This window comes from Dipodomys merriami, unplaced genomic scaffold, assembly GCF_024711535.1.
Source record: "Dipodomys merriami isolate MVZ:Mamm:240054 unplaced genomic scaffold, mDipMer1.0.p SCAF_3, whole genome shotgun sequence".
NCBI lineage: Eukaryota > Metazoa > Chordata > Mammalia > Rodentia > Heteromyidae > Dipodomys > Dipodomys merriami.
The window spans coordinates 41453164-41524846 of NW_027204492.1; the positions used below are offsets into that span (position 1 = coordinate 41453164).

General features: G+C 41.0%; 3 protein-coding genes and 1 pseudogene across 4 annotated transcripts in view; 3 read left to right on the forward strand and 1 right to left on the reverse strand.

Moving 5' to 3' along the window:
• Nucleotides 1–309: 309 nt before the first annotated feature.
• On the forward strand, nt 310–1428 carry LOC138839777 (lysosomal-associated transmembrane protein 4B-like; annotated as a pseudogene).
• Nucleotides 1429–8776: 7348 nt separating this feature from the next.
• Nucleotides 8777–14851, forward strand: Esx1 (ESX homeobox 1). The gene is made up of 3 exons (XM_070039000.1): nt 8777–8847; nt 12003–12048; nt 13969–14851. The coding sequence occupies exons 1-3, from the start codon at nt 8801–8803 to the stop codon at nt 14710–14712; spliced, it is 837 nt and encodes a 278-aa protein (XP_069895101.1). The 5' UTR covers nt 8777–8800; the 3' UTR covers nt 14713–14851.
• A 17919-nt stretch (nt 14852–32770) lies between these two features.
• Nucleotides 32771–60209, reverse strand: Fam199x (family with sequence similarity 199, X-linked). The gene is made up of 6 exons (XM_070039991.1): nt 59771–60209; nt 52058–52277; nt 44219–44368; nt 43728–43889; nt 41252–41518; nt 32771–39856 (listed from the first exon to the last, which is right to left on the reverse strand). Exons 1-6 carry the CDS (start codon nt 59965–59967, stop codon nt 39686–39688), a joined length of 1167 nt encoding a protein of 388 aa, XP_069896092.1. The 5' UTR covers nt 59968–60209; the 3' UTR covers nt 32771–39685.
• A 6438-nt stretch (nt 60210–66647) lies between these two features.
• LOC138840155 (protein FAM199X-like) overlaps nt 66648–71683 on the forward strand; it is an 8403-nt gene continuing 3367 nt past the window's right edge. The window contains exons 1-3 of one of the 2 annotated variants that reach the window (XM_070039992.1): nt 66648–66798; nt 69245–69511; nt 70909–71683. The exon at nt 70909–71683 is cut by the window's right edge and continues 3367 nt beyond it. In XM_070039992.1, the coding sequence (XP_069896093.1) occupies nt 69380–69511; nt 70909–71079 (303 nt within the window). In that variant the 5' untranslated portion in view covers nt 66648–66798; nt 69245–69379 and the 3' untranslated portion in view covers nt 71080–71683. Of the gene's footprint in view, nt 66799–66905; nt 67037–69244; nt 69512–70908 lie in introns of those variants that run through there. The other variant, XM_070039993.1, reaches the window with a different exon arrangement.

A 71683-nucleotide genomic window follows, 5' to 3' on the forward strand; every position in this document is an offset into this window, starting at 1 on the left:
TGCTGTTCATACCTTCCTCAAATCTGACAAAAGAAACTTTTCATCCAAATCAATACAAAAAGACAAAGAAGGACATCACATATTAATACAGGGAATAATCCAAGAAGAAGATATCAACAATATCAATTTATACTCTCCAAACTTTGGGGCACCCAAATACATTGAGCAAATATTCTCAGACTTACAGAAAAAATAGACCCAAATACAATAATACCAGGAGAGTTTACTAGTCCACTCTCAACAAAGGACAGGTCTACCAACCTGAGGATTAGCAAAGAAGCCTCTGAATTAAATAATACCATATCCCAAATGGACTTAATCGACATATACAGAGTTTTCCACCTAGCAACCCAGTGTACATTCTTCTCAGCAGCCCATGGAACTTCCTCCAAAATAGATCATATCATAGCTCACACAGAGTTTAAGAGGAGACCGTGTGGTGGATGCATAGCCAGCAATGGTAAGTATGAAAAGTCCAACGTGGGGTTCCTCTGCCTTTCTGCAGTTTGGTTCAAGGAGGTGCCATCTAGGAGGCGGGTTGACCCACAGAAAGAGGATGGGGGGGCGATCCAATGACTCCTGACTCTGTCCCCTCCCAGGTGTTCAGCACCTGGAAGGTTTAGCAAGAAGCCAATTCAGCTCCAATGGAGAGCTGAACTGGGACTCCATGACGACAGGAGATGCGCCAGGAGACAGGATGAGCCATAAGACAGAACACAGGACACAATCAAGGAGAGACAGGTGGCACAGAGTCCAGCCTCCATCCTCTTGTATTTGCTTATCTACATTTGATCATCAATGCGGTGCTATTGCTGATTTTATTGAGTGCTCTGGCTGATCCATATCAGTACCACTTTTCAAGTTCTGAATTAGGAAGGGACTTTGAGTTCCTGGATGATGCCAACATGTATATTGCTATTGCAATTTCTCTTCTCATGATCCTGATATGTGCAATGGCTCCTTATGGAGCATACAAGCAACATGCTGCCTGAATCATCCCATTCTTCTGTTAGCAGATCTTCAATTTTGCCCTGAACACCTTGGTTGCTTGTTTATCCAAACTCCACTTGGGAATACATTTGACAGCTGCCTCCTGATTTTCCCTACAAAGATGACATAATGTCAGTAAATCCTACCTGTTTGGTCCTTATTATTCTTCTATTTATCAGCATTATCCTGACATTTAAGGGTTACTTGATTAGCTGTGTCTGGAATTGCTACTGCTACATCAATGGCAGAAATTCCACTGATGTCCTGGTTTATGTTACCAGCAATGACACTAAGGTCCTATTGCCCCCATACGATGATGCTACTGCTGTGAATGGTGCTGCCAAGGAGCCGCTGCTGGCGCTGCTGCCACAACCACCTATGTGTCTGCCTGAGATGGGGTGGAGGTGGGAGAAGCAGCTCAGCTTTGCAGACATCTGAATAATAGTTCAGTATGTTTAGTTCCTAGATGAGCTGTTTGAGTTGTCCATTGTAAAATACCATATTTTACAATTTAGTTATGTTGAGACCTTGTATAGTCTCATACATGTACTTTTAGCTAGAGTTCTGGGGTATTGTACCTGGGTAGGGTTCTTTCTGTAGGAATGGGGTGTAATTGAGATCCATTAGTGTGTTCCAGAAATATAGATAGACTTCAAGCCTCTATAGTCTACTTTTGTACCTACTCAGTCCCAAAGCTGGGCAATGGGTTAATTTTTCCCCTATCTTCTCTTTCTCATGAAAGTGTAAAACAAAATCAAAATTAGATCATGCTTTTTCTCAAACCATTCTAGTAGCCTTACACATCCTCAAACAAAAGAAAGAAAACAAAATAAGGAATATTAATTGTTCAGTCATTGCTTTAATGAGGTAAAGAGGCACCCTCATATATATGTTAGAAAGAATGATCCTACTATTTCTATGACATTTTAAATTTGCTGATCAAGGATTTTCTCCATGGGCTGAATTACAAGCAGTAAGCAATACTGGACAGTGATAGCAGAAACTTACTGAGTTCTGGGTGGTGGGGATATCTCCTCTTGTTAGAAGGGAACTGATCTGTACGGCACTGTCAGAGACCTAATGCCCCTTTTCTTCCAGTTTCCAGCCTACCTGATACTCTCTTTACTAAGTGTCCTGTCCTAACTTGATCCACAGATGCTATCCATTCACTTTTCAAGGAGAATTTACCCATATGGTAATTTCCTAAACATATGGAGACATGCTTCCTTTTTTTCCTGTAAGGTCCATTCTGCTACTTTGAATTTCCAGGTATGCCTAGTTATCTTTAAAGCATTCAGGCTTTAGAAAAAAATGAAGAAGGTGGTTTTCTTTGTGGAATATTGTTGTCTTCATTGCTTGTGGTCATTTTTTTGTGTTCATATTAAAAAGGTTCTTTTGGGGGGTGGGAGATGGGAAGGGATGGAAAGGGAAAACAAAGAGGAGGCAACAATGCATGTTAAGAAATGAACTCATTACCTTCCCCCTTTGTACAGTATTTTCACAATAAAAAAAGAATATAGACTAAATAAATAAATAAATAAAAGGTCCTCTTGCTTGTTTGTTGTTGAATATGCTGTAAATGAAGGCTTTTGCAATTAAACTGACATTTGTCCATATCCAAGAAAAAAAACAAGAGGATCCATATAATCACTTGTGTGTAATCGCTTAATCTCAATAAAAATTATTTAAAATAAAAAAGAGATGAATCTGAAAGCAAAATACACTATTCAATTCGAAAATTCTTGTGAGGGGCCTCCTGCTCTGATGTTATGCTCTGACACCAAAATCTCTGTGTCCTACTATTGAACTGAGGCAAAATGTTTTCAGTCTGTAGGAAGGTATCAAATGATGGGAAAATAAAACTTCACACACCCAGTATTATTTCACAACTTTTTCACTAAAATAATAGATTGCAGCAAGCACTGAAAGTTTCTTTCCATCAGCATTAACAGAAAACAGACCAAATTACATCACAGAACAACTCCAGAGACATTCTCATTCCTTTCTGAAATCATTTCACTAACTTCTGCAGTTCCCCCAAAGAAGCATCCATTGAAACTTACATTAATAAACTATGGAGCTTTTGTGGTGAGGTGAGCCAATAAAAGAAAAAAAAGGCAGAGAATTTGGAATCTGGGAGTGGGAAAGAGAAATACCTATTATCCAGCCACTAAACACACTGTCCTTTCAAAGCAGTGGGAGGGGTGTGGGGGAGTCTTAGAGGCTGAAATGGTGGCACTGGTGTGCCCACGGTAGCCTCCTAAGATTCCAAAGGACTGGATCATCATAACCAAAAAGCTACTCCCATATTCTTTCTACCCTACCTAAGCATTCCTGCCCCCACCACCCACCTTAATCATCCACCTGAATGCCTTGTCTGGCTGTTTTGCTCCGATCAAAAAACAGTAATGTGACTTGGCCAACAATGTCAGAAGATCAGGATGGAGACAAATCAAATGTCCCTAACCAAAGCAAGTGCCACTTCTTGGGCTTAGTCTACTTCAAATTCTACTGGGTCAGAATGAAAATGATACAGATGAGCAGAAGTTTGTCAGGTCTGGTCCAGACCAGACTGGCCAGACCTACCCCAAGACATGCTAGCAAAAATTAAGAGCTAACCCCTTGGGGATCAGTGGCCATACACAACCAGTGTGTTTTTGCTTGTGGCCATACAAAGTGAAGGGGTCATTTATGGGGTTTCCACCATGACTTTGTTTGAAAGTGGCCACATCCCAGTCAGAAATGGAACATCAGGTGAACGATGAGTCTCTCTCTAAGTGGCACAGCAAGCATCAGACCTACTCTTTCTCAATTTGTCCTCTGCTTAGAAAAAATAAACAATTTGTTTTCCAGTAATAAACCTTAGCTTTGTGGCTTTAAAAAATGAAAAAATTAAAGGGGAGCTTTACTAAACCTCACCTCTGTCAGGTAATCCTCCTGCTGGAGCTTGTCTTGGACAAGCGGCCGCCAGGGCGAGGTAGAAAAGGAAGCAGAGCATCCAGCCCAGTGGTGGCCAAGCGCGCTTGCCTTGCTGGGTCTTCAGCTGCTGCTGTGGGTTGGTGTTCCTGGCCCAGCGCCGCCCCAGGAGCCCCTTGGTCTGGCCAAGGGCGTGGCGCCCGCGGCGACCAATGCAGAGCGAGGGTCTTGGCACGCATGGAAGAAGCAGAGCACCTGTGGCTAGCGGCTCGGGCTCTTCACGTGTACAGGAAGCCTGAAACATTTTGTATTGGCGGGCAGTGAGCCTGGGCGGTGGGTGGGGTAGGAGGCCACACGGAGGCAGGGAGGAGGGGGAGGGAAGAGAGGGAAGAGTGGGAGAGGGGAGAGGGGAGAGGGGAAAGGAGGGCCTCCCCTGTGCCCACCCCACCTCCCGCGAAGGGAGAGCCGGCCAAGACGCAAGCTGCGTGCGCCCACCCCACCCCCACCCCGACTCCCACCCCACCCCGCCTCAGGGACTCCACGGTCCCTGAGCTTTTTGTGCTCAAGGCTAGCACTCTACCACTTGGAGCCACAGCTCCAGTCCCTGCTTTTTGAGTGGTTAATTGGAGATTAGAGTCTCATGGGGACTTTTCTGCCCCAGCTGGCTTCAAACCATGATCCTCAGATCTCAGCTAGGCTTACAAGCTTGAGATGCCAGTTCCTGGCTAAGTATTGCTGTTTTACAGATGAGAAAAAGCAAGGCACAGAGAAAATAAGAAATCTACTAGATTATTGTGCAAGTGGCAAGCAAAGGTAAAATTAAGGTACCAAGCCATCTCCTTTAAGTTCACTGCTCTCAATTATTGTCATGGTGTAGTTCACACAAATCTGGTATATTAAACCTCTTCATTCATAGCTATTTTTGCTTAGGACAAGGCTTCCTTAGATAGTTAAGATTTCCAAAAATAAGACAATTTAACTAAACAATTTAACTATCATCACATCTGATACCCAGATAGGGCAAAACCTGCAAAGGGAACGTGGATTTCTGAGGCTCAGATAACAATGCAGTAAACTGTGAAAATCTGAGTGTTTACAAGACACACATATCCTGTACCAATTTAAGCTACAGCACACCTGGACTAAAACCTCTATGGATTTACTGTGCAATAACAAATCGCAGCACCAAATGGCTCACCGGTATCTAACAAAAACTGAAGGAAACTTCCAGAACCCCCAACTCAGCTTGGAAAGTGCATAAACGTGATTAAAATCAGAGAGGCTGTGGGATTGCCATCCACTCTCTTTTTGAAAGTAAACTTGTCAAAGACCTTCCCTCTGCTGGATCAGGAGGCCAGGTAACTTACTCTTAGGCACAGTAGATAAAGGGTGCAACACACTTTCAGGAACCTTTGGAAAAGTTTAGTTTTTTTGTTTTTAATCAGAGGAAAAATAATAAAAAGCAAGCCTGTATTATATTCATTTTATATAAATGTAGGTGTAAACCATAATTTATTATTTTACAGAGAAAAGGGCCCATAAAATCCAAAATGTGGCTGGACGTTGGTGGCTCATGCCTGTAATCCTAGCTACTCAGGAGGCTGAGATCTGAGGATCATGGTTCAAAATCAGCCTGGGCAGGAAAGTCTATGAGACTCTTATCTCCAATAAACCACCAGAAAACCGGAAGTGGCACTGTGGCTCAAGTGGTAGAGCACTAGCCTTGAGCTGAAAAGCTAAGGGATAGCGCCCAAGCCCAGACTTCAAGCCCCACAACCAACAAAAAAAAATCATAATGTGGTTCTGATATAACTTAGCCTTTCGCAAAACCAACTCTGAGATCAATGCGTGCAGTGCTTGTCCCGTCAATTTCCCCCCCCCCAAAAGGAAAATCAGGTTAATAGCAATATCTCCACACGTATTTTGCTGAATCCCAAACCCCTGCTTTAAGGACACTGAGCTGTGGCACTGATGCAGAGGGAAGAGGCCTAAACTATTGCAAGAGTAGAAGGTAGATGGCACTCAAGTTCAGGATTTGTTAAGATGACCCAATAGCCTTCAAAAAAAGACACAAAAAAACCCCCACAAAAACAAAACTCAAACCTTTCCAGCCCCCACACCAGTGGCTCATGACTATAATTCTACTATGCTATGCAGGAGGCTGAGATTTGAGGATTGCAGTTCAAAACCAGCCCAGCAAACTATGATTTGCAATTAAGCACGGAAAAGGCCAGAAGTAGTGCTGTGGCTCCAAGTGGTAGAGCTCCAACCTGGAGCAAAAAGAGCCCAGGGACAGTGCCCAGGCCAAGTTACAAGCCCCAGGACTGGCAAAAACAAAATAAAATTTTAAAAAACCTTCCCTTTCCTTCTAACTGGAATGTCATTACTCACATCTTTGAATTAAGACAGAAATAAGGGGGGCAAATAGTGCTAGACTTCGTGGTGAAACTGCTCAGGACAGTTGACAAGTTGCCTGATGCCCATGGGGCTCAGTCTTTTGTGTAAAAGAAAACAAGGGGCTAGGAATGTGACTTAGTGGTAGAGTGCTTGCCTAGCATGCATAAAGCCCTGGGTTCAATTCCTAAGTACCACATAAAAAGAAAACGGCAGAAGTGGCTATGTGGCTCAAGTGGTAGAGTGCTACCCTTGAGCAAAAGAAGCTCAGGAACAGTGCCCAGGTCACACACACACACACCCAGGACTGGCAAAAAAAAAAAAGCAGAAGAGCAGGAGGGGGGCAGGAGGAGGAGGAGGACAGGAACGGGGAGGGGAGGGGAGGGGAGGAGGAGGACGAGGAGGAGGAAGAAGAAGAAATGAGAATGGTTAAGGTAAGACAAATCATTTTTAGTGCAAATCATAGGGGTCACTCTCAGAAGCCCTCGTTCTTATATTAAGGATGCCTGCAGGTCCCATTAGCACCTGGAAAATTTTTTCAGACAACCACGCAGCCTTCACCCAGAGTGGACCCTCAAGATTTGATACATTATATATTATTTAGGCTGAAAAGGTCTGGAGAAGAGTTCCAGAAAATGGGAGCCGGGAGGAGAGGCCTGGGTAGTTGGGACCTGGGGAATTTCCCTAGTCCTCTCTGGCACGTTTGGAGGCTCCTGCAGAGCAGATTTCTGCAAAGCAAGTCGCAGAAAAGCAACGTAGTGGTGCAAAAGTTGCAAATGCCAGAAGCCTCTGGAGGGAGTGAGGTGCTGGAGGCATAAACTTCCTAGATATACGAAGTTTTTGACCGGTTAGCTGCGGGCCATTGTGGGTTATCTCTAAGCTTTCAAATCCTTGTAATTCTCTGTGGACACCCCAATCTCTAGACGGCTCTGCAGACCGACTTGGAAACTCTTGCTCCATAAATTCATGGCGAGGTCTAGTGATTTCAAAATGTCACAGCAAGTAGCCTGTTAACAGGTGTTGTGTCTTATCACCAGCTTGGTTTGCACGGTTTGAGCCAGAAACCTACAGAACTAGCTACTTCTACCATGCCTGACCAGCTCCTAGAAAGGGAAAGTTAACCAGACCTCAATGCGAGCTGGAATAAAAACTTCAACCCGATTGGGGCGATCAGGGCTGCGCGCGCTTTCCCTAGCACTATTTCTCCGACTTGGAGGGATGTAAAGGATACCTCCAAGTTGCGCAAAGTGCACCAATTTGAGGTTTAGGAGTGAGAACCTCCTGCAATCGCGGCACCGCTGACGGTAGAAGCTAGTGTGAGATCTCAGCCTCCTGCCCCTAAATCGTCTTTCACAATCCAACACAGCCCGTTCCTCCAACTGGCCCTGTGCCCAAGTGGAGAAGTTAATCTGCAAACTGGAGCAGCTTCTCCACACAGGATGCTCACTGCCTGTCCCTTTTCTTTCTTTCTTTCTTTCTTTCTTTCTTTCTTTCTTTCTTTCTTTCTTTCTTTCTTTCTTTCTTTCTTTCTGTCTGTCTGTCTGTCTGTCTTTCTTTCTTTCTTTCCTTTCTTTCTCTCTCTCTTTCTTTGTGTCTGTCTTTCTTTTGCCGGCTTTGACCTCCAAGTTTGGAGCGAGCGTACACCCTGTGCGACCCCCATGTACGATAATATGTTGCATTCCAGACTATGCTAGCATGCATTGCGGCGTCGTGCGCACGAGAACTTTCACCCAGGGGTCACCGTGGTACAATATATAAGGGGCGCAAGACGCCGACCTCGCCACAAGCGCACGAGCTCCCGTGCGCGCTTCTCCCCGCCTCAGCCCTGAGCTCCAGCTTCTTCGAAAGCCCGCCTGACATGGCTAGCAAGCCCACGACCAACAACTCCGAGGCCGACTGCGGTGCCTTGGGAGTTGTGAAGAAAGAAGAAGACGAATGTGGTTAGAGCCTACCCTAGACCGGGCCGAAGCTACTGCCAAGTCCTCTCAGAGGAACTTGCACGGGAGAAGCGCCTGCACGGGAGGCTGGGCGGCTGTCGCGGCTACCCCACTCCGGCCTCTACGGGCTGGGCTGTGGGCTTCAATGCCATGATTTTTCTCCCCCCTCTCGCGCTCTTTCTCGCTTTTCTCCCTCTCTCCCTTTCTCCTCTCTCGGTCTCCTTTCCGTTCCTCCTTTCCCAGACGCAAAGCCTGAATGCACTTTGGAGCCTGGAGAGGTGGAAGTCAAAGACGAAGCGCAACCGGGACAACTCCTGTCCGAAGCTGGTGGCGGAGCGGGAGGTGCCGGCTTCTCCGCGGAAGGGAACAACTGCTCGTGCGCCCAAGCCAGCTGGGGCTCTGGCGGCTTGGAGAAGCCGGACAGACCGCTACCGCCGCCCGCACTGCTGCCGCCGCCCGCATTGCTGCAGCCACCGGCACCTCAGGCGGTTGAGGAACTGCTGGTTCCGAACCGTCAGCAGCGCCGCTACCGCACCGCCTTCACCCAGTACCAACTGCAGGAGATGGAGGAGTGTTTCCAGCGCGTTCACTACCCCGACGTGTTCGCTCGGTAAGGGGCTTAGGACAGAGGTGGTGTGCATTTTGCTACCGGGCTCGGGCCTGTCTCTTGGGACCCCTTCCCTCCCGTCGGGAGCCAGACGACTCCGGCTCAACTGGAGCCAACCAGCCCTGGCCCTCCTTGGGTCGGTGGGCGGGGCGAGGCACCCAAGGGATTTGGGAGACCGCAGACGTGGGGGAGGGCTACCACTAAACTGTAGCTAGTGCAGCCAGTTCCATCCCGTCTTAAAGTCTGCGGGAGGAAAGGGCACGGGGGTCGGAACGGAAAAGTGCTAGAGTCCCCTTCGCAACCAATAAAATCCAGGCGCGGTGGCGTGCGTCTAGGATCTCAGCTGGGAGTGAAAGGCGGTCTGCGCGGGTAAACCTAGCTACAAGTAAGGAAGCGCTCAAGGTGGGAAGATGTTTGAATTCTGCCCACCGCATACATAAATGGGAGAACCTTTTCAAAAACTAAAGTTAAAGGGAGCTGGACACATAGCTCAAGTGGTAATTTGTTTTGGAAGTGTTTTTTAAATTAGTTTTGCATTGGATGTATTTGAATAATGAAGGATTTTTTTTCTGTGTATGTGTCGGTAATGGAGTTTGAACTCAGAGCTGGGCTCTGCCTCTCTTTCCCTCAAGGTTAGTGCTCTGTCACGAACCACAGCTCCACTTCTGCCTTTTATTTGGGGGGGGGGGGTTAATTGGAGATAAGAGTCTCACAGACGGGGTCTGGGAAGGTGGCTCAGTGGTAGAGCGCTTGCCTTGCATGCCAGAGGCCCTGGGTTCGATTCCTCAGCACCACATAAGCAGAGAAAAAAAAAAGCCGGCAGTGGCGATGTGGCTCAAGTGGTAGAGGGCTAGCCTTGAGCTGAAGAGCTGAGGGACAGCGCCCAGGCCCAGAGTTCAGGCCCCACAACCGGACCCCCCCCAAAAAAAGAATCTCACAGACTTTCCTCCTTGTGCTAGCATTGAACCGCCATCTTCAGATGTCAACCTCTGAATACCAATGACATGCCTGAGCCACCAGCGCCCACTGAATACTGAAGTATTGCTTAGCCATATAATGAAGTTTTTGTTGTTATTTTGGTTGTTTCTTTTCTTTTCTTTTCTTTTTTTTTTTTTTTTTTTTTTTTGTTGGTTGTGAGGCCTGATCTCTGGGCCTGGGCGCTGTCCCTCAGCTCTTCAGCTCAAGGCTAGCCCTCTACCACTTGAGCCACAGCGCCACTCCCGGCTTTTTTCTGCTTATGTGTTGCTGAGGAATCGAACCCAGGGCCTCATGCATGCACCTACCACTGAGCCAACTTCCCAGCTATAATAAAGTTTTGGTTTGTTTTTTTTTTTAAAGAGTCCTTTCTTCACAGTTGGTGCTCCAGGCCTCTGCTGCTCTTGCCTCAGACTAGTCCTGGTCCTGCCTTGAAGTGCTATTTTCTAACCTAGCAGCAGTTCATAGCTTGTCAATGCTAAGCGAGCTTACCCTAAAAAGCTCTGGTGTAGGAAGCACAGTGCCTATTCTGTCCCTGAGAGGAGCTGAAGAGGGTGGGGAGGGCTCCATGGGAGGCGGATAAGTGGGGGAGAAGGCAAGGAGGGCCAGGAAGGAGGCCAGGGGCAGATAGGGGCTGGGCGGAGGAGAGCCAGAGAAGCCTAGGAGAGAGGGGCAGAGGAAGAGGGCAGTCCACAGAGGACCCGGACATGGACCAATTGATGTACAAAAAGGGAAGGCTTTTTCTTCCTTCACCGGCCACAGAACAGCAAAGAATAATTTCTACAGAGAACTCATGGAAGTCGTTGAAGACTTAGCCTCTCTCCTTTAGAATAAATGGAACTGGCGCCAGATAGCTCTCACCTGTAATCCTAAACTGCTCGAGGTTCAAAGCCAGTCTGCGCAGGAAAGTCTGTGAGGGTCTTATCTCCCATTAACCACCAAACATGCCAGAAGTAGAGCTGTGGCTGAAGTGTTAAAATGCCAACTTTGAGCTTACAAAAGCTCATGGGCAGTGCCCAGGCCCTGAATTCAACCCCCGGGACTGGCACCAAAAAATAAACATAAAAGGGCTGGGAAGGTGGCTTAGTGGTAGAGCGCTTGCCTTGCATGCATGAGGCTCTGGGTTTGATTCCTCTACACCACATAAGCAAAAAGAAAAAAGCCAGAAGTGGTGCTGTGGCTCAAGTGGTAGAGCACTAGCCTTGAGCTGAAGAGCTGAGGGACAGCGCCCAGGCCCAGTGTTCAGGCCCCTAGACCCAGACTCTAAATAAATAAATAAACATAAAAAAGTGATTTGCAGTCTAGGAGCCATAGCCGAAGTGCCTAGCTAATGCAGCCTTCCTTCTAGCCTGTGGGGGGGCAGGGTGTGTGTTACACCCCTGCAGACAAACTTCACAACAAACATATCTGGGATTGATCTCTGCTGTTTCACAAGCAAAAAAAAAAATTAAAAAAAAAACACATTTATCTCACAAACTACCAGACATTTTTACAGATACTTCCTTGTGTGAGTTTCAGGTGTGTGTTTTTTTTTTTTTTTTTGTCGGTCGTGGGGCTTGAACTCTGGGCCTGGGCGCTGTCCCTCAGCTCTTCAGCTCAAGGCGAGCGCTCTACCACTTGAGCTACAGCGCCGCTTCCGGTTTTCTGGTGGTTTATTGGAGATAGGAGTCTCACGGTCTCTCCTGCCCGGGCTGGCTTTGAACCGCGATCCTCAGATCTCAGCCTCCTGAGTAGCTAGGATTACAGGCGTGAGCCACCAGCGCCCGGCTTTCAGGTGTGTTTTTGTGCTAGTATGCAGGCTTGAACAAGGAATCTCATACTCATGCTAGACACTGGTACTCCACTTGAGCCATGCCTGTAGTCCAGCTTTTGAAAGCAGATTAATTGGTAATAGAGTCTCTCAAGGTTTTCTGGCCATACTGGCTTCAAATCAGAATCCTCCAATCTCAGCCTCCTGAGTAAGTATTACTACAGGGGTTACCCTCTATTGCCCAGCTATTTATTTGTTTCTGTCTCATTAACAGACCAGTTGTCTATGGGGAAAACCCTCCCTAAAGAAAACTAAAAGATGTGTTGTTAAAAAGTACACACATTAGAAAGTGTGGATAGAAATAAGGGACACCAACATATTCCACTTTAGCCTGCACTCCAAACACTAATGATTTGCTCTTTTGTCCCCTCAGGGAGGAGCTTGCTCTGCGCCTGGGTTTGGCTGAAACTAGAGTGCAGGTCAGTGAATCTTATTAAAGCAATCTAGCAGATAACCATTCTAAAAGATGCTATCATTCTGTACATCTTAATTTGATATGTTTTCATTGTCTTTTTGATGTTTGGATCTCTCTCCTCTCTCCCTCCCTTGGTTCCTCCCCCTCCCCTCTCTGAGTATGTGCTGGGGGTTGAACCCAGGATCTGTTAAGAATATATAGAGGTACATCTTTAAGCACTTGCCTAGCATGAGGCCCTGGGGTTATTGCCAACACAACAAAACAAAAAAGACAGATGGGAGAAAGTTGCATAATGTTCCACTCACGTGAGAAAAAAATGGAAAGCTAGAGAAGAATTTTATCCAGTCAAATTTGTACATTGCAGATGCCACCCAAATTCGCCTTCATGAAATTACCAGATGCATAAGTGAATGTTCTCTTGAGGAATTTCTTACATCAAAGATTTTGTTTAGTATAGAGGTGGTATTTGTTTTGAAAAGATAGGTTTGCTGAAATTTGGTTTTGGAAGGTGTTCTTCAGGCCAGATTCTTACCGGTATTAATTTAAATGAATTTTCATTTATTCAGGCAGCAATGAACAATTTTGAAGGAATCAAAAGATAGCTATTTGAGAATATTTAAAAACCCAGTAACTGAGGGTCAGGCATAGTGACACTCAGTTATAATCCCACCTTTTCCAAGGCTAAGGTGAAATGCTACCCAAGGCAAAAGCCAGACCCTATATGACAAAAAAGTGAGGGTGTAAGCACATATGTGTACCTAGAAAAGCAGCCCAACAAAACCTCCCATTGAATACTGGCATGCTGGTGCCACAGATTAAGGTCACAGACAGGTCTAGCATCAGGTTGGAGAAAAGACAGAACAAAACTTAAGGTTTGCTTGTTTGCTTCCACAGTCACTCCTTCCTGGGTCTACCTGGACCTCTCAGTAGATTTCTGAAAGAAGGAAAGCAAAAAAAAAATCGCAAATAAGGAAATTTATAATGATCTACATTCTTTTAAAATTCTGCAGTATAAACACTTGTTTTTCTTTTTGTCTTTCTTTTCTTTTTATGGTATGCATGTTTGAAATCAGGACCTTATGCTTACCAGACGGTGCCTCTACCACTTGAGCGATACCCCTAGCCCTCCCTTGTGAAAACTTTTGATAATTTTCCTCCCTTTCTTTACCAAACATTATAGGAATAGATTTTTTTTTTACTACTTTTGTATGTTTTTATATTGTATAAGTACTGTACAGAGGGGTTACAGTTACATGAGTAAGGTAATGAGTACATTGCCTATCGAGCATTGTTGCCTCCTCCTTTGTTTTCCTCTACCATCCCTTCTCTCCCCACCTCCCCAACTCCTCACCCCTCTTCCCCCAGGCTCCCCGCTGTGTAAAGTTGACTTTTAACATACTGTCTTGTACATCTCATTGTTACAATGGGTCAACCTGTATCCCTATTTAAGCATTTTGGTTTTTCCCTTCCCCTCCCCAAATAAGAAAAATGTATATACAAGATGCAGAGATTTATTGGTGGTGGTTTAGGATTTTTTTTAAACCAGAATTGAAAATACTGACTTCACATGAGCCTACACTGCAACTAGACATTAAAGTCTAGACTATTTAGGCACAGGTTAATGCCACATTAACAATGGAGATTAAAATATCAAAGAGATTTCCAATGGCTGCCCCAGAAAAACAAGCCACAAAGTTTCTAGGACCGACTGCATGGTCATATCACCCTTTACTTTACTGTCACCTGTTTAATTTTCCAGAGGAAGGATGAGCCTTTAAAATGTACTAGGGTTTGAACTTGGGACCTTGTACTTTCTAGGCAGGTACTATATACTATACCACTGGGCCATACCTCCAGCCCTGCCTTTTTTCTAGTATGACATTAACTGTTCAATATACTAAGGCAATCTTTTTCTCCTCTGAAGATCTGGTTTCAGAATAGAAGAGCGAAGTGGAGACGAGAACAGAGGACCCGAGTATATAGTCATCTAATTCCTACCACTCTGAGCCCCCCGATTGGTATAATCATCAATGGGCCTTTTGGTCCAATTCCTGTTGTGGAGGCTACTTGGAAATATTTTCCCGTGGTGCCCCAGCCCATACGCTTCCCTCTAATGCCTGTGGTAACTCAGCCATTTCCACCACCCAGGATGCCCTGGCCGCCCATAGTGCCTATGCCTATGTTTCCTGGGCATCCTGGGTTTTCTGGGCCTCTTGGTCCTGCTGAGTATCCTGGATTTCCTGGTCCTGCTGGTCCTGCTGGGTTTCCTGGGCCTCTTGGGTTTCCGATGTGTGTTGGCCCTGCTAGACCTCCTGAGGCTCTTGACCATCCCGGGTTTCCTGGGCATGTTGGTCCCCTTGGTCCCATTGATCCCTTTGGTCCCCTTGGTCCCTTTGGTCCAGTTGGTCCCCTTGGTCCCAATGGTCCTCTTGGTCCCCCTGGTCCCATAGATCCCATTGGTCCCATGGGTCCCATGGGTCCCATGGGTCCTGTCGGACCTAATGAGCCTCTTGGGCTGCCTGGGCTTCTTGGGTTACCTGGGCCTGCTGGGTTTCTGGAGCATGCTGATCCTGGGCTTCCTCTGCTTCCTGGGCCTCCCTTGGACATGGGCCCTCAAGATATGCCTAAGAACCCCTTCCACAACAATCATTTCCACGCTCCTCAATAAAACACAGTTTGCGTGGCAACTTTTGTCCCAAAGTATTTTTCTGCCAGATTTAAAAAGTATCCACAGAGGAACCAAGATTAGTTCACCAAATACCTCTCAAATGAAATCCTGACAACTATGTTAGTGCCTTGTTTATTTTTGTTGTTGGCCTTATGCTTATATGTTGTTCAATAAAGTTTTCCATCAGCATCTTTTGTGTATTGGTTTTGAGTGCCAAATAGGGATGGTGGAGGATAGGTAGGAATTGCTAAGGGGATGTGATATGCATGGAATAATAAAGAGGTTTCCTTTTATAAGATAACATAGGTAAGTCAGTATTGCTAGGCTGTGCACACCACAGCATTCTCCAATTGCCTAAAGCACGTTTACAGTGAACTGCCAAGTGTCCTTCCACTCCCTCAAAGCCTCCCCATTCACATTTTCTCATTTCCCAGTTGGGAGAAAAGGTGGGAGGTGCTGATTCTGTGAGGAACAAATGGTATTTCCAGGTCCAGTCATGGGAGGAGGCTAGGTGGGAGGAACTGAGTCTCATGGGTAAAAATGATTTTTTTTCCAGGTAGGGTCATGTTCCAATTGTGCTTAGAAGGCCACGCCAAACCCTAAGCTCTTGGGGAAGCTTCCTAAAAGGCTATTATTCATGGAGCTCTAAGGGAGGGTAACCGCCAAACAGCTGCACAGTATTTCTTATATGCCAGTAACACTCCTGCCCAGTATTTTTTTTTGAGGGTCCAGGGGCTTGAACCTGCTCAGGGCTTGGTCTCTGAGCTTCTCTGTGCTCAAGGCTAGCATTCTACCACTTAAGGCACAGCTGTCCTTCTGCCTTTTTCTTTTCCTTTCTTATTGGCCAGTCCTGGGGCTTGAACTCAGGGCCTGGGCACTGTCCCTGAGCTGCTTTTTTGCTCAAGGCTAGCAGTCTACCACTTGAGTCACAGTGCCACTTCTGGCTTTTCTGTTTATTTGGTACTGAAGAATCAAAACCAGGACTTCATACATGCTAGGCAAGCATTCTACCACTAAGCCATATTCCCCAGCCCCTTTGGCTTTTTCTGAGTAGTTTATTGGAGATAAAAGAGTCTCACGGTCTTTGCTTGGGCTGGCTTCAAACCATGATCCTCAGATCTGGGTCTCTTGCATAGCTAGGATTACAGGTGTGAGCCACCAGCACCCAGCTCCAGTATTCTTAATTCTGTAATCTACTTCCCTCCATTCTGTGGAGAAGATAGGGAAATAGGAACCATTGTGGTCCTCAGACCCCCATCACACCAAAGGAGCTACAGAAAGGACCTCTATCAAGACAGAAAAATGTCCTTCACACCAGGCACTGTTGGCTCATTCTTATAATCCTACACACATGCCTAATGGCATCGTTAACAGGTGATTCTGAAACAACCACTCTAACTTCCTGCTATTGATTTCTTTCTTGTTAGACAATGTATTTTTGATGTTTTAAATCTTAAAAACCATGGGGTCAGTGCAAATAAAAATTCCAGAACCCTATTAGGATTTATCACCATTAGCTTAAAGGCCAAACAGCATCCAGCACATAAAATCATATCCAATCTGACACATACAGACAGAGCATATATTTTAACTCAGATTGCCTGGAAGATATATATGGGAATATTCTACCCCACAAGTACACGAGGTATTCAAGAGACATTTATACTTGTGTATGTGTAGATGTGCATATGAACATGCACGTACAATACTTCTGGGATTGATTGCCTTCCCTGAGCATTTTTGCTCAAGGCTAGCACCCTACAACTTGAGCTACACCTCAATTTCTGGCTTTTTAGTGATTAATTGGAGGTAAGAGTCGCATGGACTTTTCCTGCCGAGGCTCGCTTTGAACCATGATCCCCAGATCTCAGCCTCCTCAGTAGCTAGGATTGCAGTCCTGAGGCACTGGCTCCCAGCTCATTTATAATGTCTCTAAACTCATTTTTAACTGCAGCAGTTTAAATGTTCCCCTCATTCTAAGTTTAGTATGTATGTATGCATGCATGCATGCGTTTTTGTGCCAGTACTAGGCATTGAACTCAGGGCCTGTTCCTTAACATTTTCCCTCAGGGCTGGCTGACTACCATTTGAGCTATAGGTCCATTCCTAGCTTTTTGCCATCCCCTTTCCCATTCACTGCCACCAGTGAGAAATGAGAATGCCCCAGAGTAAATTAACTAACAAAGGTTATCTACCATCCCACCTTAAACTATGCAGCTCAGTAATGGGGTGGGGAGGGATTGCATGAAACTTTAGAGCTTCTGCATGGCAAAGGACAAAGCTAGCAAGATCAATAGAAAGCCTATGGATTGGGAGAAGATCTTCACTAGCCCTACAACAGACAAGGGCCTCATATCTCAAATATACTTAAACTCAAAAAAATTAAATCCCCCAAGAATAAATCCTCAAAGAAACAACCACACCATTAATAAATGGGCTAAAGACTTATAGAGAGACTTCTCTGAAGAGGAAATAAGAATGGCCAATAGATACATAAAGAAAGGCTCAACTTCTCTAGCCATAAAAGAAATGCAAATCAAAACAACATTGAGATTCCACCTCACCCCACTTAGAATGGCTATAATCAAGAAATCTAATAACAACAGGTGCTGGAGGCAATGTGGCCAAAAGGGAAGCCTAACCCATTGTTGGTGGGGGTGTAAATTTGTTCAACCACTTTGGAAGGCAGTATGGAGGTTCCTTAAGACTCCACATAGAGCTCCCCTATGACCCAGCAATCCCACTTTTGGGCATTTACTCAAAGGATAACAAACAAGGTCATACTAAAGCTACCAGCACAACTATGTTTATTGCAGCATTATTTACCATAGCTAAGATATGGAACCAAACCAGATGCCCCTCAGTAGATGAATGGATCAAGAAAATGTGACATATATATGTATATGTATATATACATATAAATGTATATATACATACATATATATATATATATATATATATACACACACACACACACACACACACACACACACACAGACACACCACACAATGGAATTCTATGCCTCCATCAAAAAGAATGACATTGCCCCATTTGTTAGGAAATGGAAAAACTTGGAAAAAATCATATTAAGTAAGCCAGACCCAAAGAAACATAGGTCCCATGGTTTCCTTTATTTGCAATAATTAGTATATGTCTAGGATAATCTTACCAGACAAGCAGAAAAGGCCAAAATCTATGTACATATGACCATATAAGATGATTCTAAGTGAAATGAACCCCAAGATTGGGACACAAGTGGGTTTTTTTCTTTTCTGTTGGTTTTACTGTACTATGTGATTTTCTTTGTTTCTTTTGCATGTTCTTCCCCCATGGTATAACATCTGTTGTCACTGTATTTGATTCTGGTGCCCTGCATCTTGTATATATTTTTTTCTGTGGTTACTATTATTGGTTTGATTCTTTTTTTATTTTGAAAATACCTTACAGAGGGGTTACAATTACATGAGCAAGGTAATGAGTGCATTTCTTATCAAGCATTTTTGCCTCCTCCTTTGTTTCCCCTTACCATCCCTTCCCATTTCCCACCCCCCCATCCCCTCTCCCTGCGCCCCCCCCCCGCCAAACTTGTAACATTCATTTTTGACATAACATCTTGTACATCTCATTGTTGCCATGGGTCCACCTGTATCCCTAGTTAAACGATTTGTTTATTCCCTTCCCCTCCACAAATTATACCAACATCAAATACAGTGAGAACAGGGGTAATACCATGGGGAGGGACATACAAAGCAACAAAGAAATATCCTGTAAATATGTTAGACACAATAGCAAGGAAGAAAAAACATTTGAGTCCTTAATTTGGGGTTCATTTCGCTTAACATCAACTTATCTGACCATTTCTGCTTGTCTCAGACATATACTAGTTATTGCAAATAAGGGAAACCATGGGACCTATGTTTCTTTGCACCTGGCTTACTTAATATAATTTTTCCAAGTCTTTCCATTTCCTAACAAATGGGGCAATGTCATTCTTTCTGATGGAGGCATAGAATTCCGTTGTGTATATAGACCACAATTTCTTGATCCATTCATCTATTGAGGGACATCTGGGTTGGTTCCATATCTTAGCTATGGTAAATAATGCTGCAATAAACATAGTTGTGCTGGTAGCTTTAGTATGGTCTTGTTTGTGATCATTCCAGTATAAGCCCAAAAGTGGGATTGCTGGATCATAGGGGAGCTCTATGTGGAATCTTTTGAGGAACCTCCATACTGCTTTCCAAAGTGGTTGAACAAGTTTACACTCCCACCAACAATGCAGTAGGATTCCCTACTGTCCACATCCCCTCCAGCATCTGTTGTTATTAGAGTACTTGATTATAGCCATTCTAACTGGGGTGAGGTGGAATCTCAATGTTGTTTTGATTTGCATTTCTTTTATGGCTAGGGAGGTTGAGCATTTCTACATGTGTCTATTTTCCATCCTTCTTTCCTCTTCAGAGAAGTTTCTCTGTAAGTCTTTAGCCCTCTTATTTATCCGGCATTGTTTCTTTGAGGATTTGTTGTTGGGGATTTAATTTTTTGAGTTCCAGGTATAGTTTAGATATGAAACCCTTGTCGGTTGTATGACTAGTGAAGATCTTCTACCAATCTGTAGGCTTTCCATTGATCTTGCTAGCTATGTCCTTTGCCATGCAGAAGCTCTGCAATTTCATGCATTCCCATTTGTCCAACCTTCCTTTGATTTCTTGTGTTTCTGAGTCCCTTTTAAGAAAATTTCGGCCTAGGCCAACGAGAATTAGGGTTTTTCCTATAACATCCTGTAATGGTTTCCGAGTGTCTTTTTTGACTCCGAGTTCTTTGATCCATTTGGAGTTGATTCTGGTGCAGGGCGATATATAAGGATCTAGCTTTAGTTTTCTACAAGTGATTAACCAATTTTGCCAGCACCATTTACTGAAGAGGCTGTCTTTCTTCCATTCTCTTTTTTTTTTTAGCTCCCTAATCGAAGATTAGATGGCTATAGGTCTGTGGGTTCATTTCTGGGTTTTCAATTCTATTCCATTGGTCCTGAGGTCTGTTCTTGTGCCAGGACCAAGCTGTTTTGATTACTTATTTTTCTAATTTGGGGAAGGGAAGGGAAATAGCAAAATGCTGAAACAAGGACACAAGTTGACCCATTGTAACCGTGAGATGTATAAGACACTATGTTGAAAATGAACCTTACAACTTCTGGTGGCGGGGGAGGAGGTGAAGAGGTGGGGAGGGATGGGATACTTGGGGGAAAAAACAAAGGAGGGGGTACAATGCTCTATAGAAAATGTACTCATTATCTTAGTCATGTAACTGTAACCCCTCTGTACAGTAACTTTATAATAAAAATATTTTTCAAACTTTAGGATTAATATATCCAGGATTTGTGTGTGTGTGTGTGTATGTGTGTGTGTGTGTGTGTGTGTGTGTGTGTGTGTGTGTGTGTGTGTGTGTGTGCACTAGCATGCCCACACGCTGGTCCTGAAGCTTGAAGTCAAGGCTTAGGTACTGCCCCTGTGTTTTTGTGCACAAAGCTGGTGCTCTACCTCCTGAGCCACAGCTCCACTTTGCAGCTCTTTGGAAATCATCTCTCAGACTTTTCCTGATTGGGCTGGCTCCTCAGATCTCAGCCTCCTGAGTAGCTACAGTTACAGGAATAAGCTACCAGCCCAGGGCCCTTTTTTCAAACACCTAACCAGAATCTTAGAAATCTAACTTGACAATGCCTGATAATCAAAAAAACGAACATTTTGAGCCATCATGTGGTCTCCTATTAGTTAAGGAAAAGGGAGTACAGCTGTTTTCTTGTGGCTCACACCTGTAATCCTAGCTACTCAGGGGGCTGATGTGAAGCCATCCCAGACAGAAAAGACTGTAGGACTCTAATCTACAATTGACCACCCATAAAGCTAGAAACGGAGCTGCGGCTCAAATGGTAAAGAGCTAGCCTTGAGCAAAAAATCCAAGTGAGATCTAGAAGCCCTGAGTAATGGCACAAAATAAAAACATCTACAAATAATAATTTCGTTGAGAATATAAGGATCTGCCCTGGGCTGAGAAGGTGGTTCAGTGGTAGAGTGCTTGCCTTGCATGCATGATGCCCTGGGTTCGATTCCTCAGCACCACATAAGCAGAAAAAAAAAGTCGGAAGTGGTGCTGTGGCTCAAGAGGTAGAGCGCTAGCCTTGAGCTGAAGAGCTGAGGGACACCACCCAGGCCCAGAGTTCAGGCCCCACAAACGGACCAAAAAAAAAAAAAATCTCTGCTGAAATAGGTGAGGAAAATGTTTACTTTTTTTTTGATCGGTCGTGGGCCTTGAACTCTGGGCTTGGGCGCTGTCCCTCACCTCTTCAGCTCAAGGTGAGCACTCTACCGCTTGAGCCACAGTGCCATTTCAAGTTTTCTAGTGGTTTATTGGAGATAAGAGTCTCATGGACTTTCCTTCCCTGGCTGGCTTTGAACGATGATCCTCAGATCTCAGCCTCCTGAGTAGCTAGGATTACAGGTGTGAGCCACCAGCGTCTGGCAAAGATGACTTTTTTTTGGGGGGGGAGGGGTCCGGTCGTGGGCCTGAACTCTGTTCCTGGGCGCTGTCCCTCAGCTCTTCAGCTCAAGGCTAGCGCTCTATTACTTGAGCCACAGCACCACTTCCTGCTTTTTTTCTTTTTGCTTATGTGGTGCTGAGGAATGGAACCCAGGGCCTCATGCATGCAAGGCAAGCCCTCTACCACTGAGCCACCTTCCCAGACCAAAGGTGACTTTTTATAACAAAGGAAGAAGTTACTGTAAATATATCCTAAGCAGGGGAACACACTTTGATCTGATCCGTTTTCAGAAGAACAGACATGTGCCTGAAGTCTGATCTTCCAGTTGCTATTCCTAACAGTGGCAGTGCTCTCAGCACATATAGACGCATTACTTTTTCTTTTCTTTCTTTGTTTGTGCCACTCCTGGGGCTTGAACTCAGGGGCTGAGCATTGTCCCTGAGTTTTTTGTATTTGTTCTTGTTCTGTGTTTTGTTTTTCTGAAGGCTAGTGTTCTCCACTTGAACTATAGTTCTACTTCTTGTTTTTATGGTCCTTAATTGGACATAAGAGTCTCACAAACTTTCCTGCCTTGACTGACTTCAAACCACAACCCTCTCATCTCCGTAGCTAGGATTATAGGTGTGAGCCACCAATGCCCAGCTCTTTTTTATTAAATACCAATGCTTGGACTTCAACTCAGGGCCTTTCTCTCTAGCTTCACTTGTTTGCTCAAATCTGACATGTTCTACCACTTGAGCCACATCTCCTCTTCCAGCTTTTTGGTGCTTAAATGAACCTGAGCGTCTTGGAGAATTTTCTGGGCTGGCTAGTTTTGAACTGTGGTCCTCAGATTTCTGCCTCCTGAACAACTAGAATAATCGGTATGAGCCACTAGCACCTGGCAAGGTGCCAAATCATTCAAGCTGGTTCGATTCCCCAAAAACTGCTGAAATATGTAAAAACTTGAAATAGGTAAAATATGGTGCCCAAATACAATCCTTTGTAGTATTTCCTGATTGGCCACCTAACTTTACTAATTTGAATTCCCACAGCTCAGGGCCTCCTATAGGTAAAAGTGGAGGAGTTAGTACAAAGTGTGGCCCACAGAGCTTGTACTGGAGTTCCCAAACCTTGAGTGGGCACACTTGCTAGAGGTAAATGGTATCACAATATAGTCCTAGTCACATACCCTTTTTCTGGAGAATACTGTATTCACCAATATAAGTTGGGGATGGAGATTCATTTGAGATGTTCCTAATGTTCTAATCTCTCAAGGGAATAGGTTCTGTCAAAGAGAATGAGCGTTCTTCTCAGCTCCTCTCTTTGAATGAGAACTTTCTCATTTTACTTTGAGGTACCTTAACATAAGATCACTTTAATTTGGAAAGTGAGACTGATGGTTCATCAGGTCTATCCCAAAGGAATGACAACAGGGTCAGGTGCCAGTGGCTCAAGCCTTTGATCCTAGCTACTCAGGAAGGCGAGACCTGGAGGATCATGGTTTGAACCCATCTTGGGCAGAAAAATCTGCTAGATTTCATCTCCAATTCAACAGCCAAATGGCAGACTGGAGCTGTGGCTCAAATGGGAGAGCACCAGCCAAGCGTTCAAAGTGACCAAGCACAAGGTCCTGAATTCAAACCTCAGTCGCACCAAAATAAAAGTAAAATAATCTTCTGGAAGATACCCAATTCAAAGACAAAATAGGCTCACAATCCCTCAGCACACTCCCTGTATTTTACAGATGAGGGAACACAGGTCTGGAGAAGTGGAACAGCCTATCTAAGACAGCATGCAGAATTCATCCCCCAAAAGCCAGCTTCTGAGCGGACAGGTGTTCCCTTGATGCCCAGGATGCCCACCTCATCAGGCCCAGGTTCTCATCATCTACATCATTCCAGACTGCTTTCTCAAAAGAGATTGTAATCTCGGGACTCCACCCCAAGTCTTGGCACTAGGCCATTGTACCTCAAGGAAAAGTAAGCAACTTCTGATGGTACACAATCTCCTGGTGTTTATGCTCCAGTGCTGAGCAGCAGGGGCTTGAGAGAGTGATGCAATTTGTACCCTCCTCACAAAAGGCTGAGTATGCTCCCACTGCAATAACCCTCACTTCCCCCAATCCCTTTGCAAAGCTGGGTCTGCCAACTGGCAGCTCAACACATAAGCAACAGCCAACTCTGGGCTTGTGTTGAATTAACTTTTTTTGTAAAGTAGGCTAATAGTTTGAAAACTGTTCTTGTGCAATTTGTATTCGTTTTAAAGTGTGGTTACTTATGCTTTGCCTCAATCAATGTCACACTTTCTCCTCACATGCTAATGTGGTGTTGTGGGCACCCCAAGGCACAACTGGTATAAGTTTAATGTTCAAATATACCCCAGTGGTCTGTATGCCTCCCCAGGAGAAGTGAAGATCTTAAGGAGACTGTCTGGATTCCCAACATTTACATGCAAATATTTTTCAACTCTAGGAATACAAAAGACTCCTTCTGAAAGCACACTCTGTTGTGCTTCACAAACAAGGGAACACAAAGTGATTGAAGAGGCAGCAAATAGGCATGGGCAGCATAACTGATACACCTGGACACCTCGGAAGTGCAGCACCCAGCCCAAACTAGGGGTTCAGAGAACTGAAAGTGAGAATATGATTTTCTATCCCAGGCCAAGAGTCTGGGTTTAAGAAATAGACAAGGGTAGCCAGGCACCGGTGGCTCACGCCTGCAATCTTAGCTACTCAGGTGGCTGAGATCTGAGGATCGAGGTTCAAAGCCACTCACACAGGAAAGACCGTGAAACTCTCATCTCCAATAAACAGCCAGAAAACTGGGAGTGGGGCTGTAGTTCAATGTAGCAGAGCACTGGCCTTAAGCTGAAGAGCTCAGGGACAGTGCTCAGGCCAAGCATCAGCCCCACGACTGAGGAGGAAAAAGAAAAGAAAGAAAGAAATAGACAAGGGCTGGGCACTAGTGGCTCACACCTGTAATCCTAGCTACTCAGGAGGGAGAGATCTGAGGATTGCAGATCATAGCCAGCCCACCCCACCCCACCCCACCCTCACACCAGTGACATTTTTATCTCCAATAACCACCATAAAGCCAGAGATGGAGCTATGTCTCAAGTGGTAGAGTACCAGTCTTCAGCAATAAAGAAAAGGGACAGTACCCAGGCCCTGAGTTCAGGACTCAGTACCAAAAAAAGAAAAAAAGAGACAAGGGTCAGAACAGAGACCAAGAAAAAGTGTCTAGTCAGTTCTCCTTGAACAAGGGAGTCAAGGAGACAAAGCAGGTGTTTTGGAGACCAGACAGAAAAACCAGCCTCTGGTGACCCAACATTGAAAGAAGTCCGTGCTCACAGCCTGCTTTCTGAGCTAATGGTGAGGTGTAGGGAGTTAGGTGTATAGAGAGTGGCACTGAACCAGTGGTGTTCAAGGAGGTGGTTCTGGTCAGCTGTGCTTTCCAAAGAGAAAGGAAAAAATCACTTGTGTTCATATGCACACCAGTGCCTAGAATCTTCTTCAGTCCCTAAGACAAGGTAAATCAATGAGGTAGTCCTTTGTCTTTTTCTATCATCCCTGTGCTCCCATAACTGATCACCTTCAGGTAAGTCTCACTAGGACTGAAATATCATGAAGAAAGAGGGAACATCAGGATACAGTTGGAGGAGGGGACATCCTAGAATGTGATTGTCCCTTGTGGAAGTCTCCATTTCCAAACCTTATTTAAAAAAACCCAGGATAATTCTATTTCTTGATTTTGACCAGAGAGAATTTCCAAACATATCCAGTGAATTCCATGGGCCCATCTGCCACTTCAAAACTCAATTTCAATAGGCGAACAAATATTGCAAGGCACAAGGTTATTCTGCATCTTCAAGGTCAAATCTGGCTTTCCATTGGGTAAACCTATCAAATTTGTAAATTCTGCTTAATATTCTACTTAAGTGTTCAGTTCCTTTATTCTAAGTCATTTTATCCCTGTTCAAACACCATAGAGTGTACTCACACAAATTAAAATGGCCCTGATGTCACTGGATGATATAACCTCATGGGACTACCACTGTATATGTATATGTATGTGGTCAATAGCTCGCCAAACCATCATTTTGTGGACTGTGACTGTAATTGTTATACACCACTATTTCAAAAAACACCATCAGACTTACAGGGCCGCATTGGTTCAACAGGATTGTATATTTATAACAGGAAAAATTATCAGGAAAACTGTTTTTCCTAGTTTTGAATCTCATTTTCATTTTATTGTTGTTCCTGTTTGTGTTGTGCTTTGAATGGCATTTAAAGAGGGCAAGCCACACAATCAGCTAATTGCATATACGCTTTTCAGCTATCGTCCTAGCGAGGAGTTTGATCTCCAGAGTGATGAGTCTGAGAATACACCTCCCAGCAGGTCCCCACAGCACCACAGCACGCCATGCTCATTTCTGTTCTACCCTGCCTTTCCTCCTCCCCTTTCCTCCTCCCTTTTCCTTCTTTTCCAAAATCTCACCTTCCCAGCTATTTACTCCATCTCAGACCTCCTGTACGCCCAAAATGTGCTTTATGCATTCATCAAGAACCTCCATAACCTGTAGCATCCCACTGACCCTTCAGTGACTATAACTCATCCTTTAACTGCATTGTAAGCACCTGCGAGTTCTCAATGGGACTCCTAGTTTTCTTTTTTGTGTGTGTGTGATGGTGTGTGTGTGTGTGTGTGATGGTGTGTGTGTGTGTGTGTGATGGTGTGTGTGTGTGTGTGATGGTGTGTGATGGTGTGTGTGTGTGTGTGTGTGTGTGTGTGATGGGGGTTAAAATGTGGGCCTGGGCGCTGTCCCTCACCTCTTCAGTTCAAGGCTTGTGCTCTACCACACTGACTGAACTACAGCACCACTTCCAGTTTTCTGGTGGTTCATTGGAGATAAGAGTCTCACGGACTTTCCTGCTCAGGCTGGCTTTGAAGCGCGATCCTCAGATCTCAGACCCCTGAGTCAGTGGCATGAGCCACCGACACCTGGCTAGTTTTCTTTTTCTTATTATTATCTTCAAATAGTTGCACAAAGGAGTTGCCATTTAACAAAAGTTTAAAAATAGACTATATCTGGATCCCGGTCACTCCTTTCAACATTCTCACCCATTGCTCCCCTATGTTTCTTTCCTCCTTCCTTTTTTTTTTTTTGTTAGCAGGTGGGCTTGAACTCAGGGCCTCATGCTTGCGCAACATTTTTACTCACAGTTGGTGCTCTATAATCTGTGCTAAGCCTCCAGTCTACATTTTGCTGGCTAATTGGAGATGAAGTCTCAAGGATTTTTCTACCTGGGCTGACATTAAACCAAGATCCTTGAGGTCTCAGTCTCCTGAGTAGCTAGGATTTCAGGTGTGAGCTGCCAGTACCTAGCTACTTACTTACTGTTCTTCTAAGATGTTGCTTTACAATTAACATTAGTCAACAGTGATAGTGGTAGGAGCAAAATTTTTTCTGAATCTGGTGCTGGTGGTACGGGCCTGTCATTTAGCTACTTGGGAGGCTGAGGCTGGGAGGATAGAGGTTCAAATGTAGCCCACATCAAAAAGTCCGTGAGACTTCATCTAGCTGTAGCACATGCCTATTATACTGGCTTTGATACGGAGCCTAATATTGGTGGACCGTGTGCAGGTGTATGCCAAGGAAAGAAGCAAGAACTTGTCTCAAAAAATAAATGGCAAAACCAGGGCTATTTCCATGGCTCAGCAATATGAGAACCAGCCTAATAACGAGAGGCCCAGAGTCCAAGCCCCACTTCAAAAAAGATAAAATGCTGAAGGATTATAACACGTTAAATACAGGCTAGGCAATCTTCATGAGTTATGGTTTTTTTGAAGATGAAGAAACTAAGGATCTGCTCCAAATCACACAGCTAACAAGTGCCTGTGATAGAATTCAAAGCAATCTTTGTCACTTTGTTTAATATATAACCTTTGATTTAAGCATTTCCTTCTATTTTCTAGAGGGAAGATGGTCTTCTTAATGTTTTTACAACTTTTCCAACAGAAAAGATCTGAGGATCATGGTGGTTCAAAGCCAGCCTGGGCAGATAAATTCAAGAGGCTTTTCTCACGAATTAACTAGCAAAAAGCTGGAAGTGATGGTGTGGTTCATGTGGTAGAGCTCCAGCCTTGAGGGAAAAAAAGTCAGAGTGAGAGGCACAGAGTTCAAGCTACAGTATCAGTATACAAATAGCAAGGTACCATTTGCACAAATAAGCCTGTTATGATGGGTCTTGACTGTAATTCCAGCTATGTGGGAAGCACTGTAGTTCAGGTATGACACCACATCTAAAAACATAACACAAAAAGAGCTAAGGAATGGCTCAAGTGTGGAATGCCTGCCTAGCAAGGTCAAGGCCCTGAGTTCAAATCTTAGTAATGACCCACAAAAGATAAGTGATAGACGCGTTTCTCTAGGTGAAGAATGGGCATTGTGTACTTGTGCTATCATTACAATCTTGAATTTTCATACTTACAAAAACAACGCACAAATATTACCTATAATGTTCATTTGAAACCAGCATTTCTGATCAATTGATTGTTTGATAGTAGCTATTTTAATAGATGTCGAGTTTATGGTTTTGCTTTGCATTTTTCTAGTCATTAGTACTGTGGATTTTCACTTTTTTCTCTTTCTAAGAATCTAAAGCCTGTGGCTTGAGGCCAAGCAGGGCAAAAAGTTCATGAGATTCCCATTTCAACCAGTAAAAACCTGGGTGTCCATGGAACACTTTTCATCCTAGCAAAATAGGAAATATAAATAGAAGGACCACTGTCCGGCTAGCCCCAGCAATAAATTAAATCCTATTTGAAAAACAGAAGAAAAAAGGCTGGCTGGAGATATGGTTCAAGTGGTAGAGCCTCTGCCAAGAAATCACCGGGCTTTGGGTGCAAATCTAAGTACCATCAAAGAATAAAAATAAAATCCAGAGCAGGACACTAATGGCTCACATCTGTAATCCTAGCTACTCAGGAGGTTCAAATCCAGCCTAGCAGGAAGCCCATGAGACTTTTATCTCCAAGTAATCTCCAGAAAGTGAGAAGCAGAGCTGTGAGTCAAGTGGTAGAGCACTAGCCTTGAGCAAAAAAGCTCAGGGACAACACCCAGGCCCTGAGTTCAAGCCCAATGACCAGTACCAAAATATAAAAGGAAAATCCAAAAGCTTGAGAAATATTTTGTCAATATAACAGCCCCAACAAAAAGGGCAATTCTTCATCAGAGAAGAACCCCTGGGAAGCCGGGTGTTAGAAGGACCAGCAAGTGTAACATCCAAGACTCACAAGTCTGTCTTGATTAAGAAATATTGAGGAAGAAACCTACCTAACATTTAAAAGAACCTTCAACTAGACTTGGTGATGTACACCCATAACTCTAGCAATCAGGAGGTAGAGGCACAAGGATTGGGAGTTTGATGCCAATCTGGCCTATAAAGGGACATTGTCACACACACACAAAAGGAGTACTTCGAATACAGATTTGTGATTTAAAATGTGTGTGTGTGTGTGTGTGTGTGTGTGTGTGTGTGTGTGTATGCATGCACACGCGCGAGTGTCCCAGTCTCTTAAAGAATCAGTGTCAGTATTGAAAAGGGCCTACAAATTCAAAGGGACACAGAACATAAAACATCCCCATTCCCTCACTTCTTCAACCTCACCCCAGAATCCTGCCATGTTCTTTTTAGTGGCAACCTTGTACCTGCCTTGAGGAAGGTCTCAGCTTGTGTGGAGGGCTAAGAATTGGTAGCCAAATATTCCCTGTAGCTTATTTAAGTCTAGTTGAGTATTTAAGTAAGTATTTAAGTCTAGTGAGGAAGGGATCAGCGACATAACTATGTCACTGATATAGTTCCTCCCAAGCACTTACTTAATAAACCCAAGGAATGGCACCCCAGCTAGGATCCCACGGGGAGACATTTGGGAGCGCCTAACCAGCCCAGCGTCTTTCCAACAGCGATTGGTCTATGTCCTCCTTAGTTGATGGGTATGCCCATGGTTTAGTCCCTGAGAACAATACATATCATCCTTTGGAAACCCTCCAATGAGCAGCATTGCTATTTCCTGGGAGCAGGAATGGGAAGAGGAAATAGGAACCACAGGCAGGCAGGGGCAGGCCACTGGTGGAGTAGGGTTGCCATGGGCAGCTCCCGTGAAAGTGCAGTACATTCCAGATACAGAAACCATTTTCTTTTTTTTCATTCATTCATCCGTTCACTTTTTCAAGCCCCAGTACTGGGGCTTGAACTCAAGGTCCGGCTGCTGTCCTGAACTTTGGTATTCAAGGCCAGCACTCTACCACCAGAGACACACCTCCACTGCCAGCTTTTTTCTGGTTCACTGGAGATAAGACTGGCACAGACTTTGCTGCCCACGTTGGTTTTGAGCCTCGATTCTCAGATCTCAGCTCTTTTATTTTCGTTTTTACGGCTCAGAAAGAACCCAAATTGTTATTGTTTTTGTACTTTCTAAGTCTTTACTCTGCATATACAGACATGAATACACATGTATTTTTTCAAAAACATAGTTTGTAAGCAATTTTTACAACATGAGCAGTTCCTTTTGTTTTCCTATGAATTTCATTTTATTGGCTGCAAAGTATTACATGCAAAGATATTTATGATTTGTTTAACTTTTTGTCATTTGTTTAAATTTACCCACTTTTTTTTTTTTTTTTTTGCCAGTCCGGGGCTTGAACTCAGGGCCTGGGCACTGTCCCTGAGCTTCTTTTGCTCAAGGCTAGCACTCTACCACTTGAGCCACAGCACCACTTCCAGCTTTTTCTGTTTATGTGGTTCTGAGGAATCGAACATGCTAGGCAAGCACTCTGCCACTAAGCCACATTCCCGGTCCCAACTTTACACTTTTTTGTTATTTGAGTGGTTTTTATCTTTCATATACTTGTAATAGTTTCTGATCATTTCCTTACGACAGGGAAGAGCTAAATGTTTTGTTGTTTTCATTTGAAAATACAGCTTTAAATTTTTATTTGAACATTTCTGCTTCTCATTATGTACTACTTTACATATAATTTCCATTCTCATTTGAACAATTATTAAAAATTTTATGAAGAAAGAAATCTAGAAATACTTGAGCTAGTGCCGTCCGTGCTACCAAGATACTCTGAGCTTTGACTTAAGGATTGGGAATTCCAGATTTTTGAACCTGATTTCAATAAAAAGCTCAATCTGGTATCTTCTGAATTCTTTGAAGAGTTTGATTCCCATTAAAGCAGTAGTGGGTAAGTTTATATGTGTGTTTGTGTGTGTATGTGTTTATGTGTGTTCTGAGTGTTGGTGACACATAGTCAAGTCTAAGACCACGGATGTAATTATTTTCACTTCATATACTTTAACAGATGGTAATAGTTAGGATGAGCTAAACTTACAAGAAAATGTCCCCATATTCCTGAAGTCCAACAAAATAGAGGATAATTCTTCACCATGCCTTATGTGAGTGGGACTGCCAAGATGCCATGTTTCACTCAGCTACTCAGGGACCCAAGCTTCCCACACCATGTGTTCACAGCACATTTCCTCATTGGACACAATCAAAGGAAGAAAATGAGAAAGTTAATTCAAGAGGTGCTTAATTGTTCAACAGAGCAAGGGAGTATTGTCCCCTCTCCACCCCTATCATATTCAACATGTTCTTGAGCAACAAATATCACCTGGTTCAAACTACACACATTGGAGACTGAAAGAGTTTTTCTTTTTTTCCAGAATGTAAATATATATACACCTACAATAGCTTTTTTTTTTTTTTGGTTGGTTATAGGGCTTGAACTCTGGGCCTGGGTGCTGTCTACCACATTGAACGACAACACCACTTCCAATTTTCTGGTGGATAATTGGAGACAAGAGTCTCACAGGCTTTACTGCCCAGGCTGGCTTTGAACCATGATCCGCAGATCTCTGCCTCCTGACTAGCTAGGATAATAGGCAGAGCCACTGGCACTGGTTAGCGTTTTCCTTTACACCTCATTTCCATTTGGTGGAGTTGATTTCGGTAAGTATTATTTTATGTAGATTAGTGGCACAAAGAAATTGTGCCTTTGGGGCTGGGAAGGTGGCTCAGTGGTAGAGCGCTTGCCTTGCATGCCTGAGGCCCTGGGTTCGATTCCTCAGCACCACATAAGCAAAAAGAAAAAAAGCAGGAAGTGGTGCTGTGGCTCAAGTAATAGAGCGCTAGCCTTGAGCTGAAAAGCTGAGGGACAGCGCCCAGGCCCAGAGTTCAGGCCCCATGACCGGACCCCCCCCCAAAAAAAAAAGAAATTGTACCTTTGTGCTCCTCCCCTAAGAATATCCTCCTTTGGTCTCACTGTGGATCTCAGCCTCTTGAGTAGTTAGGAATAACAGGCATGAGCCACTGGCTTCTGGCACATACAGAAGTTTTTGTAGCAAGAGACAGACTTACAGAGAAAGCTGCATGGAAGCAGTATGCAGTAATAAAAACGGAGAACCTGTGGGCCTAGGGTACAGCTCAATAATAGAGCAAATGCTTAATGTGTTCTCAGCCGTGGAGTCAATCCCCAGCACTAAAACAAACGACAAACGACACCAAAATTCTCACATTCTGAAATATTGAACATTTTTCAGTTAAACGAAAAAGTCAGTGTTTGAGAAATTCCACTCAGTTCCTAACTTTGGTAGTGGCTTTAATGAAACATGAAATGAAATGCAGTTTTTTCTTTCCCCCTCCTACCAATCACTTACCACATTCAATTGTGGGCACCAATTTTTAGCCACTGCTTATTGTTTACTGGCAAAATAATGATCAACAGCTACCATAGAAACCATCGTGCCTCTAGAGTAGCACTGTCTAAAAGAACTCTCTGTAATGACAGAAATGGTTGACATCTTGTATTTACTAATACATACCTCATGTGGCCAAGTAGCAAGCAAACCATTGCTATAGGACCGAGGAACATTTGAAATATTATTTAATTTTAGATCACTTAAGTAGTCGTATGTGGCCAGTGACTACTGTGAAGACAATATGTCTCTATATTACCTAAAAGAAATACCCACATGGTGGGTGCCGGTGGCTCACACCTCTATTCCTAGCTACTCAGGAGGCTGAAATCTGAGGATCACGGTTCAAAGCCAGCCAGGGCAGTAAAGTCCATGAGACACTTAGCTCCAATTTGCAACCAGAAAACCGGATGTGGCAGTGTGGCTCAATTGGTACACTTGCCTTGAGCAAAAGAGCTCAGGAAAAGTGCCCCTGCCCAGGGGCTGGGAATGTGGCTCAGTGGTAGAGCGCTTGCCTTGCATGCATGAGGCACTGGGTTCGATTCCTCAGTACCACATAAGCAAAAAGAAAAGAGCCGGAAGTGGCGCTCTATCTCAAGTGGTAGAGCTTTAGCCTTGAGCTGAAGAGTTGAAGGACAGCGCCCAGGCCCAGAGTTCAGGCCCCACGACCAGAACCACCCCCCAAAAATAGTGCCCCTGCCCTGAGTTCAAGCCCCACGACCAACAAAAAAAGAAAAAAGAAAACACACACACACACACAATTTTAATATCTAACCCACATTTATTAAAAATTGAAGATTACAGAAAGCATGAACAAGACTGCCTTCATTAAACAGCTTCATTAACCTGTGTTTGAATAATAAAGTAATATCACAAAAGGAAAATTGGAGAATAAGTCTACACCAACTTCTGAAATTAAAAATAAAAGCAGCCAAGACATTGTCCAAAGGACAACCATAGACTGCCCTCTAGTGGCAAGAGATAAGGTTGCTGCCAAGAAGCTGAGCTGTTTGTGCGCCAACAGAAAACTGCTCAGAGATTTCTTTTACAATTGTAACTTGAATAGATTCCAGGGCAATATATAAAGAAAACATCATTTTTGTCAACAAAAATTACACCTAATTTTCACTTACTTTAAATGCTCTCTCTCTGTTACTAGAAATTTGATCTCTTCAGAAAACATGTGTTTTGATAATGATATTTGGGAAACAGAAGTGAGTTTATAGATCCCTAATCAAATTGTGAGCAGAATTTTAGACAAAAATACTCTGTGGGTAAATGTTCTGGAATGGAACATGAAAGCAGCTGACTCGGAAATAAAATAGTGAGCAGCAATGGAATTTATCAAAGGTCAAGGTATATTGACAAAAAAATAAAACATTATTACAAGAGATTTTCATTCAGCTATGCAGCTCAAAAGACAGCTCTTCCACATGGCCAGTTTTAATAACAACCATACATATTCATTTAGAATTAACTACTGAACTACCTTCACGTACACGAAGTAACTCAAAATAGAAATGACTTGGGTTACAACTATAGTTTTTCCCTCACGGGATTAAGGGAAAAGTAGACTGTATATACACTGCATTTAAGTACAGAATGTACAGAGAACAGCTATATTGATAGATACACACACACACACACACACACACGTGTGTGTCTGTGTATATATTATGTATATATATATCTATATATATACACCCACATACACACAAAAGTGCATTAATAAGTAATACATTTAGCAGGAATACAGGAAAAAAAATCCTGGTTAACAATGATACATTACAGTATTTAAGACTACTTGGAGAACCTCCAAGCCAGTCAATTTTCTAATTGCTTTGGTTATGATAATGATGCTACATAACTAATTTTTGAAACTAAAAACAAAACAAAAGCAAACCTGAAAACAAATTGAAATTTTTAACCATCTCTGAAATGTTTTACATATACTTGTATTTGTTAACTTTTGACCACACTCCTATTAAGATTCCCAACACAGATTCAGACTGTGAATTAGTGTACTCAAACAGGAAATCAAATTTACCCAATATCAGGAACAAACATGACCAGATACACACTTAAAAGCCTCAGTTGGACAACCTAACCCCAGTCTCAATTTAAATTCAACAGATCAGCCACCGTTAAAGAGCAAGCAGCTCAACAAGACAGGTCATGGCTTTAGTCCATCATTCTTTAGAATAATTGAGCATCGTTAAGCATTAACTTGTCAACTATACATGTTAATTCTACAACTAGCTTTAAGAATCAAAGTGGATACATAATTAAGCAAGTCTCCCTTTTTCACCTCAATCCTCACCACAAAAAAGGGACAGATTTCCACAGGTTTCATTCACCACAAAGGTTTAACAGAGACATGAGAGTACAGATAAAGTAATATATGTGGAAGGCAACAAAAAGCAAACTAGTTTTTCTGAGTTTGGCATGAATGTCATACTAAAATGTAATCCACCAATATTTAATCTAGATATAAACATTGATAACTTCAATTTAAAAAAAGGAAGTGGAGAGCTGACAACAAATATTCACACTAAAACCTGAAAATAAAATTGTGGTGAGTCAATTCACATCTTCAGCTATGCCATGCAACTCAACTTCCTTACTCTTAACAGCCAGTTGGAAGAATTCTGAGCTTCTTCTAAGACTTTTGGAGTAAGAAAATAATTATCTAAAGAAACAATGCCTTAATATTCTAAAGAATATACTCTAGAAATTATGCTGACAAAAAGTGCCTACTAGCTCAAAATCTCAGATGGTTCTTACTAACTCCATGTTTAAGATAGGTTTCTTTTACCATATAAACTTACATGCAATAAACCAATTCCAAAGTTACCACAGTACATTTGTATTCAAATATTTTTTAACTGACAGTCTTAGAGATTACATTCACCTCTACTTTAGACATGTTGAATGTCAGTGCCCTCAACATCAATATTATTTAATGCAAATAGGAACTTAACTATCAGCTACCCAAAACCATAAACTAAGTAACCCCCATGAATTTCAAACAAGCATCTTCAGAAGTGCTAAAGGTAAACTGTTCATTAAAAGAGGATTGAACAATTACACAAATGGTTTTTTAAATACCTAAAATTAGCAAAGCAATCTAATCTCAGTTCTTGAAGTACCTTCCCTTACACCTTAAGAATTGTCTTTCCAGATAAGTAAAAGCTATCTAGTTTAATATAATATCCTTCCCAGGTGTGGTGGTGCACACCTGTAATCCCAGCATTTGGAAGGCTAAAACAGACCCTGCATGTTCAAAGCCTGCTATCCTGGCCTTTGGCTTCCTTCAGAGGAAAAAGTTTGTTAAGCCATACTCTAGATAACTTCCAATGATCTAGCTGGCTGAAAACAAAGTTATGCAAATGAAATTTACGATCTGAAGTTTACATTTCATTTTACACTCTAGTAGTACCAATTGATTCAACTGAATGAGTTTGCTTGTTGATATCCAAACACCATGGGTCTAACATAAACCAAATCATAATACTTCAATTGTTTTGGAGTTTGGAAAAAGCCTGATATCAGAGTTCATCACCTGTAAGGCACATGAGGTTGCACAGAGTAAGACATGAACAAAAACTTTGCTAGAGAACCCAAAACAAACATGACTTCTATAATGTTTATGCACGAACATTTTTGGCTTAAATATGAAGATATTAGATAAACTTTACAATTGTTAAAGCTCATCAGAATCTGGATCTTTATATAAGCTGTGTGTGTGTGTGTGTGTGTGTGTGTGTGTGTGTGTGTGTGTGCAGGGCCTGGGCACTGACCCTGAGCTTTTTTGCTCAAAGCTAACCATCTACCACTTGAGCCACAGCTCCACTTCCTGTTTTCCCAGTATTTAATTAACTGGAGATAGTCTTATGGATTTTCCTGCCCCAGCTGGCTTCAAATGGAGACCCTCAGATCTCAGCCTCGTGAGTAGCAAGGATTACAGGCTTGTGCCACTGGTGCCCAGATTCATACAAGTTTTTCCTTCATGAGGGGATTTAGCACTTTTAAAAAGCTAAATAAGAGGAGACATGCACTCAACTGAAAGGTTATTATTTTATAGGTCAGATTCTGGGCTTAGTTCAGCAACAACTAATTTACCTTAGGGACAGAGGAACTGGATTAAACTGTCAAGTGTCATTTTATGCTAAGTTCCTATTGGGACAGAATGAATTAAGCACTGCACTATACATTGTAATATATTGCTTCCTTTAATAGTTGCAAAGCTAAGGAAAACAAACACATCATCTTAAGGTTCCTATTTTTAAAAAGCTGTGGTAAGGACTGACATAATATTATGATGTCTCTATTTAACAAACTGTCTGTGATTAGATTTGTGGGGACAATACCATTCCCTCAGCTAAAAAGGTATATTTTTAAAGCAGAGACTTATTTGTTCTAAGGTCAGTTATCTTCAGATCAAAGAAACAGCACTGGAGCAGTAAGTCTTATCTTTTATTAATCAGCTTAGTAGTATTTATACTTAAGAAATACTGACTTGGATTTGTTTTAAATTTAACTCAGGGAGATACCAGAGTAAATAAATGATTACTTATTCCAAGACAGATATAATTCAAACCTGATCTACATGAGGCATTAAAAACAGAACGAAAACACAGAACATTATCAAAGACCGGTTTCTGTTTTGAAGGCTGGTTTCTGTTTTGAAGGGAGAAACATTCCATAAGGGTCTTCTTGGATCCCAAGCAATGTCAAGTTATTTGATTTTGTAATAGGAGATTTCAACTGGGCGCCAGCAGGTCATGCCTGTAATCCTAACTCAGGAGGCTGAGATGTAAGGATGGCAGTTGAAGCCAACCCTAGGTAGGAAAGTCTTGTGAGACTCTTATCTCCAATTATACACCAAAAAAGCTGGAACTGGAGCTGTGGTTCAAGTGGTAGAGCACTAGCCTTGAGCAAAAAGCTCAGGGACAGTGCCCAGACCCTGAGTTCAAGCCCCAGAAAAACTGTTTTCAGTCTCTTTCAAATCCAGCTTATGTACAGTTTTTAACTTACAGAATTTACACAAAACTTCACAGTGCACTTTTCTAAATACTGAAACCTTCATAAACTTTTAAAAATCAGCTTTGTGGCACTTTGGTAAACATGTTTAATAGTGACTTCAGTTAAATCTAAGGTAAATAAGACTATATGGTTGTTGAGAGAACAGTGATCAGTCTTAAATCCTATTATAACCCTGTTCAGGATTTTCTTTTACAGACCACCATCAAAGCGTTTCCAAGTAGGTGACATCTAAATGCTGCTCTATCTCTCAGAATGTGGCTTACTTCCCATAAAGAATAGGTAAATAGAGCGAGTAATCACTAGGTGGGACTCAGCACCTGTTAAGAACAGGTAAAGGATGCAGGTGTATTTTGCTCATCTCTCCCTTTGCTCTTCCTATACTTGGAAGGGAAATGAGGTGGACCCTTTGTATCTTCCTTCATGTTTTCTGGGGTCTCTCCCCAAGAATTTTTTGAGCGCTCCAAGTTGGTAAGGAACATCAAACAAGGGGCATGAGGAAAGTCAGAAAGACTGCTCCTATTAACAAACCTATATACATACACATTTTCATTTAAACTCTGACTGCATCTTCAAAACATTACAACCATACATACTATAGAACTTAGCGGAGCTGCAATGCATTTTTATTCTGTTTTAAATTTTATTCTGTTTTAAATTTCAGGGAACCAAAATGAAATTAAAAATTCAAAATACATGGTAATTTTGGTTTTAAGTAAACAAAGTTTAAGCCTTTATCAACTGAAAATTAAGAATTTATGTTAGCCGGGCCCTGGTGGCTTACACCTGTAATCCAAGCTACTCAAGAGACTGAGATCTGAGGATCATGGTTTGAAGCCCAACTAGGCAGGAAAGTCCTTGAGATCCTTACCTCCAATTAACCACCAAAAAACCAGAAGGGGAGCTGTAGCTCAAAGTGGTAGAGCGCTAGCCTTGAGCACAAAAGGTCAGGGATATCACCCATGCCCCAATTCAAGCCCATGACTATCACCACCACCAACAACAAAAAAGAATTTAAATTGCTAGCTGAGCACTGGTGGCTCATACCTGTAATCTTAGCTACTTAGGAAGCTGAGATCTGAGGACTGAAGTTTAAAGCCAGCCCGAGCAGGAAAAAGTCCATGAGACTTTAACCACCCAAAGGCTGGAAGTGGTGCTGCACTTCAAACTTCAAGTGGTAGACCACTAGCCTTGAAGAAAAGGAAAAAAAAAAAGCAGCTCAGGGATAGCTCCTAGGTACTGAATTAAGCCCCAGGACCAATACAAAGAAAAAATTTTAATTGCTCATCTTTTTAATAAGCTAATGTCTAGAAAAGGTAGAAAACCTATTAGCCTAGAGACTCTATAATTTTTAAATGTTGGCTACAACTATTCCTACAGATTCAAAATATCCTCCTAAATGTTACCCCCAAGAACATTACAAAACTAACTCAGAAAGCAGCTTGATTGTCAGTAGTATCACTTTCCACCTTTTTTACCCACATGGATGTTGAAAGATGTGGTAGGAGATAAGGATTCATATCATTTCTAACTTCTTGATAACAAACTCTGAAAATACTTAAAGAAATTCCATGTTATCTTTATAATTAGGGCTCTATTAATAACCAACAAGCTAAGGTGCCTTCTATATAACAATTCACAAAGGTTAAGAGAACTCTAAGGGGGTTCAACAGTTCAGTTAGAACATGAACCTGAAACTGCTACACTAAATATTTCAAAATTAGAGCTGTGCTGGATTAAAAGAAAACCTACCAAAATAATTTAGACAGAGAAGAGAGATCAATCAATTTAGGTCTGTAGGATCATTTTACAGCCTAAAATTTCAGAAAGCAATTGAAAAGGGGAATAGTTATTGTTTAGCATATTGCAGTGTCCATTTGAATATTAATCAGCCTAGCCTTCAGTCTAAAATTCAGCTACTAGTAACATCATTTCTTCAGTAGTTATCACTTACAGAAAGAACTCCGATTTTTACGGAAGAAGAAAAACAGAAGCAAATCAAACTGAGAAAAGAGTTGGGCCAGTTCTTATACCCTTGAGTTACTAATGAGTGGAAACAGAACAAAACCTAATAAAGGCACTATTGTAAACAGCAATTGAACTTTGTGTGCACACTCACTTCCATACAGATTTCCACCTGGAATTGAAAATTATGCTATGGCCTTTTAGAAAAAGTAAACTAAGAAATATTGACATTAAGGGAACAGAATTACGATCCCTACACATGTACACACACTGATATAATAAACTACTTGTCAGTACTTTGAAATCTCTAAAATTGTAGAAATACTAGTCTTTGAAAAATCCCACCATAAAGTTTAAATGGTCAAAACACTTATTTAAACCAATGGTTCTTAAACAAAAATGTGTACCAGAATAATCTGACACTGGTTAAAACAAAACACAATTATGCTGCCACTCTTGTGGTTTGATTGGTCTGAAGTAGAACCAGTAGTATGCATTTCTAACAAGTTGTTGAGTGATGCTGAAGCTGCAGGTCCTGGGACCACTCTCTTAGAACCACTGGTTTAAACTGTGAAAGGTACACCAGCAAAACCCTAACCAAAATTTTGGCCAAGATGCATGTAAACTAATAAAGATAGAATAATGCTTAGAAAGAATGCTCATAGAATCATTCTTATTACATCAGAACGTCAACATCTGCTTCATGGTCTTCCTCTGTCACTTTCAAGGACAGCACTTCTTCATTAAGGAAAAGCCCACTGAGCCTCTCCTTCCGGGCCTGCCTCTGCTCCTTCAGTTGCCTTTTGCGGAAGGCCTTCTGCTGTAACTTCCGCTGCTTGGATCTCTTCTGTCAAAGTGAAAAGTTTTAGATTAGTAAGGTTTAGTTCTTGGACCCAATGTGTTTTGTAGATCAAATTCTCTATTTTCTGAATGGTAAGACTTATGAAAATTTCCCTGAAGTACTATTCTTATAACAATTGAAGTGAGATATGGCTTAGAACTGGAAATGATATTTTAAGATTCTACTTTCATGCCGTTTGACTTGGCAGGGTTGATTCTTTATCATTTGGCCTCACATAGGTAACGAGACACTTTGAAGACTTAGTTACAGTACACATTGGTATCAATTCATGGCAAATTCAAAATTAATACGGCAGGGGAGGGGGCAATACTGAATATAAAATGAAGGGAACATTGACCCAATCTCTTCACCTTATACTTCTCACTTTTTTAAAAAAGGGCTAGCCATTTTACAATTACTGGGAAAGGATGATGCCTTTCTCATAACAGCAAATACCATCTTAAAAGGCCATTAGAGGAAGCAGTGTGGCTCAAGTGGTAGAGTGCTAGCCTTCAGCTGAAGAGCTGAAGGACAACTCCCAGGCCCAGAGTTCAAGCCCCACGACTGACCAAAAAAAAAAAAAAAAAAAAAGGCCAAAAATAAAAGGCCATTAGAATCCTAGATACTCCAGTCTTTGTTACTGAATAGATGGAAAAATGGAATGATTACATTTCCACAAAGATAGCTTGGTAACTCACAAAGCCTGCTGTTACTGGTACTTTGATTTAAGAGCCAGGGAAGAGTTTATTGTGTATCTTCAAGTGACCATTAGTTTCCCAAAGAGGGTTCCCTTTCATCTTTAAATTGGTTCCAGATTCTATGCAACTGCAAAGGACCTAACTCCTCTGCTTAGCCATGTATATATACACCAACACCTTTTTGGTTTTTTTAAGTATACAAGGATATCACAGAGGATTTTTTTTCCAATTTTGAAAGTCAAACAAATTACAGAAATCATTATTACATTTAAAAATTACCTAAGAAGAAAACGGTCAAGATTAAAACATAAAGAAGACATTTAACAAGTACACAAAAGACATACACAACATTCTTAGGAGCAAATAGACAGCAACATCAGCAACATAGTGAGATTCGCTCAATTATGAGTTGCAGTCAATAAAGCAATTTTGAAGATTACTCATTATTTCCATCAATATCTTACTTAAAACAGACATAAAATCAGGAAAAATTGAAATTGATAGATGTGGGTCAAAAAAAAAGTACTTGAAAGCACTCAATCTAGAGTGCTTTGTTCAATTAAATTAGAGTGCTCATTCAATTAAAACCAAAACCCACAGGCATCTACATAGCAGGGAAAATTTCACTCTTGAAGAGATTTAAATCAATGAGTACTAATATTAGTATTGAAAGATAAAGTTTTGTATTGATTAGGCATTTTACTTTTGAATCCCGAATCCGCTCTGCTGCACTTGCAGACAGGTTGCTGTCACTGTGTGCTCGACTCATGTTGGCACTGGAGTTTGAAGCAGAGTTTCCAACACTGGACCCACTGCTGCTTGCAGAACTGACCATGCTGGCACTGCTGCTGCTGGCACTGGCACTGGCACCGCTTACTCCACTGGTGCTTGCACAACTAAAGTTGCTTCTCTTCCAGGCCTCTCTTGCAGGCCGTTGACGAGGACTATGCTCCTTGATATAGTTTCTGACCTTCAGATACAAATAAAACTGGTTAGTGCTGTACCATGATGTTCTATCCTCAAGATGCTGGAGGAAAAAAAATCATATTGTCCTTAATCCAAAAGATTGTCTAAATTCTGCAGATATAGAAGTTAAAATATAAGGACACAGGGGCTGGGAAGGTGGCTCAGTGGTAGAGCGCTTGCCTTGCATGCTTGAGGCCCTGGGTTCGATTCCTCAGCACCACATAAGCAAAAAAAAAAAAAAAGCCGGAAGTGGCGCTATGGCTCAAGTGGTAGAGTGCTATCCTTGAGCTGAAGAGCTGAGGGACAGCGTCTAGGCCCAGAGTTCAGGCCCCACGACCCTCCAAAAAAAAATATAAGGACACAAGAAATCTCTGAATTTGAGTCAGGCACCAATGATCTATACCCGTCATTCTAGCTATTCAGGGAGTTGAGATCTGAGGATCAAGGTTTGAAGCTAGCCAGGGTAGAAATGTCCATGAAAGTTTTATTGCTAATTAATCACCAAAAAGCCAGAAGTGCAACTATGGCTCTAGTGGCAGAGCACTGGTCTTGAGAGATAAAGCTCAGGAACAGCATCCACATCCCGAGTTCCAGCCTCAAGACTAGAAACAAAAAAATAAAATAAAATAAAGGAAGATGCACCTATTTATTGCGCCTTGGTGATCCTGTCCTAAGAATATTCTCTTTTGGTCTCATTCTGTGTGAATGCCTAGAAACCTGTATAATTTATCATGTTGCATTGTATTATTTATTTATTTTTTTTTTACCATCTAGTGTGTTTACTTGAAGATTTATAGGCGCATTCTGGTTACTACAAATGAGGGAATAATATTTACTGAAATGCACTCCAAGAAATGAAAACAAGGTTTTTTTACTATTCTTTGTTGCTATTTTTGTTTTATTTTGCTCTTATTTAGGTGTCTTTGAGCAGGTAAGGGGGAACACAGAAATGAAGGGACTGAGGGACAACAAATGAGCAGTGGTGCTCACTGCACACTATGTTAAAAATGAACTATACAACTGCAATCCCTTCTGTAGATCACCTTTACAAAAACGATTTTAAAATGCCAAAAGAGGAAGAAATTGTGAAATTTAGAAAGTTATCTCATAAAGGAAGAAATCACGGAATTCAGAAACAGTTATCTCAAAACTGATCATGTTCACAACTCTAGAAAACACCATAGGGATGTGGATATTAAAATCATTACAAATTGTAATCAGTGGTGGATGGAAGGCTATTAGCTTTCAGAATTTAGGACTTACAGAAACTGAAACTAACAATTCAATTGATGAAAAGAAGCATTTGGTAAAGATCTTTACTAATGATGACTTAATTAATGATGGTATCTATGATTATGGTGTTATTTTGCTAAATTTCAGCAAGAGGCTAATGGTATTAGTCTGAAATGCCAGGCCTCAATTTACCATACTAATTAAAATGGCTGGAGTGTGGAAAAGTCTGTATCTGTTGGGAGAAATACTATAAATTTCCATAAATTTAAGTGCAAAACAAACCTAAAGTAGAAAATAGCTAGGGGTGTGCCTCAGCAGTAGAAAGCTTGCCTAGCAAGCATGAGACCATGAGCTCAAACCTAGTACAATCAAAAAGCATTTGTGAAAGTAGAAGCCAAATATCAAGAAAAAACACAACAAAACTATATTTGAAAGGTAACAGAAATGCTCACTTCAGAATAGCTAAGAGAAAATTCATTAGGCTTCACTCTAGTCAAAATTTAATTACTCTGTAACTATTCAAATCTCCCAGCTCGAATGTTTACCAAAGTATAATTCTTGTGCACAGCCGTTAATTAGTGCTTTGGTTTTTTTCAATACATCTCTTGTATGCCTAACAATCCCTTAAATGATGCATTAAGCTGTAAAGTCTATACAACTGAGGAGCAAGTTCTAGATTCACATTAACCGGAAAGGTACTTTCAGGTGAGATGGCCATAACAGTTTTAAAACCATGAGGTTCTCAAATGTTACCACCAATTTACTTTTTCTTCACAGGACTAGTAATCAAGCCCAGGGACCTGTATATGCTAGGCTGTATCACTAAACTACATTCCCAGCCCTATCATTAGTTTTGCTAATTTACATTTCACAACAGTGATTTTGACCTTAACTTCTAGGTACATATGATTATCCAAGTCTACATTTTGTAAGCTGGTAGTATCTTTAATAGCTATATAACATGCATTTACTATACATACCTGCTTCAGTTTTTCATCTGTGAGACAGTTAAGTTCAATAATAAACTCACTGTCTGTAGGTGAGATTTGAGCAGAAGGATCAATGATTTTAATAATATCAAGTTGCTCTCGGAGGCCCATCTCAGTACTGACTTTCCGACTCAAATACTCAATATATTCCACCTAAATGATTAAAAATTACAAAAAACATCAAGCTTAAATCTGTGATCCTTTAATATTTCAGTACAATGTTTTCTATATATCAGAAGCTGATATGTAAGTATTTTTATTATCTACACTGCTTCTGTAAGAACTTGTTAATGCTCAAATTTAGATTTTCTGAAGAATTCATTCAGTAGCTGTAAAGTAGGTAATAAAATCAACTTCACATGTTCTCCACACATATGTTAATATCAACATGTTTGCATTATACTCATAAATTGGCATGTTGTATAAAAACCCTTTATAAAAGTAAAAATATTTTTTTAAATAAAAGAGTATCAATATGTTACCTGCTCATCATTTGTCATTGCACTCCAAGGAAGTTCATCTAAATTCCTGTGCTTGTTTTTCTTCTTAGGAAGCAGGCAAGGTGAACTTGGAATACTGGGTATGACGTCAGAAAGTACATCACTCCCACTGGTGATGTCACTGCCTGGCAACTTTATATAAATAAAAAGAATTTTGCATATAAAGTTACTTTAACCAGTCGTGGTGGCGATGACCTATATCACAGCAATGGGAGGTCGGGGCAAGAACATACTCAGTTCAAGACTAGCTTGGGTTACATAGTGAGTTCCAGATCAACTTGAACTATACAAGACCTGGTATCAAAAAATAAACACATTACTTTAATATAAGACTAATAGAAAACACTGAATTAGAGGACATTAATTCTGATCCACACATACTTTACACAAAGCAGCAATATCAACATCAATATATTCTTTGAATATATTGAGTTATTCAACGTTTTCCAAAAGCTTAAAAAATTGTTAAAATTGTATCCAAAACTTGACAAAATGTTGACTTAATAGTCATCATTAAGGTTTTTAAATTATATGTGCCTATATTACAGAAAGCTCACATAGCATAATGAGGAAGTAGTACCATTCTTTACCTCAGGAACTCTAAGTAAGCTGTCACTAACTGGCTTTTTTCCAGACATTGTGCTACACATATTGTCAATGTAAAGACAGATAATACATGGTTCTTGTCCTCAAGTCTGTATTAACAATGTCAAAGCAATTAATTTAAAATATGCTGTTGGTATAAAGCAAAACACTTTAAAGACTACAATTATTAGCCAGGTGCCAGTGGCTCACGCCTGTAATCCTAGCTATGCAGAGGGGTGAGATCTGAGTATCCCGGTTCAAAGCCAGCCCGGACAGGAAAACTCCATGAGACTCTTATTTCCAATAAACGACCAGAAAACCGGAAGAGGCGCTGTGGCTCAAATGGTAGAGGGATAGCACCCAGGCCCGGAGTTCAAGCCCCACGACTGACAAAAAAAAAAAAAAAAAGACTACAAGTAGTATAAAATAAAATTAGAAAATAGACTAAAGTAGAAATAAAAATAAGCCTAAACACAGAATATCAGCTTAAAGACAAACAGAAAAATATTTATTGCATACTGAAAGTGTGCATACTTGATAAATGAAAACCTGTAAATATTTAGTATACATTTGAATGAATTTGGACATATATACATACCTGAAAAACAATACGTGTTAAGTGTATACATCAGGTTCAAAAGCCAGAATAAATTTAACTTATATAAATATATTTAAGATAGCCAGCTAAAAGACAAAACCTCTTCGAAATGAGCATCTTACTATTTTCAAACATAATGCATTCATGGTTACAAGACAAAAAACAACACCTTTTTATTGCTTTTTTGGTTTAAAACTATAATCTGAACTTTGGCACCAGCTATTTCTATTTCAAGGGTCTGTGCTTTGGGCCCTTTAAAAGGTAGAATAAAAACTCAAGAAAGTTACATTTTGCTAAAGTGGCTAAGTAAAGCATTACAAGGTAGCATTTCAGAATGGCAGAAATAAAAGGAGTTTGGCTATGTCTCTAATCCTACCTACTTAGGAGGCTGAGATCTCAGGATGGAAGTTTGAAGCTAGCCAGGGCAGGAAAGTCCTTGAGACTCTCATCTGCAATTAACCAGCAAAAGCTGGAAAGAGAGGTATGTCTCAAGTGGTAGAGCATCAACCTTGAGTATAAAAAGCTCATGGACAGTACCCAGGCCCTGAGTCCAAGCCCTTGTGCCAGCACACAAGAAAGAGAGAGAGGGAAGAAGGAAAAGGCAATCAAGTAAGAATAATTTAATGAAACCATTTTTAAAAATAGAGCAAGATGAAAAAAATATAAAACAGAAAAATAGTGCTAGGGATTGATAGCTCAACAGAAGAACCAGAAGCTGCCTCATGACTTGTAGAAGAGTAGGGCTTTGGTCTCTAACAGTTTCTAAGTACCAAACTGTGTAAGGAAACAACTGATTAAAGAGCACTATAAGGGCTGGACAATGGTGGCTGACACCTGAATTCCTAGCTACTCAGGAGGCTGAGATCTGAGGATCTTGGTTCAAAGCCAGCCCAGGCAGGAAAGTCCATAAGACTCTTATCTCCAATGAACCACCAGAAAACCAGAAGTGGCGCTGTGGCTCAAGTGGTAGAGCACTAGCCTGGAGCTGAAGAGCTCAGGGACAGCACTAGGCACCATAAAAACAAAGCAAAGTGAGGGAAACTTGGAATTGGATAGGAAGAGCTTGGTCTGGGCCTGGACAAAAATAAGCAAAAATAGAAAAAACATGGGAACAGGTCTGAAATTTTTCTTCATGAAACGCAATGTACAAAGCTGAATAGTTAAGGACTCAGATGTCAAGATCATAAGAAAACGGGTAATATTTCTTCATCAGACAACCTATCCAGGGTGACACACTCAAAGACTTCCATTGTTACAGGAAGAAAACTGAAGCAGTATTGTAGTTCTTCTAGTCCAACAACTTCAACTGATAAGGAAAATGATGTCCAGGGAGGCTTACACATCTAATGACAGAATCTAAAGGAGAATACATATGAAATGCTTACAACTATTCCCTGTATGCTTGCCCTAGATGGAATTTGGAAAGAAAAATGTGTATATGAGGGGGAAAGAAAATGATAAAATTAGATGCTTTCAAAAATGTATATACTAGGGTCTGGGAAGGTGGCTCAGTGGTAGAGTGCTTGCCTTGCATGCATGAGGCCCTGGGTTCGATTCCTCAGCATCACAAAAGCAGAAAAAGCCAGAAGTGGAGCTGTGGTTCAGTGGGTAGAGTGCTAGCCTTGAGCTGAAAAGCTGAGTGACAGCACCCAGGCCCAGAGTTCAGGCCCCACAACCAACAAAAAAAATGTATACACTAATAAAATAAATATTAGCTAAATTTGCCAAGCAATAGGTTATTACTGATCAGGGCATTTTACTTTAATTATTTCATATTACTCTCTCACAATAATTCAAGGTACTCTTATAAATCTCTTTTCACAAGTAAGGAAATTTTAGCAGAAAGGCTAGGCAAGTTGTCCAAAGTCAAATGCTACTAAGCATTGCAAATGAGGTTCAAGAGGTTCTGCTCTAAACCACCATGCATACTTCCCTTCTACATCACAGCAAGCCCCATCTCTTCCAAAAAGCATCTCTGAAGAATACTGGTTTCTCTTTTTTATATTTTATTTTTATCAAAAATGTGATTGAGCAGGGGGGGTCACAGTTGCATAAGGTAATGAGTACATTTGTTTCTAATCAGTTACCCCATCCCTCATTGCCTCCCACTTACCCCTCTCTATTCTCCTCCCCCCCGAAAGTTGTAATGTTCATATCCAGCATAGTGTCAAGTGAGTATCTATATTGCTTTAGTTCATCCTTTGTCCTGCTGTTTCTGTGATTCCCTTTCCCTTCCACATATTGAACAATCTTATATACAAGAGGAACAGTGGGGAAAAAACAAACTACATATAAGGCCTAATAAGAACCTCTTGTTTCCATATATTGGAGTTCATGTTGATCGCTTCATTATATATGATCCTATGCACTAAGCAGTTGGGTTATTGAGATCTCTTGTTAAGAATATTGTAGACACAAATGTTTACAAACAAGACCACACTAAACCTACCAGCACAACTATGTTTATTGCAGCATTATTTACCATAGCTAAGATATGGAACCAACCCAGATGCCCCTCAGTAGATGAATGGATCAAGAAAATGTGGTATATATACACAATGGAATTCTATGCCTCCATCAGAAAGAATGACATTGCCCCATTTGTTAGGAAATGGAAAAACTTGGAAAAAATTATATTAAGTGAAGTAAGCCAGGCCCAAAGAAACATAGGTCCCATGGTTTCCCTTATTTGTAATATCTAGTATATGTATGAGTCAAGCGGAAAAGGTCAGATAATGTGAGGTCAGGAAAATGAACCCTTAGATGTGTATTTTAATGTTTTTTTCTTTCATGCATGTGTTTCTAACGCATTTATAAGATTATCTCTTTGTTGCTTTGTATGTCCCTCCCCCACAGTATAACCCCTGCTTTCACTATATTTGATGTCAGTATAACTTGTGGAGGAGATGGGGAAAAACCAGTTGTTTAAGGATATAGGTGGACCTGTTGCAACAATGAGAAGTACAAGTTGTCATGTCCAAAACGAGCTTTACAACGTCGGTGTGGGGGAGGGGGGGGAAGGGGGGGAAGGAGAAGGATTGGGATTGGGGGGGAGGGGGGAGGCTGGGAAAGGATGTGAAGGGTAAACAAAGGAGGAGGATGCAATGCTTGGTAAGAAATGTACGCACTATCCTGCCCACGTAATTGTAACTCCTCTGTACAGTATGTTCACAAATAAAATAAAATTTAAAAAAGAAAAGAATATTGTAGACAGTCAGGCGCTGGTGGCTCACGCCTGTAATCCTAGCTACTCAGGAGGCTGAGATCTGAGGATCATGGTTCAAAGCCAGCCCGGGCAGGAGAGACCGTGAGACTCCTATCTCCAATAAACCACCAGAAAACCGGAAGTGGTGCTGTGGCTCAAGTGGTAGTGCGCTCGCCTTGAGCTGCCCAGAGTTCAAGCCCCACGACCGACCAAAAAAAAAAAAAAAAAAAGAATATTGTAGACATATTCTAGTTCTTACAAATGAGGGAAATCATGCAACCTGCTTTTCTTTGGGTGGCTTCTATTACTTCTCTGACATAATGGATAGTTCTTGCAATTAGTTACAAAATTCTTTTTTTCTGCATTCCTATTGACTCTCTAGATTCTTTCCATTAAAAAGATGTGTCCAGGGCTGGGAATGTGGCTTAGTGGTAGATTGCTTGCCTAGCATGCATGAAATCCTGGGTTTGATTCCTCAGTACCACATAAATAGAAAAATCCAGAAGTAGTGCTGTGGCTCAAGTGGGAGAGTGCTAACCTTGAGCAAAAGAGGCTAGGGACAGTGCCCAGGCCTTGAGTTCAACCCCCAGGACGCCCCCCCCCAAAAAAAGCCCAGATGTGTCCAGAGGGAGGGAAGGTGGGAGGAAGGGAAGGAAGAATTCAAGATGTGGATACTATAGTGATAAAGGAAGCAAGCATAAATAGTCTTTGAATATACAATAGATATTTTTCCTATACCATAAATTGTCACACAGCTAAATCTGTATTTTTCCTGTAGAAACACTGTAATTGGAAGCGGCGGTAGATAATAGGTTACTATTAAATAATAAGGTCACCTAAGTGTTGATGTCAAATAGTCAATTGCAGGATGAGAGTAGCAGCTGTATAGGAGAATTAATTGCATGGTCTCCTGTATATTTTCTAGACCAGCAATTTTCTACTTCATAACTGATAGTATATTTCAGAATAAAAATGTTTAATGAGTCCCATCCTGTATTTTTCATGGGCAATATATGGTATATTTATATTATAATCAGTAATTATGACACATAGAGAGAATTAAATAAAATTTCTGCCATATTTTCTGCAGGATGCAGCAGAATTTTATGAGTAACAGCTGATGTGTAATTTCAGATTGTGCCTATAGGCTTCAAATAAGACAGCAAATTATTCACTTTAGATTTTATAAGTTTTCTTGCTGAACAAATCGAAATAATTTCTCAGGCTAAAGACTAGTCAAATATATCTATAATGAAGGGACTAGCAGAAAAGAAAACTGTCAGTAAAACTGAAGCTTTGATGTTACTCCAAATGTTAAGATACAACTTCATTCTAAGGTTAAAATACTGCCTTATCAAGTAGTTAAGAATTTCTCTTCCCAGAGAATCTGTAAGTTATTAATATTTACTTTAGTAGCAATAGAAACATCTGTTAAAAAAGATTTAAACAGACGGTAGTTTTTAGCCACAACAAAGTTAATATGAACTTTAAAACTATAGTGAGTTTTACTCTGTATTAATTCTAACATGTAATTTGTAATTATCCTCTTGGATAATTCACTGCTCATTATTTTGAGCTCCGACAAAGACGAGACAGCATTTTCAACCGCCCTGCATATTTAAATGGTAAATATCCATGGAAACTGAGTACCCAGACTCCCATTTCAGGAGTGTGAAAACACATTAATAAGGCAGGCCTGCTATCTGTTCCAACATTGTAATCACTCATGCACATTAACAGTGAGCGGCTGGGTATGTTTTTCTACTCTAACCACTCATGAAATTAGTGAAGAAATCAGCTATTAAAAATTTCAAATGTGTGCCACCTTGTAACATTAGGAGTGATAATAACTCCAAATAAATCACATGATTAAAAATTACTGCCAATTTTTTTCTGTCAGTTGTGGGGCTTGAACTTGGGGCCTGGGCACTGTCCCTCAGCTCTTCAGCTCAAGGCAAGCACTCTACCACTTGAACCACAGCACCACTTCCAGTTTCCTGGTGGTTAATTGGACATAAGAGTCTCATGGACTTTCCTGCACAGGCTGGCTTTGAACTGCAATCCTCAGATCTCAGGCTCCTGACTAGCTAGGAATTCAGGCTCGTAAGCCACTGGCACCCCGCACTGCCGTTTTTTTTTAAAGTCATCGGGATTGGAGGGAAAAAAAAAGGGAACAGTCTATTCACTGATGACATTAACTCAAACAGAAAATTCTAAAGAACCTGGCGGGGGGGGGGGGGCAATTAAGATTAACAAATAAATTCACTAAAATTATAGGTACTGGTGCCAGTATCTCAAACCTGTAATCTCAGCTACTCAGGAAGCTGAGATCTGAGGATCACAGTTCAAAGCCTACAGGGGCAAGAAAGTCTATGAGACTCTACAACCACCAGAAAACCAGAAGTGGCACTGTGGCTCAAAGTGGTAGACTATTAGCCTCTTGAGCAAGAGCTCAAAGACAGTACTCAGGCCCTGAGTTCGAGCCACACAGCTGACAAAAGTGTATAGAGCTAAACAGTGGATGAAGGAGGAGCCTATCTGCACATATAACTACACTTGTAACTTAACTCTTAACAGTGGTACACACAATTGAAGAATTTTCTTCAATGACATATGCCAGGTTCAAACTTATCCTCCTGCCTCAGCCTCCCAAGTGCTGAGTATACAGATAAAAGTATTTTAATAAAAAAATGTTTGACTAATCTTTTGGAATACAACTAAGTATTTAAATGGCCTTCAAACATAGCAAGCTACTTTAAATGTTAATGCATTTTACAATCAGAAAATGGATGCTGCAATAAAATAATCAGCATTTTCTGGTAAGAGTACACTCATTATAAGGCAGCATTTCTAAACAATTTGCCAGGAGGCCATGTTATGTGTTATGTGTACCACAAAAAGAAAAAAACCGTCAGGCAAAAAGTATCTCTATGTAGAAAATATAAAATGACAAGTTATTTTACATTTCTGATAACAGAACCAAATTTATGCATTTATGACCATAATGATTTATGGTATTAGATACAATAGCATAACCCTCATATGAGGCTATTTGTTATAAAGCAGGGAAAAAATTGTGTGGATTCATGCATAAAAAAGTACTGATTACTTTGTGAAAACAAAGGAGGAGGTAACAATGCTTGCTATGAAATGTACTCACTACCCTACTCATGTAACTGTAACCCCTCTGTACAACATTTTCAATAAATATATAAAAAATTAAAATAAAAAAGTACTGATTACTTTGTAGATAAAAACCTGTAAAAGGTTGCCTATAACATCAGAAGGCTAAAAGGTAAAGAATATAAATCCTATCCAATTTGAAGTTTAAAGTGTGTCAAAAATATTTTTGAGGTAGAGATGAAAGTATTAAAAGTGAAATTTGTATTTCTATATATGTAGTAATGATGTCAATAAAAATTTTAAAACCCACCTGCCATTCAAACTCACTGTCAGACCAATCCCAGTAGGTGCTAATAGAAGAAGAGACATCACTGCAGACACTCCCTTCAGGAAATAAATCAAAAGAGGTAAAGTCTTGATCATCTAACAGGGAGTAGCAATCATCTTGATCTCCGACAGAAACAGATGAAAACAGCTCCTCACTGCATTCTGAGCTGGCAACGCTTGTTCCACAAGAAGTTAGGTTCCACCTTCAAAAACAAAATACAAAAGAAATCACAACAGGAACTAGAGAGCTATGAACTTGGTAATATCAACAGGACATATTTATGATAGGATAAATGTGTTTTTAGGTATAATGGTAGTATGGGGCTTGGGGAGGAGGGTGGTTTTCTGTTTGCCAGTCCTGGGGCTTGAAATCTGGGCTTGAGCACTGTCCCTGAGCTTCTTTTGCTCAAAGATAACACTCTACTACTTGTGACACAGTGCCACTTCTGGCATTTTTAAGTAGTTTATTAAAGATAAGAGTCTCACAGATTTTCCTGCCTAGGCTGGCTTCAAACTGTGATCCTCACATCTCTCTCTGCCTCCTGAGTAACTAGGATTACAGAGGTACGCCACCCAGCAGTGTGGGGTTTTGTTAAAGCTTTTACTTTGGGGCCTGGGCACAGCTGAAGAGGTAGAGTGCCTGACAAACATGAGGCCTTAAGTTTAAGCCCCAGTACCACCAAAAAAGAAAACCTGTAACAAATATACTAAGATATTTATGGATAAAATAAGCCTCTGTGATTCACCTTGAAGTAATAAGGAAGAGTCTGGAGAATGGTTAGGGTATAAATATAATACTGTATGTAAATTATTGTTAAAGGCCTCATTATACTATTTTCTTAGGTGTCTGAAATTTGAATAATATTGAAAAGGGATATACAAACTAAGAATAAAGTAGACCTTTCATCCATAAATAAAATGTGTAGCACAGTAGTTATGAGTAAGCTCTAGAGTCACAACAAGTTAAAATTCTTGCTCTGTCATTTGCTAGCTATTTGATCTTAAGCAAATCACAAGCTCTCCAAGCCTATGTTCCCATATTTAAAAGGGATTTACTGTGAGGATTATGAGAATGCAAACAGAGAACTTAGCACACATAAAAGTGCTCAATACATGGGACCAATTACTATTATTAAATGAAAGGATGAGAGGAACCACTCAGAGCAAAGAAAAGCACCAACAAAATACATAAATAGAAATCTAACAAAGTGGCTCTTGTATATACACTAATGTCTTACAAGGTTACAGCTGTGATATTACATGAAGAAAAGAGTGCACTAATAATGGGCACTGGTGGCTCACACCTGTAATCCTAGCAACTCAAGATCCTGAGAGCTGTGGATCATCATTTGGACTCAGTCTGGGCAGGAAAGTCCATGAGATTCTTCTAACTCCAATTAACCATAACAAAGCAGGAAGTGGAGGCGTGTCTCAAGTGGCCGAGTGCCAAACATTAACAGAAAAAAGTCCCAGTACTGACACACGTGCACATGAGTACACATGCACATACACACAGGTTAACTATTTGGGAGATATATATGGGATGATTGAGAAAATGGGAACATTTCAGTTGGAGGGTAACCTAGGCAAAAAGTGAGACCCTATCTCAAAAAAAAAAAAAACCCAAAAACTAAGTGTGGTGTTTCACATTAGTGAACAGTTTAACATCAGGTATTACAGAGACAGAGTGAGACAATCACAGGCCTTGGCTGACCTATACCAGAAAAAATAGAGACCCAGTCTGAAAAACAAAGACAAAAAATGGGGTAGGGGAATAACTCTAGAGGTAATGCCTGCCTAGCAAGCATGAAATTCTGAATTTAAACAGCAGTACCCCAATGTTAAAATTTTAAAAAGGACTGAAGATTAAAATTACCAATAATTTTATTATAGCTAACACATAATAGCTTGGTACTTTTAGTATTCTGCTTTTTTCTTATATGCTGAATATTTTCATTGCTAAGTTGCACATCCTTTAAATGACTTTGACTAAATATGCTTCACATTTTAGATTCTTTTTGATTTTGAAGTATCTGTGTATACATAATGAGGTATACTGTTGATAAAAACTAAGTCTAAATACAGTATTAATTATGTTTCACATGTACCTTATACACATAGCCTAAAGATAATTTTATACATTTTATAGGCTATTTTTTTAATTTTTAATTTTTAATTATTTATTTATTTTTTGGGTCCAGTCATGGGGCCTGAACTCTGGGCCTGGGCGCTGTCCCTCAGGTCTTCAGCTCAAGACTAGCGCTCTACCACTTGAGCCATAGCACCACTTCCGGCTTTTTTCTTTTTGCTTATGTGGTGCTAGGGAATCGAATCCAGGGCCTTAGGCATGCAAGGCAAGCGCTCTACCACTGAGCCACCTTCCCAGCCCCTTTATAGCCTATTTTTAATGCACCTATTATTCTGAGTCCAATTAATATATGAAAACATGGTAGAATTCAAATGGCTTAGAATTTGGATTTTTGTCCTATGGATGGCTCAACCTACATATTACTTGGAAACATTTCAGTATCTGTATTATATTTCATTTATTGAATATATCATTTTGTTTACTTTATTCCCCTAATGATAGATACTACTTAAAGGTAATTAACCAATCAAAGAATATATATATATATATAATATATATATATTATATATATATATATTTCTAAGGGTCCTAGCACATTTACCCAAGTAACTTTCTGAAAAACTGCACCAATTGCACGTTCCCCAGTCAACATACCAAAAAAAATTCATCTCATCACAACCTCCTAGTCACTAATATTCTTTTTTCTTGGGGGGGGGGGGGCAGTTGTGAGGCTTGAACCCAGGGCCTGGGCACTGGCCCTGAGCTCTTTTTGCTTAAGACAAGCACTCTACCACTCTAAGCCACAGTCCCACTTCTGGTTTTCTAGTGGTTAATTGGAGATGAGTCTCACAGACTTTCCTTCCTGTGCTTAGAACTTCAATTCTCACCTCTCAGCCTCTTGAGGAGCTAGGATTACAGGTGTGAGCCACCAATGCCTGGCATAAAATTCTTTTTTTTTTTTACTTATTCCTAGGGCAGAAACATTCATATAACTTATTTTATATAATTTTTTATTAATGCAAAGATCAAAATTTTAAATATTTATTAACCAGGCAAGACATGGCAGTAAATACCTAAAGTCCCAGTATTCTGGATGCAGAGGCAGGAGGATCTCATAATCTGAGACCCAGTCTGGGCAAGATTCTGTCTCAAAATAAATAAAATATGTACTATTTTTGCTATGGTGTTTATCTATGTATTAATATTTCATTAATGACTGTTAAAGTTCCTCATTCTATATTTTGTTTGTAGAACTTATGACAGATTTTTAGAACCTTTTTGTCTTGAAATATATCCATCTGTTTTCTTTTGTATGTTTTCACTAATAAGATACTATTAATGAGATAATCTTCATCAGTTTGCCAGTAGCATAAGGATTTAATCTTAGAGATAATGGATTTAGTGTTTCCAATACCAATAAGCTGCTGAAATAATGACTTCCAGAAAATAAGCTGCTGAAATAATGACTTCCAGAAAATAAGCCTGTTATTTACCTATTATTAGATTTTTCCTCATCTTTTGTATTTTCTTGAATTATGTACATTTAAAAGCTTCCTTCTTTACTAGAAAAATACTATGGTATTTCTTCAAGTCTTTACATGCCACCAATTGTCTTAGTGGGCTTTTACCAAAAAATTTAAGTGCAACTCTTTTAAACTGATGTGACATTTTTAAGCCAATGTCAGCTCAGCATTAAATCATTCAAGTTTACAAGCCCTTACATCCCATTACACTATGAGAAAACTACCTAACATTAGAATTCTAGCTACAAGTATAACATTCTCTAAGCACAACTTTCTCCAAAACTTGAAAAGAAAAATGCTGATAGGAACCCTAATGATATGGTATTTAACTTAATAACTTGATTTACTCATTCCACCCTCTTTGTATTCCCAACTTTTTCCTTTGTTGTGGCTTGCTTCCAAGGAGCTAAAATCTTTATTCTAAGAAAAAAATCAAACAAAGAAAAATATTATCACTACATTCCCTGCTAAATTTACTAAATAATCTTAGTCTCTCAACTATTATAACCTATGGTTTCATGACTATCACACTAGTAGAATTTCTGTTGATTACTCCCAAATTTGTATTATTAATGTGGATGTTTTGCCAAAGCTGCACCCGCCCCCACTACTTGTTTCAAAGTCCCTAAACCAAATTTCTTCCATGTAGCTCTCCCACCAACAACCTATAGCTGCTCTCTATCTCTAATTCTATACCTCGATAGGAAAAATAGGGCTGGGACAAGAGGCACACCAAAAAGGCTGGGGCCAGATATAGCTTATTGGTTAAGGCAAATGCTTGGCATGCCTGAGTTGATCCCAGCACCACAAAACAGACACACAATAGTTTGGGGATTTTTCTAGTTAATGGTGACTGAAATGGGCTTTAAAATCTTATACAAATGACTTATTCTGAGTGTTCAAGTATTCCTAAAGTGTACAAATGGCACACATTTTTTTTCAAAATAGTGTAAAGTCAAAGTATTGATGTGCTTCTGAAAGATGAAGAGAATACCTCATCTAGTAATTTGTATCAACCTCTTTCATCTCACAATTTAATGATAGGACCTATCAATATCAGAAACTGTAAAACAGAAAAACTCTGTCCTCCAAACCAAATAAAATGTCTTAAACACATGCTTATTTTAACAATGACATTTATTTAAGGTTTAAGTCTATTAATTTTGTACTCTATTTTTCCAAAATTCTAGACAAACCCAATTAGATAATAAACTCCTTTTTTTGGAGGAAATAGCATCTTACTTTTTTCCAGGTTGGTCTCCAAGGATCCTCTCACCTGTTTCGTGAGTAGCTGAGACTACAGGCGTAGACTACTGCACCTGGAAAATGGAGTTCTAAAAAAAAACGGCTGTTTTTATTTCCTACTAAGCCTACAAAAGTGACATGCCAACTTCTATTACATGCTGACTAATCAGAACGGTGCATGCATTCAACTTTAGAGGTCATTAGTAATAGTGCCATGACTCTCTTGGTTAGTGACACTGCAAATATAGCCCAGAGTTCATTAAATGAGCAGGCATGAAGTTGTCATTTTCACCAGGCCTGTATAAAGGGCCTTATTAAAACAATCTCCCTATTTTCTTATCCTATAACAAATAAGCAAAATAAAGGTAAAGTTACCTACCCACTGATAAGCTTTCTATATACAATAAAAGTTTTGCAATGAATAAACCCCAAAGCAGAATTTAGGATACAACTATTTATACTTGGTTTTTGGTTTGTTGCTGAATTTTGCAAATTATGTGAAAAAAAAACCTGACATATTCACCTCTAAAATAAAAGACCACAAATTAAACTGTGCCCACATATGTATTTTCAGTCATTTGCAGCTCCCTGAAAAGAAATGTCTCATAGCATATAGTTCTATCAAAACATTTTGAGTGATAAAGAGGCAGAACATTCTATGAAAAAAGATTTAAAAAAACAAACAAGGCGGCTTAGGGCAGAAACATCTGTTGTAAATATTGCTAATTCTGTTTCTCCTTTCTGCTGAAAAGCATACAGAAAATAAGACCTCCTGTTCCCATTCCAAAGTAGGGTAGGAGACAGAGAGCTTTTTAAAAGCTGGCAGTTAAGTAGGAAAAATAATGCTTGACTTGGATAAAGTAGAGCTTAACAGGAACCTTCTCTTACTACCTTCAATGACCCATTCTGGCAAACAGCCTTGACCTTACCAATTTTTAAGGGGAAAACACAAGAAAAACCTCTGGAGGAGAAAGAACAGAACATGCTGTAAGTAATGCACTATTTCCACTGCTTCACTCTCCATCACCATCCATTTTAGCAATGCTTACCCTTAACCTGTATATTCACTCTGGCCCTCAATCATCACAGCAGGCTAATTCTGAAAACATTTTACTTTCCTGGGTATGGTATTTGTTCTGCTGCTACTACAATACTTAAATATCAAATATCTGCAAAAATAATTTTATATTCTTTTTCTATGTAAATAACTTTAAACACTTCATTTTAGAAATATTACAAGCGTGTTGGTTACACCACCGATTAAACAAGTGTCTGTGTTAGTCTATGAAACTACTGTGAGCACTGATAACACTGGATCCATTAGTTCTGATCCAAGATCCATCTCTGGGTCCAAAGGGGTAATCTAGGTTCATTTCTTTTTTTCCCCCCCTCTGGGCCTGTTTCTTCATTTTTTTTTGTCGGATATGGGGCTTGAACTCTGGGCTTTGGTGCTGTCCCTGTGCTCTTCAGCTCAATACGACCACTCTACCACTTGAGCCACAGCGCCACTTCCTGTTTTCGGGTAGTTTATTGGAGATAAAGAGTCTCAGGACTTTCATGCCCGGGCTGGCTTTGAATCGTGATCTTCAGATCTCAGCCTTCTGAGTAGCTAGGATTACAGGCATGAGCCACCGGCGCCTGGCTTGTTCATTTTTGTAAGGAGGATATAGAGTGCCTGTAAGAAACACACTGCCATCTCCTTTAGAAATATGCTGATGTTCTGAATGTTTGACTTAGTATCTTGTTTCTGAAGACTAGAGTTTTGTTTAAGAATCTTGATCCTTGTGCTTTGCATAAGACCTAGGTAAATCTAGATTGAGATGAGGGGGAAATAGACAAAAGATTTTAAAATGTGGAAGAATCTGATCAAATTCAGGAAAGTTGTCAAAAATCATAACGACTCTATCTCCAGGATTTCCATAGACGAACTGTGGTCTTAGTCATTTGTCCACACACTAGTCAATGCATTTACATGGTTCTCAAATACCAGGCTGTTTTAAAAGTGAAGGCTATATCTAATGCATCTTCAAATTTCCTTCAACCTTTGCTGTAATACACGCATGAGAGAATATGTGCTAAAGAGAATTGTCCCAAACACTGTCTTCTAATAAAACCAGATAGAAGATGCACTCTCTGATAAATCTTCCAAACAAATGCATCTAAGCCTTGTTCTGCCCCTCCCCCTCTCCGAGTGCACTGGGGAAGCAACCCTGGTGGGTATGTTACAGAAAAGAATGTTTCAGATTTATGTTTATACCTTGTGGGAGAGTGCACAAAAATAAGGCAAACAGTTCAAAAAGGGGGAGGAAAAAGAAGAATGGAATAATTTCCAAGTGCTCTATTAAAAAAAAAAACAAAACTGTGGTTGGGGTAGTGGTGAGGAGAGGACTGTAAGAGTAAAATTTGGGGCAAGGGAGTGCTATCTTTAAAAATACTTTCAAACGACCAATAGGTAGATGTTGAGCCCTGTGCACTGCGCAAATGGAAGGGGTTAAACTTTTAGAAATGAGTGTACACAGAAGAGCACCTAAAATTTTAGAGTTCGGGTTTGAGATACTCAGGATACATATTGGGGGGTGGGGGGAGGAACGGAAAGGGTTGGAGGAAAACGTAGGGAAGGGAAGAAATGAAGACAGAACGCCAGTAAAGAGTCAGTCCTAAGGAGAATCCGAGCACAGGGAGGGAGCCAGGGGAAGGATAGTAGTAGAAGGTGGGGGAGGGGACGACCAGAAACTCAGTCCACAGTGACCAGCCGGAACCGAGCGAGGGCGCGACTCTGTTCCCTGGCACGCTGCAGAGGTGTGCGGAGCCCACCCTGGCCCTTCGAAGCCCTTCGTACCTGTTGGTGTGGAAGCGATGGAGCGGATCGGTGCGGTGGCAGGAGGACAGCTGGCACCCGAAGTCGCTGATGTCCAGACAACCTGGCTCCTCGCTGGGGCAGGCGCCCACGCCACGAGGGGGTCCCAGGAGCGGGAAGGGTTCCTCGGGGGTGAGAAACTTCTCATAGGAAGTAGTGGCCGACGCCTCGTCGGACATGGTTGAAGACAGCCGGGTTTGAGCTCCCTTTCTGGCTTTGGGCTGTTCGCGCGCCTGCCCCTGCCCCCACTCTTAACCTATCCGCGGTCGCCGCTCCCGAGGGCACCCGCGTCAGCTCACAGGCAGGCCGAGCCCGGTAGCTCGCGGCTACGGGAGGTATGAGTGGCCGTACCGAAGCTACTCGAGACTAAAACAGCCGGCAGCCACCCAGTCAGCACCTCAGTGACCTCCGCAGCCGCCCCGTCGTCGCGACCGCTGCGCTACAGCCCAGCCCACGAGCTCAGCGCCGCCGCCCGGCCTGGACCCCGCCCACTGCGCTCGCCACTCGCTGCAGCCCGCCTGACGTCGATCTAGGAGAAGGACAGTAGGAACCGCTCCCCTCGCCCCCTGCTGGAGCGGAGGAGGAACTGAACCTTCGCTGCTGCAGACCCGCATGACTTGGCCCTTCGGGCCTCAGCTTGGCCCCGCCTTCTAACCCCCTTCAATCGAGGATTCGACTCTAGGAAGGCCTAGGCCTCTCCCAAACTTGTTCCTTTGTTTTTCCACTACCGCTGGATGACTAAATAGCAAACGGCAGCCCCTTAGAAAAGGGCTTTGCCAGAGTTATATGGCAGGTGCGTGAGAAAAGCGTCCACATGCCCTGTTCCCATCACTCTCTGCCAGTTCAACAAGTATTTATTGAGCTCCAGTAGTCTGTGTGCCCAGATCTGTGCAATGAGCAAAAGGAGAAAGCGGTCAAGTAGAAAAAAAAATCCCTACTTTGTTCTCTGGTGCCTCAAGGCAAGAACCCTACACTTCAACCACCCAGCTACTCAGAACTGTGGGACATATACAGCTCTTTTCTACTTGATGTCTTGACGTGAATTATGCACTCTGCTTGGAATTCCCGGCCAGTTCTCCCCTTCTTATCCTTAAAGCCTCATTCCAAATGCTTCCTCCTTTGGGAAGCCTTCCCCAACTCCCAAAGAAGCTTACACACACCAGATATGACTCCCTACCACCACTGAAACTACATTATGGAACTTCAGTTGTTCAACTTACTAGATGTCACATACTGTTCTTTCCTCCTACCACTTCTCTTTTCTGTACTCTAGGCAAACACCTCCAGATTTTCAATGTATAACTTTTAAATATATATATTCACAGGAAAACCTAACAATGCCAAATTCTTTACCAAATGAATACAATTTAACAACCCACTACTATTTTATAAAATGAAGCATATATTTTCATATAAAATGAATAGTTTGATAAAAAAAATTCCTTGCATGAAATTCATTTAGCTTTATGGAAAACCTCTTTACATTGATCTAAAGGGAAGCAGAGAACTAAAACAGAGACATGTGAGAGTGAAAGAACTCAGGAGTAAGGGGAGGAAACCGGCAGTAAACAACCACCCTGTGCTCACAAGGTTGTTCCACAAGCTATTCTGCTGGACACTGTGCCCTACCAATATAACACACAATAAAACAACTCCTCAGGGCTGGGAAGTTGGCTCAGTGGTAGAGCGCTTGCCTTGCATGCCTGAGGCCCTGGGTTCGATTCCTCAGCACCACATAAGCAAAAAGAAAAAAGCCGGAAGTGGTGCTGTGGCTCAAGTGGTAGAGCGCTAGCCTTGAGCTGAAGAGCTGAGGGACAGCGCCCAGGCCCAGAGTTCAGGCCCCACGACCGGACCTCCCAAACAACAACAACAACTCAGACTCTCCTTAAAATTTTATATATACTAGTTCCTGAGATTAATGGATTACTTCCAGTACCCCAAAACCCAGGAAAAATCATGAATGCTCTAAGTCTCTTATATAAAATGGCACAGTATTTTCCTTAAAATTTTATGTACAGTCATCCCTGAGAGAAATGGTTGCTACCAAGACCCCCAAACACAGGGAAATCCATGAATGCTCCAAGTGTCAAATAAAATGGCACAGCATTTACACAATAGATACACACATCTCATATACTTTATATCAGCTCCTACATTCCTTCAGTGACTGTTACAATATAAATGCCTTGAAAATAGATATTAATCTCCATCCTTTGGGGACATAAGAAGAAAAAAATCTGTCTACATAAGATACTTTTCCCCCTCAAATACTTCTTCTTTTTCCCCTCAAATACTTCTTCTTTTTTGTTTTTGTTTTTGTTTTTGTTTTGTTGGTCATGGGGCCTGAACTCTGGGCCTGGGTGCTGTCCCTCAGCTCTTCAACTCAAGGATAGCGCTCTACCACTTGAATCACAGTGCCATTTCTGACTTTTTCTGCTTATGTGATGCTGAGGAATCTAACCAAGGGCCTCTGCATGCAAGGCAAAGCTCTCTACCACTGAGCCCACCTTCCCAGCTCCTCAAATACTTCTTAACCATAGTGATTGAATATGAAAAAAAGAAACCTGCGGCTAAGGAGTGTTGGCCGACTTGCTTCAGTTATTTAGTTACCTGATGGGCATGACCATTTCCTTTCATTTCGATTGCAACAAGATAGAGAGCACTGGAAATGAGTCTTTGAAAAACAATCATTAATATCTAATTGGGAATGACCAACTTAAAATTATAGAAGGAGCCAGGTGCTGGTGGCTCATGCCTGTAATCCTAGCTACTCAGGAGGCTGCGATCTAAGGATCACAATTCAGTGCTAGTCTGGGCAGAAAAGTCCCTGTGACACTCATCACCAACTAACCACTCAAACACCAGAAGTGGCCAGGTGCTGGTAGTTTGCCCCTGTAATCCTAGCTACACAAGAGGCTGAGATTTGAGGATCTGCGTTCAAAGATATACCCCAGGGCAGAAAACTCCCAGTGACACACTTATCTCCAATTAACCACTCAAAAACCGGAAGTGATGTTATGCTCAAAGTGGTAGAATGCCAGACCTGAGCAATAGAGATCAGAAACTACACCCGGGTCCTGAGTTCAAGCCCCATGGCCTACAAAAGAAACCCCAAGTAAACAGAAGTGGAGCTGTGGCTCACAGTGGGTAGAGCATTAAGCCTTGAGCAAAAGAGCTCAGGCACAGCACCCAGGCCCTGAGTACCAGCCCCACAAACAGACAAAAACTTTACAGAATTAAAAAATGGTTATAGTATGACCTCCAAATGCATAAATGCCAGGATCCTGGAGCTACTGAGGACCAATGGACCTTGGCTTACTCTAGAAACAAGAAACTGGATTGTTCAAAGAAACAAGAGTCAAGTGCTGAATGACAATGTTAGTGTCTCAGGTTATAGCACCAGAATCTGGTATTCACAAACTAACAATACAATGCATTTTACACTTTCTGTAAGAAGTAGGTATTTTTCAAACTAGATAAAATCATTTAAGAGTTTTCTACAGGAAGTTTTGCATTTAATTGCAATTATATTCTAGATTATGTGGATGATCACATGGTAACTAGCTCCTGCCACATAATTAGAATGTTTATTTGAGTATCATTTCAAAACAGCACAATGTAATATTACTTTAATTGTCCTGAGTGAGCAAACAAATGAGGTGAGCCCCATACTTCATGGCTTGCTATATAAATGTTGATCCAGTACAGTTCTCACAATTTCTCAGGACCTGAGATAACTCCTGGCCTAAAACATTCCAATTTCAAATGAATATCAAGGTTGTGCCTAAGCAAACATTTGAAATAGTAACTGAAAGGACTGATAGCCCTGCTACAGTTTCCACAGCCCTGGAAAAAGCACCATCAAAACTCAGATAAATACAAAGATCATGGAGAACTAGGACACTGAGAAATCTCTAGATGCCTCCCATACTGCACACAATCTCTGACATTTTATATTACTAAGATTTTTTTCACACAATCTACCAGGGGAAAGACTGACCAACGCTTTTGTTCTAACACTCCCTCCCATACAGTCAGTAGTACTGTAACATCAATTGAACATAACTTAATCAGCTCCCTTTGTTTTTTTTATTGTGAAAATACCGTACAGAGGGGTTACAATTACATGGGCAAGATAACGAGTACATTTCTTATCAAGCATTGTTACCTCCTCAACTCCCTTTGTTTATAAGATAAAGTAATAAGTTTTTGTCCAAGGGCCTCTGAAAAATTTAAAGATGGTTTTTAGTTGCAAAAGGTATCTTGCAAGTTATTTTATTTCATTTTAGATTTAGGATTCAATTTTTGGAAGGAAAAGGTAACTGGGACATTTATATACGAAAATAGGATAGTTGGCTGCTCCTATGAAAGTATATTAAACATTTCAAAATAAACATAGAAAATTGTATGGTTATTAAGAACCATAGCTCTGTGGCTCACTGATAGAGCACTTGCCTAGTATGAGTAAGGCCCTGGGTTAGAGCCCCAGTACCACCAAAATAATAGCTCATAAATGAGAAAGCGTTTCTTACCCTGGCACCAGGACCTCATGCCTATACTTCTAACTACACAGGAGGCTGAGATCTGATGATCTCAGTTTGAAGCCAGCCCAGGCAAGAAAGGCTGTGTGACTGTTATTTCCAATTTACTACCAAAAAGCCAGAAGTAGAACTGTGGCTCAAGTGGTCGAGTCTTAGCCTTGAGTGAAACAAGCTTAAGAATAGGGCCCAGGCGTGTACAAAGACAAGAGAGAGAGAGAGAGACAGAGAGAGAGGAAAGTTTTTTTAAATAATCAAGGACACAATAAAACTAATATAAAGTATAGAAAATTGCACAGGTAAAAGATAGAATCACTTCTATTCAGATTACACAGAATAAGCCTTCATTAATGTACATTAAATAAACAGTAAATATGTAGATATATAAAATGAATGCCGCACACTCCAAATCTCCTAGTTCAGGTAAGGAGGCACATATGTTGGGGAAAAATGTGGCAGAGATCGCTAGTTGTCCAACACATAGCCCTTCTCCCTGTTCTCTTATAATGACAGAAGCTTGATTAGGCTACGAGTGGACATGTACCCAAACAGAAGAAAAGCGCCTTATCGCAGCATTCTTTTCAAATGGGTTTGTACATAGATGTAAATGTAGGTAAGCTGGAAAAATGATTTAGTTAATGTTGGAGAAAATAAATGAATGAGATGCCAGATATTTTGAAATTTTGATCCTTTCATGTAAATATATTTTTAAAATCTGGTAATTTTCAATCCACATTTTTTCTTTTGGAACATGATTTTTTTTCAGTCTTTTTATTTGTCTTAACATTAGCCGTACATACTAATGGAATACTTCTACAATATTCTAACTAATGCTCCTAATGAGGACCTGCTATGTCTTCTGAATCATATCAGTTATTAAATTAGATATATATCCTAATATATATATATATATATATATATATATATATATATATATATATATATATATATATATATATATATATGGCAAGGCCTCACTATGTAGCTCATTCTGTCCTCAAACTCAAGGTCCTCCAGTTTCAGTCTTTTCAATACTGGGATTAAAGGGATTCATCACCACATCAGGCTCAGAGTATATTTTTATTCTTTGCAAATTACTAATCTAGTTAGTCTGTTGGTTTTTTTTTTTTAACACTTCTAAGTTAATCACATCGTTCTTATCAAGTATCCTACTTCAGGCTCATTTTGACTCTCTTCAAAAACAAGAGGATTTGCATTAAATAGAAATAAAACAATAAACAATTGATGAATCAATTTACCATTCGTGCTATTACAGTAAAAGTATCTATTGTTGTAAGGTTAGAAAATGGAGAATCCACACTTTGGGTGTGTGTGTGTGTGTGTAGGTGTGTGTGTGTGTGTGTGTGTGTGTGTGTGTGTGTGTGTGTGTGTGTGTGTGTGTGCTTTCTGTCACAGGGATTGAACTCTGGGCCTGAGTACTGGCACTCTACCAGTTTGAGCTACAGAGCCACTTCTAGTTTTCTGGAGGTTAATTGGAGATAAGAATCTCATGGACTTTCCTGCCAGGGCTGACTTTGAACTAAGATCGTTAGATCTCAGCCTCCTGAGTAGCTAGGATTACAGGCATGAGCCATCAGCACTCAGCTCAGAAGCCACATTGTGTAGGATCGAATCTTGGAGTCTTTATTGGAACACTAGTGGTCTGCAGGTGCCACTTGTTACAAAGGCCTGCTGCCCACAAACACACTTAACACAGTTAGGAAACAGGCTAGAGAGGAAATAAAGAACAAAAACAATACCAACAAACCAATGGAGAGCTGAAGTAGGATACCATGGTGACCAGAGATGAGACAGGAGAGAGGAGATGGGGCATGATCACAGGGGCAGGAGGCATGGAATCCTCATCCCTAAGCTGGTCCAGACATAAATAAGGTCAGGCTAGAGGGCAGGGTCACCAGAAACTCCCAGTCCCAGGCATTGGACTAACAGGTTCGGTGACGTATTGGCCAAGGGCCTGTCTCTGACACCAAGGGTTCAGCTTTGCCTATCACCTGAGAAGGGGTGGAGGCTTCACCTTCCCGCACCATGAATACAAGATCGTGTCTGGGGTGTTTGTCTCTTAGTCTAAATGGAAGTCTGTAGGTATGTGCGGTTCTAAGCATGTGGATTGAGTGGGAGTGACTTTGTGTGTTCCGAGACGCGGTGTAGGGCAGTGTCACCGCCGGTCGCGTTCGGTTGGACGGCTGGCGCACCTGCATACACGTCACTGTGACGGCGCTCCGAGTATGAGGAAGACGAACCATCCGGCGACGCGAGGGGGCGTGACTGCGCTGGAGTAGCTAGCGCCTGCCAGCCTCAAAAGGACCCAGCAGCGGTTCTCCTTTGCAAACAAGGGTACTGTAAGAGATTCTACCAATTGAGGAAAAGCAGTGGAAAGACAGATGGGGTGCCACAAGCACAACAAGAAAGCAAAAGAAAGGAAAGAGAGGCACCGGCCCTAAAGGAGGCAAGGTAATGCTAACCACAGGCAGGGGAAAAAAGAGCCCTGTGGAGGGGGTGTGACTGGGGGGTAGGGGTGGAATGAGGATGCGCAATGGAGAGGACAGTTTAGAGGAAGATGAATCCGTGTGCGTGACTGTGGTGAAAACCCTGAAGAGTATAGAGAAGAAGAGCCGATTGAGAGTTGGTGAAGAAAGAAGCAATAGGCGATGAGTTTATTAACTATCTCACAGGTGAAAAACTGAAGCAGGTATGTATAGTAAATGCATGTTATATAGCTATTAAAGATACCACCAGCTTACAAAATGTAGACTTGGATAATCATATGTACCTAGAAGTTAAGGTCAAAATCACTGTTGTGAAATGTAAATTAGCAAAACTAATGATAGGGCTGGGAATGTAGTTTAGTGATACAGCCTAGCATATACAGGTCCCTGGGCTTGATTACTAGTCCTGTGAAGAAAAAGTAAATTGGTGGTAACATTTGAGAACCTCATGGTTTTAAAACTGTTATGGCCATCTCACCTGAAAGTACCTTTCCGGTTAATGTGAATCTAGAACTTGCTCCTCAGTTGTATAGACTTTACAGCTTAATGCATCATTTAAGGGATTGTTAGGCATACAAGAGATGTATTGAAAAAAACCAAAGCACTAATTAACGGCTGTGCACAAGAATTATACTTTGGTAAACATTCGAGCTGGGAGATTTGAATAGTTACAGAGTAATTAAATTTTGACTAGAGTGAAGCCTAATGAATTTTCTCTTAGCTATTCTGAAGTGAGCATTTCTGTTACCTTTCAAATATAGTTTTGTTGTGTTTTTTCTTGATATTTGGCTTCTACTTTCACAAATGCTTTTTGATTGTACTAGGTTTGAGCTCATGGTCTCATGCTTGCTAGGCAAGCTTTCTACTGCTGAGGCACACCCCTAGCTATTTTCTACTTTAGGTTTGTTTTGCACTTAAATTTATGGAAATTTATAGTATTTCTCCCAACAGATACAGACTTTTCCACACTCCAGCCATTTTAATTAGTATGGTAAATTGAGGCCTGGCATTTCAGACTAATACCATTAGCCTCTTGCTGAAATTTAGCAAAATAACACCATAATCATAGATACCATCATTAATTAAGTCATCATTAGTAAAGATCTTTACCAAATGCTTCTTTTCATCAATTGAATTGTTAGTTTCAGTTTCTGTAAGTCCTAAATTCTGAAAGCTAATAGCCTTCCATCCACCACTGATTACAATTTGTAATGATTTTAATATCCACATCCCTATGGTGTTTTCTAGAGTTGTGAACATGATCAGTTTTGAGATAACTGTTTCTGAATTCCGTGATTTCTTCCTTTATGAGATAACTTTCTAAATTTCACAATTTCTTCCTCTTTTGGCATTTTAAAATCGTTTTTGTAAAGGTGATCTACAGAAGGGATTGCAGTTGTATAGTTCATTTTTAACATAGTGTGCAGTGAGCACCACTGCTCATTTGTTGTCCCTCAGTCCCTTCATTTCTGTGTTCCCCCTTACCTGCTCAAAGACACCTAAATAAGAGCAAAATAAAACAAAAATAGCAACAAAGAATAGTAAAAAAACCTTGTTTTCATTTCTTGGAGTGCATTTCAGTAAATATTATTCCCTCATTTGTAGTAACCAGAATGCGCCTATAAATCTTCAAGTAAACACACTAGATGGTAAAAAAATAAATAAATAATACAATGCAACATGATAAATTATACAGGTTTCTAGGCATTCACACAGAATGAGACCAAAAGAGAATATTCTTAGGACAGGATCACCAAGGCGCAATAAATAGGTGCATCTTCCTTTATTTTATTTTATTTTTTTGTTTCTAGTCTTGAGGCTGGAACTCGGGATGTGGATGCTGTTCCTGAGCTTTATCTCTCAAGACCAGTGCTCTGCCACTAGAGCCATAGTTGCACTTCTGGCTTTTTGGTGATTAATTAGCAATAAAACTTTCATGGACATTTCTACCCTGGCTAGCTTCAAACCTTGATCCTCAGATCTCAACTCCCTGAATAGCTAGAATGACGGGTATAGATCATTGGTGCCTGACTCAAATTCAGAGATTTCTTGTGTCCTTATATTTTTTTTTGGAGGGTCGTGGGGCCTGAACTCTGGGCCTAGACGCTGTCCCTCAGCTCTTCAGCTCAAGGATAGCACTCTACCACTTGAGCCATAGCGCCACTTCCGGCTTTTTTTTTTTTTTTTTGCTTATGTGGTGCTGAGGAATCGAACCCAGGGCCTCAAGCATGCAAGGCAAGCGCTCTACCACTGAGCCACCTTCCCAGCCCCTGTGTCCTTATATTTTAACTTCTATATCTGCAGAATTTAGACAATCTTTTGGATTAAGGACAATATGATTTTTTTTCCTCCAGCATCTTGAGGATAGAACATCATGGTACAGCACTAACCAGTTTTATTTGTATCTGAAGGTCAGAAACTATATCAAGGAGCATAGTCCTCGTCAACGGCCTGCAAGAGAGGCCTGGAAGAGAAGCAACTTTAGTTGTGCAAGCACCAGTGGAGTAAGCGGTGCCAGTGCCAGTGCCAGCAGCAGCAGTGCCAGCATGGTCAGTTCTGCAAGCAGCAGTGGGTCCAGTGTTGGAAACTCTGCTTCAAACTCCAGTGCCAACATGAGTCGAGCACACAGTGACAGCAACCTGTCTGCAAGTGCAGCAGAGCGGATTCGGGATTCAAAAGTAAAATGCCTAATCAATACAAAACTTTATCTTTCAATACTAATATTAGTACTCATTGATTTAAATCTCTTCAAGAGTGAAATTTTCCCTGCTATGTAGATGCCTGTGGGTTTTGGTTTTAATTGAATGAGCAGGATGCTCTACTGTTGAACAAAGCACTCTAGATTGAGTGCTTTCAAGTACTTTTTTTTTGACCCACATCTATCAATTTCAATTTTTCCTGATTTTATGTCTGTTTTAAGTAAGATATTGATGGAAATAATGAGTAATCTTCAAAATTGCTTTATTGACTGCAACTCATAATTGAGCGAATCTCACTATGTTGCTGATGTTGCTGTCTATTTGCTCCTAAGAATGTTGTGTATGTCTTTTGTGTACTTGTTAAATGTCTTCTTTATGTTTTAATCTTGACCGTTTTCTTCTTAGGTAATTTTTAAATGTAATAATGATTTCTGTAATTTGTTTGACTTTCAAAATTGGAAAAAAAATCCTCTGTGATATCCTTGTATACTTAAAAAAACCAAAAAGGTGTTGGTGTATATGTACATGGCTAAGCAGAGGAGTTAGGTCCTTTGCAGTTGCATAGAATCTGGAACCAATTTAAAGATGAAAGGGAACCCTCTTTGGGAAACTAATGGTCACTTGAAGATACACAATAAACTCTTCCCTGGCTCTTAAATCAAAGTACCAGTAACAGCAGGCTTTGTGAGTTACCAAGCTATCTTTGTGGAAATGTAATCATTCCATTTTTCCATCTATTCAGTAACAAAGACTGGAGTATCTAGGATTCTAATGGCCTTTTATTTTTGGCCTTTTTTTTTTTTTTTTTTTTTGGTCAGTCGTGGGGCTTGAACTCTGGGCCTGGGAGTTGTCCTTCAGCTCTTCAGCTGAAGGCTAGCACTCTACCACTTGAGCCACACTGCTTCCTCTAATGGCCTTTTAAGATGGTATTTGCTGTTATGAGAAAGGCATCATCCTTTCCCAGTAATTGTAAAATGGCTAGCCCTTTTTTAAAAAAGTGAGAAGTATAAGGTGAAGAGATTGGGTCAATGTTCCCTTCATTTTATATTCAGTATTGCCCCCTCCCCTGCCATATTAATTTTGAATTTGCCATGAATTGATACCAATGTGTACTGTAACTAAGTCTTCAAAGTGTCTCGTTACCTATGTGAGGCCAAATGATAAAGAATCAACCCTGCCAAGTCAAACGGCATGAAAGTAGAATCTTAAAATATCATTTCCAGTTCTAAGCCATATCTCACTTCAATTGTTATAAGAATAGTACTTCAGGGAAATTTTCATAAGTCTTACCATTCAGAAAATAGAGAATTTGATCTACAAAACACATTGGGTCCAAGAACTAAACCTTACTAATCTAAAACTTTTCACTTTGACAGAAGAGATCCAAGCAGCGGAAGTTACAGCAGAAGGCCTTCCGCAAAAGGCAACTGAAGGAGCAGAGGCAGGCCCGGAAGGAGAGGCTCAGTGGGCTTTTCCTTAATGAAGAAGTGCTGTCCTTGAAAGTGACAGAGGAAGACCATGAAGCAGATGTTGACGTTCTGATGTAATAAGAATGATTCTATGAGCATTCTTTCTAAGCATTATTCTATCTTTATTAGTTTACATGCATCTTGGCCAAAATTTTGGTTAGGGTTTTGCTGGTGTACCTTTCACAGTTTAAACCAGTGGTTCTAAGAGAGTGGTCCCAGGACCTGCAGCTTCAGCATCACTCAACAACTTGTTAGAAATGCATACTACTGGTTCTACTTCAGACCAATCAAACCACAAGAGTGGCAGCATAATTGTGTTTTGTTTTAACCAGTGTCAGATTATTCTGGTACACATTTTTGTTTAAGAACCATTGGTTTAAATAAGTGTTTTGACCATTTAAACTTTATGGTGGGATTTTTCAAAGACTAGTATTTCTACAATTTTAGAGATTTCAAAGTACTGACAAGTAGTTTATTATATCAGTGTGTGTACATGTGTAGGGATCGTAATTCTGTTCCCTTAATGTCAATATTTCTTAGTTTACTTTTTCTAAAAGGCCATAGCATAATTTTCAATTCCAGGTGGAAATCTGTATGGAAGTGAGTGTGCACACAAAGTTCAATTGCTGTTTACAATAGTGCCTTTATTAGGTTTTGTTCTGTTTCCACTCATTAGTAACTC

Excerpts from the sequence above, each read along its gene's own strand:
- Fam199x (XM_070039991.1), bottom strand. The coding sequence starts at position 59,967 with ATGTCCGACGAGGCGTCGGCCACTACTTCCTATGAGAAGTTTCTCACC. Across the intron at positions 52,278-59,770 it reads CATCGCTTCCACACCAACAG|GTGGAACCTAACTTCTTGTG; the intron begins GTACGAAGGGCT and ends TTGTTTTTGAAG. Across the intron at positions 41,519-43,727 it reads CAGATGAAAAACTGAAGCAG|GTCAGAAACTATATCAAGGA; the intron begins GTATGTATAGTA and ends TTGTATCTGAAG.
- Esx1 (XM_070039000.1), top strand. The coding sequence starts at position 8,801 with ATGGAGGAGTGTTTCCAGCGCGTTCACTACCCCGACGTGTTCGCTCG. Across the intron at positions 8,848-12,002 it reads TACCCCGACGTGTTCGCTCG|GGAGGAGCTTGCTCTGCGCC; the intron begins GTAAGGGGCTTA and ends TTGTCCCCTCAG. Across the intron at positions 12,049-13,968 it reads TGGCTGAAACTAGAGTGCAG|ATCTGGTTTCAGAATAGAAG; the intron begins GTCAGTGAATCT and ends TCTCCTCTGAAG.